General features: G+C 47.6%; 4 protein-coding genes across 5 annotated transcripts; 2 read left to right on the top strand and 2 right to left on the bottom strand.

The window, feature by feature from the left end:
• The first annotated feature begins 2001 nt into the window (after positions 1-2001).
• Positions 2002-11611, top strand: PIGR (polymeric immunoglobulin receptor). The gene is made up of 10 exons (XM_016215978.2): positions 2002-2044; positions 2725-3066; positions 4435-5091; positions 6326-6664; positions 7416-7739; positions 8867-9038; positions 9427-9548; positions 10172-10303; positions 10423-10481; positions 11516-11611. The coding sequence occupies exons 1-10, from the start codon at positions 2002-2004 to the stop codon at positions 11609-11611; spliced, it is 2286 nt and encodes a 761-aa protein (XP_016071464.2).
• A 7561-nt stretch (positions 11612-19172) lies between these two features.
• On the top strand, positions 19173-34160 carry FCMR (Fc mu receptor). The gene is made up of 8 exons (XM_087828195.1): positions 19173-19287; positions 26943-27278; positions 28191-28346; positions 29299-29521; positions 30932-31062; positions 31322-31480; positions 31800-31872; positions 33977-34160. The coding sequence occupies exons 1-8, from the start codon at positions 19251-19253 to the stop codon at positions 34158-34160; spliced, it is 1299 nt and encodes a 432-aa protein (XP_087684321.1). The 5' UTR covers positions 19173-19250.
• Positions 34161-35997: 1837 nt separating this feature from the next.
• On the bottom strand, positions 35998-40774 carry IL24 (interleukin 24). 2 transcript variants are annotated; one of them, XM_016215968.2, is made up of 7 exons: positions 40741-40774; positions 40075-40099; positions 39481-39664; positions 38278-38340; positions 37475-37633; positions 36962-37036; positions 35998-36081 (listed from the first exon to the last, which is right to left on the bottom strand). In XM_016215968.2, the coding sequence occupies exons 1-7, from the start codon at positions 40772-40774 to the stop codon at positions 35998-36000; spliced, it is 624 nt and encodes a 207-aa protein (XP_016071454.2). The 2 variants fall into 2 exon arrangements, with proteins under 2 accessions (XP_016071454.2, XP_016071460.2); XM_016215974.2 differs by lacking the exon at positions 37475-37633.
• A 17129-nt stretch (positions 40775-57903) lies between these two features.
• Positions 57904-61064, bottom strand: IL20 (interleukin 20). The gene is made up of 5 exons (XM_016215525.2): positions 60906-61064; positions 60554-60619; positions 60286-60438; positions 59515-59589; positions 57904-57981 (listed from the first exon to the last, which is right to left on the bottom strand). Exons 1-5 carry the CDS (start codon positions 61062-61064, stop codon positions 57904-57906), a joined length of 531 nt encoding a protein of 176 aa, XP_016071011.2.
• Positions 61065-69681: the final 8617 nt, after the last annotated feature.

Below are 69681 nucleotides of genomic sequence, written 5' to 3' on the forward strand. Positions count from 1 at the left end.
AGAGCCACTGCTGGTTTGGGCTCTTAAAACAACATGTGGCAGATTGTCCTCCCACCTGCCACTCAACCCAAGGCCAGTGCAAATGGCAGATGGTAGACAGATTCCCCCAGACTCTGCAGCCAACCCATCCCATGTGTTCCAGGGTAGGCAGACTTCTCAGCCTTCTGATACCTGCTTCCACCTGGGAGCCTCCCTTCTGGTTCAAGCAGGCTGTCCCCCAGCCAGGATCCCTGAGCACATCCAGGGTGGGACTGACGCTGGCGTTTGGCTGAGGCCCCACTCCAGAAGTTAATGATTGGCCTGGTCTGAAAGGTCTAGGGCAATTAACCAGAATCAAGAGAGCCTCAAGTTGCCACCTGACACCATATCTGTCTCCACCTCCCCTATCCTGCTCCCCTTCCTCTTCCAAAGAACTAGAGAAACAGAATACCTTTATCTACACAAGGAAATAAAAAGGTTCCTTACTGGGAAATTCCCCCGCAGAAAAGAAATAACCAAGATAAACAGTTCTATTGCCTTTGGCTCAAGCTAGGGAAGGGAGTTGCTGGGAGGGCAGCAGGGGCCAAGTATTAAGGGGAGATTGGGAGGGCTGCCCTGACTCCCACCTGCTTCAAGATTCCTTATCTTTATGGGGGCTTTTTACTGCCTAAGCTTATTAACATGGTTCTCTCCTTCAACACTCTTGCTTCCAAGTTCACTGAAAAGTTTAAAGCCTGTCAGAGTCTGTGGGAAAGTGGGGACTCCCCTCTCCACTTGTAGGCTGCCACTTGTGTCCTGAAAACAGCTGTGATTAGGATGGGCCCTGGGACCCTCAATTCTCCCAGCCCTGGGCTGTGCCCACATATGTGACAAGGTTCATATGCCCTGCATCCTCTGAGTGGCCTTGTCTTGGATTCTCCATCTTTGTCTGCCCAGCCTCACCAGGCAGGATAACAAAGGCTGGAACACCTGATTCCAGAACCAAGTCTCCGGGATATTGTGGGCATATTATTCAGCATCTCAAGCTCTTGATTTTTCTATCCATAAAATGGTTATAATTCTATCTGTTCTGTCTTATTTAAAAGGAAGTTATAAAGCTCCAGAGAAATAGTGTGAAGGACAGTACTTTGATAAGCAATGGGAGCTCTACAACAATAGGAACAAGCACAAGGCATAAGCACGCTGCTGTATTTGAGGTGTAATTAGGGTGCCATGGGAGAGGTTAAGAGCTTGAATTTTGGAGTTCAACAAAGTTGGGTTCAAGTCTCACCCACCTCCCCCACCCACACACTTGATCCCTGTGTGACCTCAAGAAAAGCTCTTGACCCTTAAGCTTTCATTTCTTCCTGTGTAAAATGTGGATAAGAATTCCTACCTCATAGGGGCTGATATCAAGTTTAAATGAGACAATACACCTACCTTGTTTCACACAGTGCCTGGAACATATAAAAGAACAATAGATGGTGGTTATGCCCATCATTGTCACATTTGTAACTTTAATCCTTACTAGGCTTCCTGTATGGGTCTTGGTTTATTCATATGAATGCACCACAAAATATGCCACCACCACCCCACCTCCCAGGGATGGCCGCTGAGACAGAGAGATGGGGCCATGTGTTGGTAGTAACCGACCATCCAACGAGCTGTTCCTGAGCTCTTACCGCTCGTGCTCAGAACCCTGCCTCCCAGGCGGGAATATAGAAGAAATGGCACTTGTGTCTCTACCCCGAAGGAGCTTGCAGATGAGCTGAGAAGATAAAAATATATATGATAGCTTTTGAGGAACAAAAAGCACTGTGAGGTGACAAGAATTTGAGCTCTAATGGGAAAGGTGGAGCCATTCATTCTCTCAATAGGATTTATGTCCATTACCTGCACATACAAAACCAAACAGGTGTTACAGAGACTCTAAGGTCATGCAGACTTGGAAGACATAGGCGCTTCATCCCCTCATGCTATTGTTTTTCAGCATCCAAGCAAGAAATTGGCCTGGGCCACACAGCCCGGAGGGAGCCACCAACAATGACACTCTTCTTCCTTGCCTGCCTGCTGGCTGTCCTCCCAGGTGCGTCTGCCAGGCCCCAGCCCACTCCCTGCAAGATCCAGTTCCCTGGGGACACTGAGATCAGGCCCATCCCCAGGGATGCCCCTCTCAGAAGGTACACTCCCTAGAGGAGGCATCACACAGGTGATGCGGAAAACCCTCTTCTGAAAATGGGCTGGGATCAGGAACAGGAAAGGCAGTTCCTCATTCCAAGGCCAGGGTCTGCTCTTCACTGGGAATTATAACAAGACCTTGACCTTGAACCAAACATCTCTATGAGTTGCAATGGGGTTTGGGGAAAATGACTTGTCCTTTCTGGCTCTCAATATTTTTATATGGAAAAAATAATAATCTAGAAAGCATTTTTAGAAAAATCAGGAAATAATAGACAGACAGCACATGCAAAAGTATAGCACCCTACACAAGTGTTTTTTTAATAAACAAGGGATATCATTAAATAAGTTTTCATTTCATTGTCCTTTGAATGGTTGTCATTAATAAATTAGAATTCAAATTTAATAGTGATTAATCAATTCTTTTACCCAACAGCAGCAGTTGTCTAGTTGTAGTACACATAAATAATCCACAGAAGGCCCATGTGTTAGGTGGACATTTCATCTCCTCCAGGGGGGCTATCAGGATTCTTTCAGCAGGCTTTACCTCCCACAGCCTCAGAAAACTTCTGTTCTCTGTCCCCACAGTGGTCTCCATGAAGAGTCCCATTTTTGGTCCCCAGGAGATGAGCAGAATGGAAGGCAGCTCGGCGTCCATCACCTGCTACTACCCAGACGCCTCCGTCAACCGGCACTCTCGGAAGTACTGGTGCAAGCAGGGAGCCAAGGGCCGTTGCACAACCCTCATCTCGGATAGCTACGTCTCCAAGGGCTACGAGGGCAGAGCCAGTATCACCAACTACCCAGAGAATAACACGTTTGTGGTAAACATTGGCCATCTCACCCAGAGTGACTCTGGGAGCTACAAGTGTGGTTTGGGCACTATTAACGAAGGCCTGTCCTTTGATGTGAGCCTGGAGGTCCTCCCAGGTGAGGATCCTTGGGCTTCTGTGGGAAAGTGAGTGGGAATCATCTTGGGTGCAATGGGAGGGCTTGAGGAAGAATGTTCTGAGACGCAAGGGTATCCTAGCATGAGGTGGGGAAGGCTGCGGTTCCTCCTGCCTCTGGAGGCAAGGACCTTTCATAACAGACCATGAGAATGAGACAGATGGCACCTACTTGGGGGTGGTGGATAGACCTTTCTAGGTCTTCATAGCCTAGTACATTTTAGGGTTTTACTGAGGCCCTAGCTTAGAAGAGCATCGGGAGGACAACTTTTGTTGTGTATGGTGCACGTGGTACAGGAGGTCTATGAGCTGAGGGACATAGAAAAGGCAGGGAGAGATTTAGAGGGATCCTTAAATTTCTGCCACAAGTGCACCCTTTAGGTCAAGACCTCAGGTCACCAGAAGGCTTCTTTGAAAATACATTTTTTTTACCCGGGATCCATTAGTTCATCAACACTCTCAGCATAAAATATGTGGCCAGTTCTTGCCCAAAGACCAGGGCTCTGAAGAGATGGGCCTGTGAACAAGCCTGTTCTAATTGAGAAAAAGGGGGGGGGGGATTTTTGTGACAAAGTTTCAGTGACAAGGGCATTTTAGATAATCAAGGGAAATTAAAATAGAAAGGTCTTAAGGAGGAAATTTGGAGAAATTCTCAAAGATATGTTTTGCTCTTTGGGGATGTGCTTAGTATAATCTGTGGACCGAATAGAGTTCATTTAGGTGGTCATGGAGATTCATAAAATCAGAGTCATAAGAGCAAAGGAGAGCTTAGAGTTGACCCTCGATAGGACATCCAGAAGAGCACTGGAGAGAATGGGGGTGCAGCCTCTGGTCCAATACTGTAGATGGCAGAAATTCATTACTTCACAAAGAAGTACATTCCGTGTTTAGACTGTTGTAAGTTTTAGAAACTCTCTCATAAAACACTGAAAGCCACCCCCTTGTATTTACATTCATCTGTTCATTTCGACACATATTAATTTGGACACCTACTGTGTAGAGGCATCGTGTTAGGTCCTACATGGGAGTCAATCACGTGCAAAGCATCTTTGCCCCCGAGGGGCTTCCAGCCTGGGGGGAACACAATTAACTCTATACAACACTGGGTGTATGTGATAAGTAAAAAGAGATGTAAGTAAAAAAACGAACATAGGAGAGGGAGAGATTCAGGCTTCATGAATGGAACAGCAGTAAAGCTGGGCCTTGGGAGACATCCTGACAGTGTCCCTCTGGGGAGGACATTCCAGATGCTAGGCACACCCAGATCCTCACTGGGAACACTGAGTAACTGAGTAGTCCAATGTCCCAAGAAACTGAAATCACAACTTGCCTCCCGCCCCTCCTCCTGCAGGTCCTGGGCTCCTAAATGGCACTCAAGTTTATACAGGAAAACTGGGCAAAACAGTGACCATCAAATGCCCTTTCAAGCGTGAGAATGCAATGGAGGTAAAGTCTGTGTTCAGGGAGTTAGATGGCGCCGAACCTTACCTAGTCGCCGACACCACTGAGTATGTGGACAACGACTACAAGGACAGAGTTGAGATCTCTATTATGGGCACCAGCCAAGTAGAATTCATCTTCGTCATCAAGCAACTCCAGCTCAGTGATGCAGGGAAGTATGTCTGCCAGACTGGGCCTAAAAATAAAAATGACAGAAGCAATGTTTACCTGCACGTGCTGAAGCCGGAGCCTCAGCTGCTTTATGGAGACCTGAGGGGCTCAGTGATCTTCTCCTGTACCCTGGGCCCAGAGGAGGAAACTCTAACCAAATTTCTGTGCCGGATGAGCAAAGGGAAAGCCTGCGAAGTGGTCGTCAATACGCAGGGGAAGATGGCTGAGGCCTTTGAGGGAAGGATCCTGATTGCTCCTGAGGACAAAACCTTCTTCAAGGTGCACATTGCTGACCTGAGGAAAGAAGACGCAGGGAGCTACCTGTGTGGGGCCCACGCCACTGGTGGCCCTCAGGAAGGCTTGTCCATGCAGCCTTGGCAACTCTTCATCAATGAAGGTGAGACCTGAGAAGGGAAGAGAGAAGAGGTGAGGTGATCTGGCAGGTGACAGCCTAGCTCACTCCCTGTGAGTCTATTTAATAGTCATGAGCCGGTCAACAATATCCGCTCCCGGACAAGCCCGGAGCTAGATGCTATGTGGGCAGCGGTCCAGGACAGCTAGGAAACACAGCCCCTGCCTTGTGTTATCGCTTAATTCTTCTCTGTCATCATGGTGATGGCTGTCACTGGTCAATAGAAATGAGGAGAGTGAAGCTCCCGATTGAAGCAAGACTTGTAGATTGTCTGGGTTTCAGAGAGCCACAGTGAGGACGTAACATGGAATCCCAGGGCTTGCAGGGCCCTCTGTCCCTTCTCCCTGACCCTCAGCCGAATGGCACCTCATGCTTTACACTCAGATGGAAAAAGGAGTGCCTTGTCTTGCTCTCAAAGTTTTCCCAGGAAGGCATGGCCCTGCCTCTAAATTTTCCTTTCCAACAGCTCTTAGGGTTAACAGTTATTCAGGAAGATCTGGCTTACTTAGCTCTACTTCAGCGAGCCATCAATGTGGTGAAATACTTAAATCCCTGCTCCTTCCCACCCTGGAGCACTCTGCACAGAGTTACCTTCGTAAGAAGCAAGAAACCAGTACTTACAGTTCACTGTCACTACCCTCATACCTATTAAGGGGCTCGCATCGTTTCTCCATCCAGCTTGTGGTCCTTAACACCTTCCTCAGCAACTTCAGTCACCCAGGTTCTCACTGAACCTCAGTGTGAACTTCTTGGAGAAGGGCTGTACTTCTCTTTGAGAAGGCCCTCAGGGTCCTCGACAATTAAACTTATCTGTGCTACATAGTTTATATTTTAAATCCTGCTGTTCTAAATATAGTTTCTTGATTTGGAGAAAATCCATCAGTCTATTTTTGTGGGACAAGCCATTAAACAGACAAAAACTTATATAGAGGATTTCGTAAGGAGCCAAGAGAGGAGCAGATAGTGTCCCCTTCATTTCCTTCCAGTCCGCTCAGGCTAAGGTAGGCGAAGGGAACACAAAGTCCTGACTGGTGGTGAAGATTACGGGGCTCTGGTTGGGCGGCTCCAGCTACAGGCGCTGTGACATTAGGAGTCTTTCTGATTTTCTGGGAAGGAGGAGGGGATGAGTCTGACCCTTACGCCCACCCTGCCTGAAACCGGGGGGAAGAGCCTGCTCGGACCATGTTGCTGTTCTCCCATCCCATCTCTGCCCTTCTAGACACGAGGATCCCCCGAAGTCCCTCCGTGGTGAAAGGTGTGGTTGGAGGCTCTGTGGCCATGCTCTGCCCATACAACCCTAAGGACAGAAATAGCCAGAAGCACTGGTGTCGCTGGGATAAGGAGAACAGTGACTGCACCCTGCTGGTGAGCAGCGAGGGCCTGGATGAGAAGCAATACGAACCCTACGAGGGCAGGCTCACCCTGCACGAAGAGCCTGGCAACGGCTCCTACACAGTCATTCTCAACCAGCTCACCGCCCAGGACGCCGGCTTCTACTGGTGTCTGACCAGCGGTGACACTCGCTGGTGGTTCCCAGTGGAGCTCAAGATTGTTGAGGGTAAGCCCTGGCTGCGCAGCTGAGTTGAGGGGAGCATCAGCCCGTGCACCAAAAGGTGGCAGGTTCGATTCCTGGTCAGGGCGCATACTCAGGTGGCAGGTTTGACTCCTGGTTGGGGCATGTACAGGAGGCAACCGATCGATGTTTCTCTCTCTCCCCCTTCCTCTCTCTCTAAAAAAATCAATAGAAAAGCATCCTTGGGGGAGGATTGAAAAAAAAAAAAGAGCTGAACTGGGGCAAGAGGGAAGGGAGGCAGCCCAGGACTGCTCCAGTCAGCTGCAGCATCAACCCCCAACCACTCTTCCTTCCACTTCCCCTACCTCCCTCCCCTGGAGGGACAGACCTCGGGAGAGAGCCCACCTGTGGAGGGGTCACGCTTTCATACCCGCAGCAGGCACCCTTCCCGGCACCCGGCCTTCGCTCTTCAGACAGCCACACACAGCACGTCCTACCTGAAGTGGAGCACAGCTCTTTGTATTGAGTTCAGAAAAGAGCAAAGAAAGCAAACTGAAGCGAGCATGCAAGGTTCCATGTTCTGTGATAGACTGATTGGTGGCGGTCACTCATCATAATTATTATATAGACGCACAATTACATTTCTTATGCATCCAGTATAATGTTATTATTTACAATGCTGTCCAAAGAGGAAATGGGCTGTGGACCAAGGTCCCCACAACAGTCATTTCCCTGCAACACTGTAGTCCCCAGTGCCAACTTCTGTGCCTATTTTCTCCCTCCTTCCCTGCTCCAGGAGAGCCAAACCTCGAGGCACCCAAGGAGGCCACTGCTTGGCTGGGAGAGACTCTCAATCTGCCTTGCCGCTCGCCCTGCAAATTCTACTCCTACGAGAAATACTGGTGCAAGTGGAGCAACGAAGGTTGCAAGGCACTGCCCAGCCAACAGGAGGGCTCCAGGCAGGCCTCCGTGAACTGCGACCCGAACAACCAGCTCACCTCCCTGATCCTGAACCCAGTCACCAAGGACGATGAGGGGTGGTACTGGTGCGGGGTGAAGAATGGCCCCCGATTTGGAGACACCACCGCTGTCCACGTGGCGGTCAAGGAGAGGGCAAAGGGTGAGTCTCCAAAGCCAAGGCCTGCTCCCCCCTGGATCCCAGAGAAAGGTTCCTGCCTTTTTGGAGTCAGGTGTGTCTCTAAGAGTCTGGGGCCTGGAGATTTAGCCCCCACATAGTCTCAGCCCTCCAAAAAGGGCATCACAAATAAACACACAAGTTGAGAAAAAAAATAGCTGGCTTGCCATTTAACCTCAGCTTCAAGATAAATCCTGTAGTTGTCCCTTTAGGCCATTTGAGAACCTTTCTATATGTAGAGATCTTCCTTTTTAGAGAAATTTCCAAGTCACTGTCACGTGCAATACACTCTGCCAAAGCTGGCTTTCAAAAGATAGCCGGGTACCTTCTCTTACAAGGTCTGATAAAGAAAGTTAAGCCTGGCCAGGGGTGGCTCAGCAGTTGAGCGTTGGCGATAGGGGTTCAATTCCTGGTCAGGGCACATGCCCGGGTTGGGGGCTCGATCCCCAGTAGGGGGCATGCAAGAGGCAGCCGATCAATGACTCTCTCATCACTGATGTTTCTATCTCTCTCTCTCCCTCTCCTTTCCTCTCTCTGAAATTAATAAAGATATTTTTTTTTAAAAATTTAAGGCAACTTCTTTTAGTAAGTTTGCATTTCCCACCTCTTTTAAAATGTCATCTGAAATATTCTATCCTTAATCAGGATATTTTTAGTCCCTCTAGAAATGCAGCTGTGTCTGGGTCCTGCTGGTCTACCTCACTGAGGGGTCCAGGGCCAAGCTACCACGAGGGGGCAGCACTATCCCACCCAGCCCTGCAGTCAGGAGGCTTTGGTTGGGCAGGATTTTAAAATGTGAAAAATCTCCCTGTTCCTAAATGATGGGTCAGTCAGTCCTTATGCACAGTTGGATCTATGATATGGAGCCTTGTAGATGAAAATAAAGAATAAATTTGGTGTTAATGGGACAGAGATCAGATCATCTGTGACAAATAAGAGAAGACTGTTACTCCTCTATTTCTAGTGTCATCCTGGATCCTACCTTAACAGCTTTGAAACCTCACTCTCACCCTGTGAGTTGTAATAAAGTCCCACTCCTCAGACTCCTTAACCTCAAGGAGTGAAAAAGATAGAGTAAGAGCCATAATTCAGCCCCACTCTGCTCCCTCCAGCGTCCCAAGATGTCAACCAACTGAATGCGGCTCCTGGCAAGCAAAAGATAGAGGCACGTGCCAAGAACACTGAGGACATCATTCAGGGTCCCAGGCTTTTTGCAGAAGATGTAGCAGGGAAGGATGATGGAGACCTGGGAGACAGGAGCAAAGCACTTGTAGATCCTGGCAGGTAAGGAAAGATTTGGGGCTCCCCCTTCAGAGAACATCCCAAAGGACTAGGACCTGAGGCTGGGCTACTGGGTCTGGGCAGGAGAGCCTGTCAGCTTCCGGATGGTGGGGGCAGCCCTCACCGCCTCTGCTAGTGCTCAGGGGAGGCCACCAGTGTTCTCGGGCCTTCTCCCGTGGCCGGGGCAGTGTTTACCGTCCAGGCCTGGGATGCAGAGAAGGCTCAGCACTTGCCTTTGCCCTGTCTGGGAGGGTTTCTTAGAAAAAAATGGAGCTAGAGGGTTCTATCAAGAGGACAGACTGGATTAACCTGGGAGGAAGACCTAGCTAGAGCCAGCACATCGCGGGACACCCAGGTTCCTCTTCAGTGGCTAACCCCCCCTTCCTTCCAGCTCTGCAGGACAAGGAGGGAGCTCCACAGTGCTGGTCTCCACCCTTGTGCCCCTGGCCCTGGTGCTGGCACTGGGGGCCTTGGCGGTGGCAGTTGTTAGAGCCCGACACAGGAGGAACGTTGGTGAGCCCCAGGATGCTCCGTGCTCCCCACCTCCAACCCCTTGGCGGGGGGCTGCCGTGGTTCCTGCTCTTTCTATAAGCTCAAGAAAGGGTCCTGGGAAAGCAGGGTGGGGGAAGATAAACCTGCCGGTACCCAAAACTTATATTAAGTGCTGCTGTTCAAATACTGTCTCTGGAAAGCCATCCTCGATTGCTCAGGTGTAAAGTGAGAGGCGGGGCTGCCAAAAAGAGGAAAGCAGGATGCTGGGGAGCCCGCACCTCCAGCCTGGCTTGAGGACTAATTGGATTGGACTTTGGGTGTCCCCATTTCCTACCTCGTGGCTCAAGACGGGGATCATAATACCACCTCAGAGGCTGATGAGAAGACAAGACAAGGTGCTGGGCATTGAAAGGTCACAGAGTGACAAATAGGTCAAGGATTATTGAGTCTTGATTATTTATGAAAAGAGACTGGGGAGGAGACTCAGAGCACTGCCAGTCTGCTTTGGGTCCTAGTCAGAGATGAGCAACCAGAGACCCTCCCCCCTAGCTGTCCCGCGGGGCTGCCTCTGAGAGAAGCAGCATGTCCTGCTCTCACATGTCCCCAGCCCCGTCCCTACACCAACTCCTCTTTCTCCTGGACAGACCGGGTTTCCATTGGAAGCTACAGGACAGACTTTAGCATGTCGGACTTGGAGAGCTCCAGGGATTTCGGAGCCAATGACAACATGGGAGCCTCTTCGGTTGTTCAGGAGACATCTCTTGGAGGAAAAGATGGTATGTCCCTCACTCGAGAGGATGCCTGAGCCCCTGGAGAGCAAGAATTAGAGCTGACTCTGCGCTAGGTGGGAATAGGAGGCTAGTGAGGGCTAATTCACCTCCTTCTCTTCACACAGAGCTCTCGGCCACCACTGAGGACATCAAGGACACTGATGAGCCCAAGAAGGCCAAGAGGGTAAGGGTGAGGAGGGAGAAGGAGACCTCCCTTGGGTGACAAGGAAATGCGGCATGGGGGCTGTAGTCAGACATGGGGGAAAGCTACCTAGCTTGGGCTGATGTCAGAGCAGGGAAGGGGAGGTGAGCGGTGTTCAGGAGAAATGCTGAAGCTGAGATGTATTTTACTGGTTGTGGCGTTGATGCGGTGGGGCAGAGGCTGGAGGTGGGCTATGATTATAGGCTGCAAACTCGCAGGAGGGAGGGAGGCTGGGGAGGAGGGAGGCAAGCTCGGGAAACATCCTGCCACAGGTGGGAAGGTCAAGTGTCAAAGGCTGGTGATTAGGCGGGTGCTCCTCCTGGGCTGTGGGGCCCATGGACTTCATGTCACCCACCCTCCCTTGAGAGTTTGCTCACGACCAGCCTTTTGCCTGGGTCTGGAAAACATTCACTGGTGGTGGGCAATTTGATAGTCACTAGATGCCCCTCCCCACTTGAAATCCTATCGGAGGCCTCCTGCCTCTGGGTCCTGTTTTACTGTCGTTCCCTTGTGCCTCCCTAATCTCAAGGTGATAGCATCTATCATATCTATGCTCCCTTGCAGAAATAGTCCCCAGCATTTGGAACAATTGGGGGAATGAGTTGGTTCTGGACAGAGTCTTCCCCTCGAGCCTTGTGTTGTGTTTGGGCTGGTGGAGAAAGAGAAACCTGAACCACTGAGCCACTGTGGCTGATGTCAAGCTAGGTCCCTTGCCATCTTGAACTGTGTGGGCAGAGCTTCCGGGGACAGGCCCAGGCAACAGAGGGTTCCACTCCACGTGTCGGAAGGAGGTAGTGAGACAAAGGGAGGTATTTTTAGAAGCTGCAACTTTCCGTTTCTCAAGATTAGCCCGCGTTGGTAGCATGGGGGCTGGAACAAGAACAGCGCGTCCCCACAGGCCTGGGTTGCTGGGGCCACAATTATGAATTCAGGCTGTTCAGAGGGTCCCCTTTTTCTGACCCCCACCCACTGAGTGAATGCCCCAAACACTGACTCCTCTCCCGTTGCCCCCTCAGTCCTCCAAGGAGGAAGCTGACATGGCCCACACCGCCTTCCTGCTCCAGGCCAACCAGATGGTGACCAGCGTCCAGGACGGCCCCAGCGAAGCCTAGGCAGAGCGGCTGCCTCCTCCTTCCACCCTTGACAATCACCTTCCGAATCATGCTGATGCTTAGGGCCCTCAGCCCCGGGGCTCCACCGCCTGCACTCCCCCCCACCTAGGCTTTTCCTACTGTCCCCAGAGAGCGTGCGAGTCCCTCCTCAGTGGCACGCAAGTCTGGCCTCATTCCCTTTGAGGGTGAGGGGGCCCGAAGGGTTCCCACCTGAGGGAACTTATTTCTAATGAGACAACTAAGATGTGGATGGAGAATGGAATTTTAGAGAGGCCTCGTCACAAAAACAGAGAACTCAGGATGGGTGAGAGTTAATTTTAGAAAGGAGGGCCATTCAGGGCGTCTCTGCTCCCGTATTATGGGATGTCCAGGGGACTCTCCTCTTCACTCCATCCCTCCATCTCTCACCCCCTCCCTGCCATCCATCCTTTCTTCTTCTCTCCTTCATTGAAAATATGTATATGAGCCCTGGCCGGGGAGCGCAGTTGGTTAGAGCGTCATCCTGATTTCACCAAGGTTGTGAGTTCGTTCCCCGGTCAGGGCACATACAGGAAGCAACCGATGATGCATAAATAAGTGGAACAACAAGTCGATGTTTTTCTCTCTCTCAAGTCAATAAAGTAATAAAAACTAAAAAAAGAAAATACATATCTGAATCCTCATCAGAACCCAGGCGCTCTGCTAGGCGCATGAATAGAGAGGCCGCACACCCAGCCTGCAGCCTTTCTGTAGACATCACTGAGACCTTGGTAGCCACAGGTCCTCTCAGTGTATTGTACTCGCTGTGACTTGAAATCCTCATCAGGTGTACTCACCTCTCTGCCCATATTGGGAGAAATCATAAAATGTCTGGAGTCCTAAGGCCTTAGGGGTCATGAAACATGGGCATACATACAACAAATCTTAAATACATATTCTTAATATTTTACAGGTGAGAAAAATTGGGTCCTGAGAGGTGAAGAGGTTTGCTCATGGGCACCAAGTGAGATACACTAGTGTCAAAATTCGATTTGGCATCTAATTTTCTTGGCCAGGGATTTCTCTACAGGAGACCCTGTTCTCCTGGTGAAAGAGTTTTAGAACAAGGAGGAAGATTGAAAGGAGGGGAGGGGAAGGTGGAGGGAGACAAAACTGTGAATGGAGGCTGGTCTTTCACAGGCCTCACCTCAGGGAAGACACCGTTTCCCTTTCTGTCGCTCACATGGACCTAAGAGGATAAGAGAATGGCCAAACTCTCATAACCCCTATATTTGAAGAGTTCTGAATGGAAGGGAAGAAAAGAGGGTATTTGATGGTGCAAAGGAAGGGCTGATCTCCAAAGAGCTAAGGTTGAGGGTCTTTTTCCTTTGAGCTCTGTACCTCAATCAGCAGGCACTTGCTAACAAATCAAAAATGTGACTTAATTAATAATTAAAGACCATGATTGCCACCAAAGAGACTCAGACTGCATTTGTGCCCCATACTCTGTTTCCCAGAAAACCCTTTCAGAGACGTTTGCTTGGGTCCCACTTTCAAGCACTCCATGACAAGTATCTAAACCACAGTTTCCTCCATCTCCAATACTGGGCTGAAGTAGGACACAGAACTCCCTCCAAGTGGGACCAAGGTTATCTTCAAAGAATAATCTTCAAGGCCCCAAAGCTCTGTTATAGAACATAATTAAGACTATTTATAATGGAATAAACTGGAAGCAGGTATAACCAGTGCTCCTCTTAGGCATTAAAAAGAAAATCTTGGCAAAATGTCCATATAATACTTGACCTTGAATCTATGGGGTATCCTACAAGATCAAGAGGCTATTCATCAAAACTCAAGTTACCAAATGAATAAACTCCCTCCATAGGAATATCACCTAGAAGCTAGTTAAAGGGTAGCTTGGGTTTTAGAACAGTTGATCGAAAGTCTCTTGGGGGACAGTGATTGGATAAAAGACCTCATTGTCTACTCAGGCCATTCCTAAGTTCTGGCACTGAAACTTGTCATATCCTATGAGCCCCCACCCCACTCCAGTCTCTTCCTCAGGGCCTCTGTGTGTGGAGAGTTCTGTCTGGAAGAGAGTTCTTCCTAGCCTTCTATACTGCCTGAGGTGGGGCAAAACCTTTGTTTCTGCCCTGGCCTTGAACATAATGCTTCTGATGCCCCGTGCTTCCTAAGCTTGCCCTTGACAGGACTCAGACATCAGGCCTCCTCAGTCTTCCCTCCAGCCCCATCAACAGCAGTGCCCAGTCTGAAGCCTTGGGTGCCCCCTTGGTAAGGAGAGGTGGCTGTCAGGAATATTTCTCTGTTCTCTACAATGGGGACACATATCTATCTTCTCCTGAAGGAGAGCACATCATTCCAGGAGCACCAAAACTACGAGGTGTGTCAAAACCTATCACCGTTTTCCCCCTGGAAAGCTGCTCTGACTCATCAAAGGGTCATGCCTGGGGCAGAGGATTGAGGTGCAGCATCTGTACTAATGCCAATAACCTGCAAGCCAATCATGAACCAGTGCAGCCCATCTCAGTCCCTAGAACCAAAAGCCAAGGTATGTCACTAAAGCTGCAGACAATTTATGCTATTCTTGACTGACACTGTCAATAGGTGATAGTAAGTATAACAACGTACTCCCCAATCTTCTTATGCAGTATGTTGGACAGAGAAACCCTTCTAGGAAAAAGGAAGCTGCTCTATAGCCAACATGGAATACTAATAAATTAAAAAATCACCAACTGGGGGAGTATATTAGGCTCCTAGGGCTGCTGTAACAAAGTCCCACAAACTGGGTGTCTTAAAACAACAGTCATTTATTCTCTCACTGTTCTGGAGGCTAGAAGTCTGAAACCAGGTTGTCGATAGGGCTGGCTCTTTCTGGAAGTTCTAAGGGAGCATCTGTTCATGTTTTTCTCCTAGTTTTTGGTGGTTGCCAACAATCCTTGGCATTCCTTGGCTTGTAGATGCATCACTCCAATCTCTGCCTCCATCACCACATGGCATTCTCCCTGTGTGTCTCTCTGTGTCTTCACATGACCTTCTTATAAGGACCCCAGTCATAGCATTTAAGGCCCACCCTCATCTAGTTTGCAAGGTTTCTGTTTCTAAATAAGGTGATATTCTGCCCAGCCAGTGTGGCTCAGTAGCTGAGCGTCAACCTATGAACCAAAAGGTCACAGGTTCAATTCCTGGTCAGGGCACTTGCCCAGGTTTCAGACCCGATCCCCAGTAGGGGCTGTGCAGGAAGCAGCAGATTGATGTCTCTCTCTCATCGATATTTCTATCTCTTTATCCCTCTCCCTTCTTCTCTAAAAATCAATTTTAAAAAACATATTTAAATAAGGGGCTGTGCAGGAAGCAGCAGATTGATGTCTCTCTCTCATCGATGTTTCTATCTCTCTATCCCTCTCCCTTCTTCTCTAAAAATCAATTTTAAAAAACATATTTAAATAGATGGACATGAATATTGGAGGGACACTTTTCAGCCTAGTACAAGGGAGTAACAAATCAACTGTAGGGTTGATGATGAACCAACTAGCAATGGTCAGTGTCCAGCAACCATCTAGAGATCTACTTAAATATTCTGATGACAAGGCAATCTTCCTCAAGTTCTTGAATTATCTCAATTTTTTTTTTCATTTAAAATATTCATTATGTAATAATGACTATGCATTACTAAGGTCCAATAGTGGCTGGGAACCTGTTTATAGTAATAGTTGATTTTGGTTTGTAAAGGAAATACATATATATTTGTCCAAGACTTTCCCAAAACCCAGGACAGAACATCTCTTAAGAATAATGGACAGTAGAGGGATGTTGATTGTTGTGACATGGTCTGTGAAGCTGGTCTCCAAGGCAAAGAAACAAAGTAGAGTCCCCCCACCCTCCCATCCCCAAATTCTTTTGAAATAATGAGCTCTACTAGGGAGTCTGTACAATGAAAATAATGAAAGATCATCTCAGAAAAACTACATATCTAAGTAGACAGAGGGCACACCCAAAGAAGATGTAAGACTGAGAGCAATGGTCCCCAGCTTGCCAGAGAGGTGAAGCAGGAAGGGAAGGAAGATGGTCGAGCTGTAAGATATTAGAACTAGAGGCCTACCCTAAGGTTGATGAAGAAACGGGTGACCAATCCAACCTCACTAGAGCCAAAAGTCTATTTAAATGTTTGAAGGTGAATATTCTAAAATCCAAGTTTTTGCTGATAAATCACATTAAAATTCATCCACAATTCCCACATATTTGGGTTCTAATCTTAAAGTGCCAGCAGGAATATGAGAAATCTTACTTACTGAAATTCTACCATTTCTTGTAGCAGAGAGTCCCAAGGAAACCTGCTGTAAAGATCAACAATTCCAAAGCTCTGTTCCTCTGGAGCAGCTCCCTCTGGGAATGCCAGGTTTACAATCCAAGTTCTTGGAAAGAGGGGACTGTAGGATGCTGAGCCAGGCACCCCTACCTGGGTGGGCTCCCTCGAGAGTCCAGTGGGCAACAGTATTCTCATGGACCCTCTATGGGGAGGGCAGTGTTGGGTCATGGAAAGGGCCACTTGAGGATCTCAGCCTTCAGTCTGGAAAGGCCAGGAGATGGCCCTTGGAAGCCTGGCCACATGGGAGATCAAAGTAGGGTGATGCAGTAAGCAAGCAGAACCAATAAGGACAATCTCCACCTAAGGACCATGGCTAATCTCCAATGCTCTCAGACATTATTCCAGGCACCGTGCTAAGGCCTTTGCAATGCTGGCCTCATGTAATCCTCACAGCAACCTTATGAGGAATACTCTTCTTCTTTTCTTTTTTTTTAAATTTTTACCCAAGGATATTTTTTCCATTGCTTTTCAGAGAGAGTGGAAGAGAGAGAGAGAAAGAGAGAGAACCATTGATATGAGAGAGACACATCTATTGGTTGCCTCCCACACGCTCCCTAACGGGGCTGTGGGGAATCAAACCTGCAACCGAGGTATGTGCCCTTGGCCAGTATCAAACCTGGCACCCTTCAGTCCGCAGGCCAACACTCTAACCACTGAGAAAACCGGCTAGGGCAGGAATATTCTTCTTAGCCCATCTGTGATACAGGGAGGATAATGAAGCCTAAGTTACTATAGAGATTAAATTTACCTTGAGGACTTAGAACACTTCCCAGCGTATTTGGTATGGTTTATTGCCTCCCCCTATCTGCCATCGGGCTCTGAATTTTTCCATTGGGTTCATCCCTTCTGATTAAACATTGTTCTTAGAGGATGTCTGGCCATCAGGCCCCCTTCCATCAGTGTCCTTCAGCTTATCAGACCTCCTGCAGGGGGTAGGGGCACCAGAGCCGTACATCAACCCTTGAGTCAGGAAGGAGAAGTGAAGTTTAGATGGGGGTCAGATAAGAGAGGGACAAGGGAAGGAGGATGGTAAACTTTCCCACTTTGCCGTTTACTCTGTGTCAGCCTTGCCTGGGGCCCAACCCCAAGGCCCAGGGTAGCATGTGGAGGCAGAGAATGGACAAGCCAAGGTCTGGACGTTTTCATCCCTCAGACTCTAAACATTCACTTCTGCAAGTACTCAGACCCTTAATTCTTGCTCTTAACTACCCAGTGCGATGTTTCTGAGGGTTTTATTTGGGCCACGCATGATGTGAAGATCTTTCCTACCCATTCATCCCGCACATCCCCAGCACCTCCTGGCAGGCCCCAGCTGCCGAAGCCAACCCCTCATCTTCACACACCACACGTTCAGGCATCACACACTCACAGCCACACAACACACATTCACAAATTACACAACACACATTCATGTATCATACAACACATTACACACACGGAGCCGCACGTCACATATTCACGCATCACACACCACACACACACCATACATTCACACACTAACATCACACATAACACATTCCCAATCCACTCCTCACACTGTCACCCAGGACTCACACATATCACGGCTACATACAACTCATCTCTCACACATCACACCTGCACATACACACTCACACGCTCTCACGCCACAGTCACACCCACCACACTTTCCTTCACTTGTTCTTTCTCTCTCCAAGGTAATCCCAGGCCTGGGACCGAGCACATGCCAGAGCCCAGCTGGGTGACAGCTGCAGGGCATTGGGCAGAGCCCTAGAAGCCGGGCAGGGTGGAGGCTGAGGGGACCCGAGACCTTTGGCAGTCACGCACTCTTCCCAGAGGCCTGAGGCTGCCCACTGACGCCCTGGCCCGGTGTGGCTGGAGGGAGTCACGAGTACAGCACCCCTGGGCCGGTGGAGACACAGATAGGGGTGGGCAGGGCAGGCTGGCCGCCCACACACGCTTCCTCTGCACCTGCTCTGAGCCTCACACTCGGCTTTCACTGCGGATGTCGTTTTGTTTTGGAGAACATGTGATAAATTTGGTGTGCGACGGCCAGTGTGCAGAGGAGCTGTGTGCAGAGGACCGCTGAAGGGCCTGGAGGCTCTGTTAGCCACATCTGCCCAGAAGCAGTGAGAGCCTGAGTCCTCTGTGGACACGAGGCAGCAGTGCCCAGAGGGATGGCCCTGGGAACCCTCTTAGGATGTAACACCCAGGAATGAAGCCTTAGGAGTTCTCTGATAAGTGATAACCCCGCACATCTCCATATTAAAAGGCTCTTAAAACACTTCCATGAGCACGGTTTCTGCTGGGCCTCGTGAAAGCATGCAAGTTAAGCAGGCAGGGACCATCCTTATTTTATCAATGACAAACTGAGGCTCAAAGTTAGAAAGTGCCAAGGCAGGACCAGAACCCAGGACTTCTGACTGGAACCCAAAGCTCTTTCTGTGATACCTCATGGCTGATTGCCTCAGTGTCTCTCTCTTCTCCATTGTTACTGGGCTGTGCCCTTGGACCCTTGAGGTCCTGAAGGGATGGCTGTACCAAGCTGCTGTGACTTTAGGCAGAGCCGTGTGTGACCTGTCACATTCTTTCCTGGCATTGCCCATATGGTCACTGGACAGAACCATCACTTTAGGGAGATAGTTAGGGGAGGTGAAGGGTGGCTGATATGAAGTTAAGACCCCAGGAACCATGTTTTGTAGGAGGGAATGCAAGGGATCCTCTAGTCCCCCCTTCATTTCTAGATAAAGAAATCGAGGCTCAAAATCCATAGTTAGTATTTCTACATAGTAGGTGCTCAAATATTTGTCAAATGAGTTCAAGGGCTACAACCAGGCCCAAGCTTCTGTCCACACAGCCTTCCTCAGATGGTGAAAGTGGCAATGAGTCTCTTTTATCCTGAAGACAAGAAAAATAGTTGAAGGACTCTGACTGAGACATCAATGAATACACACGAAGCATGAGAGGCCTCTCTAAGAAAAAGTGGCCAAGACAAAGAAATATCATGCCTGGTTGTTTCTAATAGTCTTTAGGATCTGCCTAGAAGCCCTCTGAACCCTGGTGACCCATTCACAATCAACACAATATGTTTTCTCAACTCCTGGTTTCCGTTGTGGTTTGCTGATGTTTTCTTTTTTGGTCTAAGACTAGCAAGCAAACAAGTGGGGCTGTCATTTCCTCATTTTCAAGCTTTGATCCTCACATGGGCCAGAAATCTCTTTCAAACTCCAGATTGTGACAGGTTCCTGGGTGAGCAGTAGGTCTCTGTCCCCCTTTCCTGGGGCTCTTGGATGGGACCTTGCTCTGGAAGGAGACATGGACCTCTGGCTTTGGTTAATTTACTTCCTGCCAGGTAAGTGCTGTGGGGAAAGGCCTCACATGTCTTATGAGGTTTGCATTGGCCACGGGTAGAGGAGTGGCTGGTATCTCCAGCTCTGATGTTTCTGGACAGGTTTAGTTGCAAACTGGTACCTAGAGCAGGACATGGATGGAGGCCACATGAAGCACTGGAGATCCTCCTGCTAGTGCCCTTCTCTCTATTCCAGGCACATCTCCCGTTGGGCTCACGTATTGACCCATAAGGGCTGAAGGTGTCACCTCTCCCAGACATATAGCCTATTAATATGGGACCTTAAAGCAAATGCCACCAAAGTTCTTTCTTCTTACCTCTACATTCTCTTTCTTTTTTTGTGTTGTTTTTTTTTTGTTTTTTAAATATATCTTTATTGATTTCAGAGAGAGGAAAGGAAAGGGAGAGAGAGAGACAGAAACATCAATGATGAAAGAGTCATTGATCGGCTGCAGCCCGCAACCCGGGCATGTGCCCTGACCAGGAATCGAACCCCTATCGCCTGGATCCTAGGTCGATGTTCAACCGCTGAGCCACGCCCGGCTGGGCTACATTCTCTTTCTTTGGATCTCTCACTCCTGATTTTCAACTTTCAACTCTAAATGAAGACTCCCTAATCCATTCAGTAGCCTGAATCCATTTCCCGAGCTCCCTAATTCCAATTTACATCTGTCTCCTGGGTACCCCCACCTCCACATCACACCCAGATCTGGAATACAACATGCTTAACACCTTACTTCACATTTCTCATGGGTCACTACCCAAGCCAGCTAGTCTCTCTAAACTACCTCTGATATTAGCCGCAAAACCTTAGAATGGCTCTTTGCTACCTCTTTCCATTTGTCCCCAACCACATTTTGATTCAATCAATGGCCAATTCATGTACTTTCCAGACTCCCACTTACCAGGATGAGAAGCAATGGCAGCCTCTGTTAGAGAGGTAACAGGGGGAATGGGAAAGAAAAGAACACGTCGTCATCTCTTACCTACCTTTCCTGCCTCTTGCAATTTGACCTACCTATAGTTCTAGATTAATTTTCCTAAAAGCTTGACTCTAATCACAGGATTGTCTTTCCCACTGCCTACTGAACAGAATGCCAACCTCTCCCTTGTGATTCTCTTCACTTCTGAGCTTATCCCAGGTCCTTGCACTTCCCTGACCTCCAGCTAAACAGGGCTTCTCCTCGAAGTGCTAGACTTCCTGCCACCAGCCCTTGCTCATTCCATTCCTTCTGCCAGGAACATTCTTCTGCTCACCTCCACCTTCTATGGGTCCTTCCAAGCTAATCTCAACCATCACCTCCTTCCTAGACATTTTCCGGAAACCCCTCTTCCGAATCCTAATAGCTGATCCCATTCTGCCTTGGATTGTGGTTCGGGGTGTTGTCCACCTCATTTTGTTGATTAAAGGGCAATCTCCTTGACAGTCAAAATGGATTTTTTTATTCATACTTGCTTTCTCTATAATGGCTTGAGTATGGAAGAAAGTCAAATGTTTGCCAAATTGAAGATCAAAAAAACCCCAAAGCCCAAGGGAATGGAGTTTTAATGAAGCGTCAAACTCAGTGAGAAGTAGTAGGACATATATGAGCACAATATGAATACAATTAAACTCAGACTTTGGAGGTGAGAGGGGTTGGGTAGGAGCAGAAGGTCTCTAGGAATGAAGGATACCTAAATGGTACCATGGCCATCTGTTCTAAGCAATACCATCATTCTATGTGGCTGTTTGGGAAAGAGATAGATGGAGACCTGCAAGCTAGGAATCCATCATGTATATACCAGGACCCTTGTGGTGTCAGCAGGAGCCAGGGTTGAAAAAAGAAGGGAGATAAGCCAGAAGCTGGGACAGAAAGCTGGGGGCCTTTCTGCCTCTTACAGTCAAGTTTTAGAGTGAACATCCAAGGAGTGTGTAAATTTGTCAAGAAAGGGGATAGAATATACTTTATTTAACAGTTTATTAGCTTGATTTATAACTTTAAAATATTTAGACATCATATTTGGGCCTTTATTTGTATTCATGCCCCATGGCCTGCAAATGTTGGGGTGGTCCTGGTCCCCAGAGCCCAACGCATGAGGCCCAAGCTATAGGCCATACTGCCTGGAGCCTTAGGTGGCACTGCATAATAAAGCAAGGTGGTATCATGTGGTGTAAACTTTCAGACCTTTTTTACCTAGAGCCATAATAATTACAGTAATAATATCCATGGACACAAACAATAGTGTGGTGAAGGCCTGGGAGGAGGGTGGAAGGGGGCAGTTGGGGAAAAAAGGGGACATCTGCAATACTTTCAACAATACAGATAAATTTTAAAAAATAATAGTAATAATAATACATACATACATACATACACTAGATGTTGTAACCCAGTACACATACAAACACACCCTTACAATTTGTTCTTGACTCTTTTATATGGAGATGAGTTTGGGGCCTCAGCAGTTGGATGGATGTTGGTGCTATTTTCTGAAATGGGAAGAGCTTGTGAAGAAATGGGTTTGGTTTTGTTCTTTGTTGTTGTTTTGTTTTTAATTAAATTTATTAGGATGACATTGGTTAATAAGATCATATAGGTTTCAAGTGTGCATTGCTATGATACATGATCTGTGTATTGCACTGTGTGCCCACCATCCAAAGGCAGATCATCTCCTGCCACCATATATTTGGCCTCCTTAGCCTTTCACTGCTCCCCCACCCCCTTCCCTCTGGGAACCACCATACTGTTGTCTGTGAGTTTCAGTCTTATATCCCACATATGAGTGAAATCATATTGTCCTCAGCTTTCTAACTGACTTATTTCACTTAGCATGATATTTTCAAGGTGCATCCATGTTGTCGCAAATGGCAGTACTTCATCTTTTCTTATGGCTGAGTAGAATCCCATTGTACACATGTCCCGCATCTTCTTCATCCAGTCCTCTATCGAAGGACACTTTGGTGCAATGAACATAGGGATGCATATATCTTTGCAAATAAGTGTTTTTGAGTTTTTTGGGCAGATACCCAAAAGAGGGGTTGCTGGGTCACATGGTAGCTCTATTCTTAATTTTCTGAGGAACTGCCATTCCGCTTCCCATGGCGGCTGCACCAGCCTACATTCCCACCAGCAGTGAATGAGGGCTCCCTTTTCCCCACAACCTCTGCAGCACTTGTTGGGCAGGCAATAGCCTGTCTTGTTGAGAAGAGCCATTCTACCAGGTGTGAGGTGGTATCTCGGTGTAGTTTTGATTTGCATTTTCCTAATAGCCAGTGAAGTTGAACATCTTTTCATATATTTGTTGGCCGTTTGTATGTCTTCTTGGGAGAGGTGTCTGTTCAGGTCTTCTGTCCATTGTTTAAATGAATTGTTTTTGTTCGGTGTTGAGTTACGAGTTCTTTATATATTTTTAATATTAACCACTTGTCCGAGCTGTTGTTTGCAAATGTCACCTCCCATTTGGTTGGCTGCCTTCTTGTTCTGTTGTGGGTTTCTTTTGCTGTGCAGAAGCTTTTTCGTTTGATATAGTTCCACTCATTGCTTTTTGTCTTTACATCTCACATGTGAAAGAATGAAACTAGATTACAGTTTAGCCCCATGTACAAAAATTAATTTAAAAAAATAATTTAAAAAGGCCTAAATATAAGATCTGAAACAACAAATTACACAGAAAACATAGGTACTAAACTTATGGACTTTGGCCGTAGAGAACATTCTATGAATTTGGCTCTAAAGGCAAGGGGAGGAATGGGTTTTGGAAGAGAAATCAAGAAATCAAGAGCCCTTTGTGGTTTGTTTGTTGTTGTTGTTTTTGCCATTGTAAGTTTGAAACATATATTAGATATTCAAATGGAATCCAAGTGGAGACATTGGGAAGGCAAGTCTGGAGCTCAGAGATAAAGACAAGACTGGAGATACATGTCTGGGTGAAGTCTGTATAAAGTTGGCCTTGAAAACCATGGCAGTAAACAAGCTAGTGTGGGGAGAGAGCGAGGGAAGACAGAGAAAGGAACAGGCCCAAGCACGAGGTGCTGGGGTGGCCCAACACTGGGAGGTGGTTAGAGAAGTAAGTACGGAGATTGACAAGGATCCGCCATTGAGAGTATGGTGTCAGGGAAGACATGAGAAGAAAGTGTTTCAAGGGCTCAATTGCATCAAATGCTTCCAAGAGGGCAAGTAAAATGAAGACAAAGAAATGGCCATTAAACGTGGCAATAAGGACAACATGGGTGGCCTCGATTATTAGACCAGTTTCAGCGGAATGTTGGAAACAAAATTCTGACAAGCATAGTAGAAGAGGAAATGGGAGGCGTGGAAGTAGATTCAGTGATTTTGATGACTCGTTTGAGAAAGGGAACAGAGAGGGCTGGCAGCTGAAGGGGAGGCAAAGGTCAACGGCGGGGTCTTCAATATGGGCGCCGTGGAGCAGAGGGGGGAGCGATGAGACAGGGAGAGGAAAGGACAACTGCAGAAGAGAAGTTCTGGAGAAGGTGAGCAGGATGCACTCAGGATACACGTGAAGGTCCTGGCTTCTGAAAGGAGGGGGGACACTCCATTCATTGCGGAGGAACGAATGGCAGGCTGCAGGTCTGGGCACACATAGGTTAGTGTATGTGGAAGTGAAAAGTTGAGTTGGATGCTCCATCTGATAAACATAAAAGCCTGATAAACATAAAAGCCTCAGGCCAGCTTCCTTCTATCAGAGATTTTGCTATGACTAGAGTTATAAGCTCTTCATCATCACCCCCGCCAAGAAAATCGTTACTATATGGAATCCAGAATCTATCTCCATAGCACTGTTGCCAGCCAAGGCCATGCAACTCCTTGCTTTATTTTGCATTAGGAAAATTATATTTTTTTTCATGTTCCAAACATCTGTTTATATCTAATTATATAATTAGTAACTTTTAAAATTGTATATATCCCTACCACCCTTACAGCACCACTGTAAATCAAATCACCAAATTACAGATTAATGTCACTTAGTAGCTTCTCTAAAATACCATTAAACAGCATGGTTCTTTTTCATAGCTTCTTTCACCCCTCCCTTTCTTCCCAGAATCATTTGGAAGTGTAGTTATAGCCCAGAATTAACAAAACTTTAAGGGCACTGAGGATGCTTATTTATAATGCAGGTGCCTCGGCCCACCGAGACTCGTGTAATCACCATGCCTAAGGGTGTGTCAAGGTCACCCTAGCAAGTTCCCCCCACGTGAATCTTACCACACTGTACGTAAATTCTAAACCAGGAGGTTATATCTGTCTTTCTTCTGTTCGAGAAAGCTGCTTTTCTAAGCCTTGGATGTCAGTTAGAAGCTACCAGGACCTCTAAGGAGAGCTGAGTTCTGGTCATTTTCATCTTGCCAACTGGTGCTTCCTTGGGACCAGAGCTCAGTGTACCCAGCAACTTTTCTTGTGCTTCCCCCGTCCAGCATTTGCACAATGAGGCTATCTTAGTCAGCTCAGGCTGCTGTAACAAAATACCACAGGCTGCATGGTTTAAACAACAGATGTTTTTTTCTCACAGTTCAGGAAACTAGATGTCCAAGATCAAGGTGCCAGCAGATGCCCTTCTCCTTCCAGATGGGCACCATCTGCCTGTGCACTTATGTGACCTCTTCTTGTACGCATGGAGAGATTATAGACACTAATCTTATCAGGGCTCCACCCTCATGACCTTACCTAATCCTAATCACCTCCCAAAGGCCCCATCTCCTAATACCATCTCGTTGGGGGTTAGGACTTCAACACATAGATTTTGTAGGGACACAAACATGTAGCCCAAAACAGAGGATCTGGGCAAGCCAGGGGTGAGCGGAATGAGGTCCCTGGAGGTGTCTATCTAGGTGATGACCCCTCTGCTCTGTCGAGCACCTGACCATCTTTTAGCATCTTGCTCTTGGGAAAGTAGCACTCATGCCCATTTCTAGCTGAGTTGACGAGTTCACTCTCAGGTGCTGGGATTTACATGCAGATGTGGGCCAGACGTCTGCGCACACAGGGTGGTTCCCCCACTCCCTTGGTTGGGTCTTTGGCCTTTGCACAGGTCACATTGCCACATTCTAGTCACGAGGCTACCCCACACATCTCAATTCCCAGCAACTTAAAGCAATGTTGGGTTATTCGTGTAAGGGTTTCCGTGTCAGATCTTACGTATCTGGCTGGCCCTCTGCTCCTCCCTACCACATTACAACAGCTACACTTCTAGACAGCAACATGCTCCTGCAAATGCTCCTTCCAGCCCTCTCTAGCCTCCTCTCTTACATCCCATCATGTTCCCGCTTTACATGTTTCCATGCTCTTCCCTCTCTTTGTCTTCCTCAAGTCTCTGCTCATCTAGAAACCCCAACCCCCACTTCTTACCTTGACTCTCCCAATTTTGCCAAACTCCCAGGAGCTATTCTTAATGTGTGGTCTGTGGATAAATTTCAGGAAATCCATAAACTTCTCTCCACCCCATGAACATGCCATGTTCTCTCATATCCCAGCCTTTATGAGGGCTGTTCTCATTGCTGGAAGCATCTCTCCTCCTCCATTCAAGTCCCCCAGCCCCACCCCAATACACACGTCACCCTAGGAACCCTTTTGTCAGAAATATGCAGACACTTATTGGACCCTCTTAGTTGACAACTCACCATACCTTCCTCTCCAACTGCCTTAGACCTGCCTTCTTCAGCCAAAGCATAGTTTTTGATGTCAAGGATTAAAGAACCATATATTTTATCCCTCCCTGCTCCACACCCTCCCCAACGCACACACAATATACACACCCATGCACACAGTCACATCACCCTTGCTTTCCCTCTATGTTCCCCACTGCACTGAAGTCCATCATCACCCTTCAGTTGCCGTCTACTCCCACCCAGTCCTTTAGGTCACAACTGAGATATCACTTCTTCCAGAAAGCCTTCCTCAAATTACACCATCCCTGTGCAACAGCCTGAATCAGGTGCCCCTGCTTGATGTTTCAAGGAACCCTGTGTGTCTGTGTCTCTTCGTGGGATCTGTGACACTGTGCTGTAATGGCTGTCCATTTGTATCACCCACTAAATGAATCCTTCTGTGAGGGAAGGAATGCCAACTATCTTACTGTCCCATGAAAGGCATTCAGTAAATGCTTATTGAATGTTTTAACAAATAGAACTAGGTATGAATGGTTGTTTTTGGCTGAATGGATCTGAGCAGAACAAAACTAGACAGAAAACCTATTGCAGCAAAACTGTACCATGCCTCCCAATGCCACACTGGAGGCTATGTGCTGTTTGGGGTTAACATGGGATATTCTCTCTCCTTGGAGTGGAATAGTAGTTTTGACTATATTCTCAGGAAGTTGTTGCCTGGGTCCTTATGGGCACGGGTTTGGTGATGAGCTGAGGGTTATGTTCAGGCTTGGGCTGGGGAGAAGCATGGCTGAGGCACAAGTGGGCACAGAGATGAACCTAGAGTTGGACTGAAGATGCAAATAAGAGTGGGCATGGGAAGAGGCTGGGGACGAGGCCAGGGTTAGAGATCAGGATAGGACAGGGGCTGAGGGCTTGCTGAGGCTTGGGCTGATAATGGCGATGGGGCTGTTCTAAAGATGAGTGTGAGGCTGGACTGGGGCCTGGGCTGGAAGGAGGGCTGGAGTTGGGGGCATGGCTGGGATGAGGCTCCCTATACATTAACTCCCTCTTCCTGCAGTATCTGGAGCTCTGAGGATGCTCCCAGAAGTCAAGCTGGAGGGGATGCTGGGTGGATCTATTGTCATTGAGTGTCCACTTCCTGAAATGTCTGTGCGGGCGTATCTGTGCCGAGAGATAGCTGAATCTGAAGCATGCATCACCGTGGTGTCCAGCAAGAACTACATCAGGAAGGAATACAAGCACCGAGCCACCTTGACGCTGTATCCAGAGCACAATCTGTTCCTAGTGGAGGTGACAGAGCTGACCAAGAGTGACAGCGGAGCCTATGCCTGTGGGTCAGGCCTGAACACAGACCGGGGCAAGACCCAGAAAGTCACCCTGGATGTCCGCAGTGGTAGGTGCCCGACCTGATGGTGGTTCAGCCCACCCAGAAAACATTTCCACTCGGGAAGTCTGGGACAGCAGTCTCCCAGACGCTTATGCTATTGCCATATTAGTCAGTCCAATAATAACTGGGATTTATATAGTTGAAACCTCATAGAGTCAATTAAATTCATGGTCCACAGAATTGTCTCTCCAAACAAGATTGGTGCTCTCCTTGTGTTGTGTTGTATCCACCCTACCCAGGGCATGAGGAGGGTGGGGGTGAGATGGAGGAGAGGCTCTGAGATTGGAGGAAATTGGAAGCAAAAAGACATAATTGCCCAGCCAGCATGGCTCAGTGCCTGAGCACTGACCTAGGATCCAGAAGATCGGAGTTTGATCCCTGGTCAGGGCACATGCCCGGGTTGAGGGCTCCATCCCCAGTCGAGGGCATGCAGGAGGCAGCCGATCAATGACTCTCTCATCATTGATGTTTCTCTCTCTCTCCCCCCCCCCTTCCTCTCTCTGAAATCAATAAAAACATATATATTTTTAAAAAGACATAATTGTCCCATGAGAAATACTGGGAATAAATGATAAATATAAAAGAAAGAGTCATTTCTCAGAGCACAGTTGTAGGCCAAGCTTGTTGCTTTGTGATCTGAGCCTTTCCAAGTCCTGCTGAGCCCTGCCTTCTCCTTTTCTCCACCGACTCCCTCACACAGTCACAGCACTAACTCAACAGCCTAGAATCCCAGCGGCCTCCGGTGGCCTTACAGGGACTGTTGACTGGGTTGGGGTGAAAGGGTTTTCTTTCAGGGAAGCTCCCGGCCCTGTCCTTTTTCTGCTCCTCTTGGCGGGCCCTGCCCTTGCCCCTCACCTCCATCCACCCTGGCTGAGTCATACCCCTGTCCCTTCCCCGGGCTTCCATCTCCTCCCAGAGCTCACAGTGTATTCCTCTTGCCTCCGGTAGACTATGATCCTTTCTGGGAAGAAGTGCCATTTCCCAAGCATCCAGCATGGTTTGAGAGATTGCTACACATGTCCCCTTGGTTCCAGAACCCTGCACTTGTCAATTCCTTCGAATTCATACCCAAAGGTCAGTTCCCCAAAGCTAGGGGAGGAGAGGGGGAGGAGGTGATAATGCATTGTGAAAATGGAGGGGGGGTGTGGTCAGTTCATAGAGTTATTGGCAGAGCAGCGCTGATTCTCAGGTGTGTGTGTCCCTGCCTTAGGAGAGGGTACCTCCCTGAAATCTGTTTCTGGGTCCTTCTAGTCCAGCCTACAGCCTGGACATGCAGCTCTAGTTGCAGAACTTACATCGCCACTAGGTGGCACCACGAGTAAGGAAGTTGGTGCTCCATTCACAAAACCTAGCTCTTCATGAATGACCGCGGGAACCAAAATCGGACAGACGTGTCCCAGCTGGAGTTCGTTATGATTCCTGCTGCCCCGTAGGGCTGTCTTCCACTTGCTGGCAGACAGTGATTTTAACAACTCTGTTTGCAATGAAAAAAATAATGATTATACTAATAGTACCTTTACATTTCTGTATCATTTTCCTGTTTTAAATGCATTTTGACGGGCAATATTTCCATCATATCCTCACATCTACCTTGTGAGATAGATACATTAATTGAACATTATGTCACTAGAGGACCCCACTGGGTGCCAAGGGAGATAATGTAACTGAGCACATCATGTATCCCTGGTTGTGACTGACAGGTGTGTGTGTGGTGGTGGGGGGGGGGGGTAGATAAGTGGGAATTGAAGTACAAACAAGGTTTTCTCCTTGCTCAGAGGAGGGCAAGCTGCTCTGCCTGGGAAATCAAGGGAGGCTTTCTGCAGAAAATGGTGTTTGAAGCAAATATGAGTAGAATTTACTAGGTGTAGATGGCTTGCTAAGAAGGGTGTTTCGGGCCATGAGGGCTGCAAGAACAAAGGTAGTTTAGGCAAAAGGGAAGAGTGTGTTCAGGAAAGAGATGGTGGCCCAATCCTGCTAGAGACTAGAGTGTGTGTGGAAGGTCACTTTTTCCTTCTATCTCCTGCAGTAACCACACAAGCTCCAAGGACAGAGGCCCCTCCAGAGCACCACTCCTCCCCCACCACCCCAATCACCCACCACCCTCCAGTTTCCAGATCATCTCCAGTGGTAGCTGCCAAGTCCACAACTTTCCTGCCATCCACCACGGGCCCAAAGTCCTCGACACCGGAGGGGCTGCTCAGGCCCCAGACAGCCAGCTACAATCACCACACCAGGCTTCACAGGCAGAGGTAAGAGGCCTCCACCATCCAGGATAGACTATAAACCAGGCAAAACAGTCTAGAGTGAGGAGATCTACTGAAATCTTCCTGAAATGTTCACCAACCAAACCCTTCTTGGCTTTGTCTCTAGAAGGCCACTATGAAATAGACTACCTATGAGTTTAACACATTAACACATTGGTGCCCTTAACATGAATACACTTGTCAATGCTCCCACAGGAGATCCTGTAGAAGCCAGACCCCAAATTTTCAATCACTCAGCATTCATTCAGATCTGTTTTAATGGGGAAAAACCAAATGAGAATAAAATTACCTGCTAAACTATTAAGTATTATAATTACTTTCACTTTTACAATATAGCTATTAGGAAACTTAAAATTACATATATGACTCAGGTTATATTTCTATTGGACAGCACTGGTCTAAAGGCTGGATGCTCCAGGAAAGTGCTGCAATAGACCACTAGGGGGCAGCATTACAGCAGCAGCCAAAGAAAAGCTAAAATAATTGGAATTATTTTTACCTAAGCAAAGATAAACATGTTAGTGAGGAGAGGGAGGGACCTTCATTTGGGTTTTATAGATGAGAAAACTGAGACCATGAGAGCTAAGTGGTCTCAAATGGAACTAGGATTCCTGATTACTAGTTCAGAAAATTACAACAGCCCACTAGTGAAGAGTCCAAGGGCATTCAATCAACATGTCCTTACTATGTGTCAAGCATTGTGCTATGTCCTAAAGATGTAGGGAAATGAAGACCTGCGATGTACAGGTCTTATCTTGCTCATGAAAGTCTGACTGTGATGAGGGTTGTAAATGCTATGAACCCAAGAATTGGGGGCAGGGAAGAAAGAATTGGTTCTAGTTTACCATGATTAGGGGAGAGGTCTTATGCACTGGCCCGGTGCAGAAAGTAAGGTTTCACCAAGTGGAGAAAATGCAGGGAAGGCCTTCTAGGCGGAAGGAGCATCATGAGAAAAGCATCTTTTCCACCGATAAAAGAAACTAACTCACGTAATAGTTGCAATAGTCTTGTGAGGAAAGCGAGGTGCAGAAAGCTAGGAGGGGCTCTGACACTTGTCCACTGCTGCTTAGACCAGGTGCATTAACTTTCCACCCGCTCTTCGGCTCAGCCTTAAACAGTTCCGTGAAATAGGTTTTACTAGACCCATCTACAGGGAAATGAGGCTCAGAAAAGTTAGGAGACTGATTCAAGATCGCACAGCCCGTAAAAAGCTGAATCTAAACTTGAACCCAGGAGTCTTGACTCCAGAAACAGGGCTCTTTGCTGGGAGGGGCGAAAATTCGGTTCGCAAAGGGACACACGGAGCTGTCTCCAAAAAGTCTCCGTTCAAGAGTCGATGAAACCTCCCTCCCCAGCTGGGCTCTTCCTCCCCTCCCTCCTCTCCTTCCCCCTCAGGGCCTTCAACCACGGCCCAGCGTCCCCAGTGGAAGTCCAAGGGTTTCACATCCTGATGCCCACCGTCCTGGGCCTCATCCTGCTGATGTTTCTGGGGCTGCTGGCGAAAAGGGTCATTCAAAGGAGGAAAGGTGAGCGGTCCCGGCTCGGTCAGGGGGAACTGAGCGGCCCAACGAGCCCGGAGCATCCAGACCCCGCGGATGCCGGGGGCGGGCACGGACGCGGGACTCTGGAGCTTTAGTCGAGCGGCCTGGGCTCTGGGGAGCGAGGGGTGGGGGTGGATGGCCTGGAAACGGGACGAGGGGAGAGCTGCCCGGCCCCGGGCGGCGGGGAGGGCGCGGCTGCGGCGCGCGCTGAGCGGGTCTCCTCTCCCCCCTTCCCGCCGAGAAGCGCTGTCCAGGCGCGTCCGCCGACTGGCCGTGAGGATGAGCGCGCTGGAGGCCTCGCAGCGGCCCCAGGCGCAGGGGCCCCGGGTGTTGCGGCGGCCACGCTCCCAGAACAACGTCTACAGTGCCTGTCCTCGGCGCGATCGGGGGGCGCACGCCGCGGGTGAGCAGGGGCGACGGGGCCGGGAGAGGAACGGGGGAAGGGGGGCGCGGGGGAGAGGGGACGCGGGGGAGCAGGGTGGGGTCGGGGTGCAGGTGGTGGGGCGTGGGGGGGGGGGGCGGGCGAGTGAGGGGTGCCGGGGCCAGGGTGCCTGGCGGGCCCGCTGGAGCCGCAGAAGCATCGAGGGCTCGCGGCGTGGGCCCGAATCCCTGCGCCCGGCGCCGGGAGGGAAGCCAGGGGCCAGCGGGCCGACTCCACCGCAGGCCTGGGGGGAGGGGGGACCCTCGGCCACGCCTTCATCCCCGCCTCCCTGTTCCCCTAGGTGACCTGGAGGCGCCGGGCGCGGGTCCCGAAGCTCCCGCGCCGTCCGCCCCGCCGCAGGTAAGCTCCGCGCCCCGACGGGGCGACCCAGGGCTGCGCGCGCCCGGGCGCAGTTGCCGCCGCCGCCGGTAGCTCCCGGTGCCGGCTTTCCCCGCAGCTCTGCGCGGAGTCCGGGAACGGCTGTGTCACAGTTTCCTCCTTCAGTGGTGTCAGTTGAAGGGCTACCCAAGACTGTGCTAAACCTGGCTACCTGGCTTTTAGCCCAGCATTTTCGTGGGCGTTTAGTGGGGGCCGGTAGACAGACGGTAGTTCTACAACACGTGAAGGGCTTTCAGGCGGGACAGATTGGATTTCTAGGCGCCTTTAAGCGGGTGGAAGCTACACTGTCCCCTTAACAGGAGGGCGAACTTTCCCAGTAAACCCTCTAAGGTGAGAGGAGGTGCTTTACCCATCACCTGAGGCAGCTGAGCCTGGCTAGAGGATGACCCAGCCCATGCCAAGATGCAGGGAGAATTCAGCACCTGGGGTGAGGAGGGTCCTCTTGAAATCTAAGGACAGCCGCAGGTACTTGTATTTCTATCGATGGCCATTGGCAGATGAGCTCAAAGCCTTTAAACTATCCCACTCATCTTTGTTTTCCCAAATTAAGAAAAAAAGATTTTATTCTCTAAAGTAGCCCACAGCAGTTGAAACACTATTTCCTTAGGGACCAAGAAAAACTAAGTGTGGCCAATGTCCCATTTTTAATTAAGGTGTAGACTCAGATAACGCAACAGACTCTAAGCCAGAGGGCTCACAGGATGGAAACCTATTTCCTCCCAAGTAAGGGCAGGAGGGCAGAAGTGGCCTGAGCTCGGCGGTCATCCAGGGACTTAAGTATCTTCTGCCCTGTTGCTCCACCATCCTCTGGAGCCTTGCCTGGTCCATGGTCAGTGCTCAACAGCCACATTCCAGCCCACAGAGGGAGAAAAAGAAAGCTGCTTCTTTAAGGGTAACCCTGAAGTTTTACACAGCACGTCCTCTGCATCCCTTTGGCTGAGAAATATAGTTCCTGGCTGGGCAAAGAGGGAAGTGATGCCCAGCCCAAGTGACAGCTCTGCCATAGCCACCTCCAGCTTCTTGAGTTTGCTGTCACTCACCCCTGCTGGAGAGGGTTCACGGTAGCTTAGGCAGGTTCCAGCAGTGCCCACACTCTGCCCACTCTACCCTACGCACACCCTTTTCTCTTGAACTGCCCGTGACCACACACACCCTCACCTGGGCCTGTAGCTTGCTCGACTATTACCCTTCCTCCCTGCTTGAAACTCTCATCCCTACAATTAGGGACAAAAGTCTTGATGGAACAAGTTCACAATAAGGTGCATATGATTAATGAGTGAATATTTTAGCCTTCACGGAAAATATTTTAATTTTTTAAGCCAAATACATTAATCTCAAATGGCAAACAGGCAATGGGAGATAAGTACAAAAAGTAACGGGCCCTTTCAATGAGCACTTACTGTGTTCAGAGGGCTGGGCTTCTAGTTCTCAGCAATTGTGTTTAAACATGTGGCCCATCACCACCACAACCTTCTTGGGTGGATGTTACAATAATGTGCCATGTTGGGGTCATGGCTCAGCCCCGTCCCCTGAGAACTGGCCCATCCTGAAGACAGATGATTCTGAAGTTTCTGTCTAGGGAAAGGGAGCACCACTGGGCCTACAGGTCCTGCTGCCTCTCTCCCCTTCAACACCCAGCCCCTTCCTGGAATGCACTCTCGCCACGTCACTGCCTCTCCGAGCCCTTACAGAGGTGTAGGGGGTGACTCACCCCGCTTCTGAATAACTCCCTTAGAAGACGTATGTTTATTCCACAAGTCACATCATCTAATCCCAAGGGGAAACTCCTCTGGCAGCTGTGTCTCCCTCAGACTGGTGCTTAGCCGCATAACTTTAGTCTGAGTCCCATTTAAGGCATTTCCTGCCCACATCAGATCTAAGTGTTTTCAAGTCACCTCAGGTGAGATGCCACCCTGAAAATCCCCGGGGCTGAGACACTTTGATGGAGCTCAGCCACCTCTGTGTCTTTGCCTTCTGAAAGTCAGCAACGGTACACATGCCCGCCATTGTCTGCTATGGAAATGCGCCTGGAGAAATCCTAAAATCACCCTACCCAGATCCAGTGATACTTCTTTGGTTTTCCCAGGTGTCTGAAGCTCCCTGGCCCCACATGCTGTCTCTGAGGACGAGCTGTGAATATATGAGCATTTCCCACCAGCCTGCTGCCAAAATGGAGGCCGCTGATTCAGATGACTATGTCAATATCTCCTGCCTAGCCCACCCCTCCAGCTATCCCCCTGGGCCCAGAACTCAGTGCCAATGAGTTGTGTTTGTCTCCTGGTTTCCAAAACCTGCTCCGTCTGCTTTTGGAGCCCTCTTTACCTCCGGCATCCCACTGTGAGTCTCGTCCCTATCTGATTGCCCTGAGCAAAGCTTAGCCCCCACAGCTCTTCTTGCACACCTTTGCAAACCCCTGTGGCTTTCAGGTGATTTGGGGACATGCAGAGCATTTGTTCCTATGCCACCTGCTTCCTCTTCAAGCCATGTAACAGGCTGTGGGATTTGCAAACTATCTTTGATCACAGGGTTTTTGCTGCCTTGGCTCTAGAGCATGTGGCACTGGGCTGGAGCCTAGGCATAGCTGTTGCTTCTGGAACCCTTCCCAGGCCTGGGCCTCATACCTATAGAAGGCCCCGACGGCACTGTGAGGGCATGCCTCAGCCCTGGGAGCTAGGAAGGGGCCTGGTATGAAACGGCCCTGGCAACGTCTTTGCCCTGACCTTAATTAAGGGTGGCACTTACTAGTAAGCTTTACTCATCTTGTGTCCTATGATAAGGGCAATTCATTGATGTGATGAAGGATTCTAAATTTTCAGAACCATACATATCTCCCTATATCCCTGAATCCTCCTTAAGTTCCCCTTCCTTGATGCTCATAAGGACCTTAACCCCAGCATTTCCCCTCTTTTACAGATAGCTTTATCATCTCTTTACCCTGCTTTCATTCCCCGGCACTGATTTTTGTGCACTTATCTTAATGTCGCTTAGCCACCCAAGCTGCACATCTCTCTGCTTTCAGAAATGCACCTTATCTCTTTGCCAGTTCCAAGCGGTCATAGCCAGGTGGGGAGGAAAAGTGGCCTGGGGTTGCTGGAGGGCCAGGTGCTCTGCAATAGCACTTATGTCGTGGGAGATGAGACGTCCCCTTCCCTCCCTATACTGTTACAATTAAGGTTTCTGAGCAAGGGCATGTGCAGACGTATCTTTAGACTGCAGTCAACTCCAAAGGAAAGCCAGAGCCTGAGACCAGAGAGTGGCCAGTCTCGCTGTTAGGAAGGTCTCTCTTTCCCAGACACACAGCTCGGCCTCACCGAGCACTTGTCCGCAGAGGGAAAGGCAAGGCTGCCAGGCTTGAGTTCCCTGCCTCGTATTAGCAGGGAATGTCATTGCCGATTGGAGAGCCCATCCAGGCACAATGACACCATCAGCAATGTCAGCTTGACCCCAGCACCCTCTCAGATGGCAGATGGGGAAAGGATGAGTAAGATAAGAAAGGGGGTCCCCCAGTGGGGTGGGGAGTGTGGGCAAGAAATGAAATGTTGAGTGAGCTTGCTTTGTGTTGGGCACTCAACACATTTACGTTTCAAACCGGTGCCCCTCGCTCCCACCCCACTGCTCCGTTCCTGGAGATGTCACAACAAGGTGATTTTCATGCCCAAAAGTTCAACTTTATATCCCAGCATCCCTCATTGTTCCTCGACAAAGACAGGCAAAAAAAACTCAGTTTATTAGGCCTTTACGGAGCACCGTCGCTGCCCCACGTGGCTCCAAGGATCATGGAAGATAAAAGAGAAGCACAAGGCATTGTCTCTGGCGTCTTCACAGAGCTTAGTCTCACAAAATAAATATAACATCAGTTAAAACACTGACAGGAATTAAATAGAGTTGTAATAAATATAAGAGTCTGTAGATTATTCACAGCATCAAAAGGAACCTTCCATGGCTCATGTTGGGGCCACTGAAAGAATGAAGTCTTTGGGCGATAAACTTGGACCAAGAATGGGACCCATGGTCGGGGTGTGAAGTGCCATGAGAACATCACAGGAAGGGACGCTTTTGAAATGACACGGAGGATGAGGAGAGTGTTCTGGTCGAGGCGTTTAGAGCTGGTAGAATTTCTTCATCCAGGTCAGGAGAATGTCCACCTCTCCGAAGGCTTTGGTCTGAGCTGCTTCTATGTCCAACTAGAGGGAAAGAAGAGTTGCAGCTGTGCCATGTCAGCCACAAGCATAGGTGTCCTTCTCCCCCCCCCACCACACCCAGAACTGGCTGACTCCGCGTCACCGGCGGTATCTCCTTTGGGATGGCCTTTGATGAACTCGGCCACCCATCACTTGTCTCACTTGTCCCTGTCTATGTGTGTTGCCTGCTTCAGGGTTGAGGACAATGGTCAGTGGGTAGCAGCAGGTCAGGAGCAAGGGAGGAGCATCTGGAAGCCCTGACAACAAGAACCATAGAATCCCAGTGGGGATGGATCTGGTCCACCCCTTAGTCCACTTTGCAGACAAGGATACTGAGGCCCAGGTAGCCCCTTGCCTTTGAGTGTTACTGCTCTTCATTTATTTTTAGGCTGATGTATCTGTTCTTTAAAAAAGTGAACAAAATCATATATGTTTGGGGGTGGTTCTGGGGATGAAATTTGGATTTTCTTTGTTGTATTAATTTGGGAGGAGGTAATATATTTTTCCCATGATTTTTTTCTCACAAACTAGACCACTTGAGCATTATGGAAAAAACCGTGTATGGGGGGGTTACAGGGGTAGTCTCCCTTCTTTCTCCCTCACTTCTCACTCCAATCACCCAGGAAAAGTCCTCAGTAGTGAAATCATCTTGTAGGAAACTATAATAGCATTTTAATTTGAAAACTGGCAGGAAAATATCGTATGTAATTTGTGGTGTTTATGCAAAGTAAATACTAATTCAAGTAAATATATCTGTGCTCCTGCTAAGGCAGTGGCTTTGGGGCAAGCCTGGTGGAGTCACCTGCACTGCATTTTGCATTAGGTCTCTGGGGCATCTGACTGTGACAGTTCAAGCAAACCCTGAGCTCCTGGCCTCAATTACCTGTTTGAATGCTCTGTGGAACAGCAGGAACCGCCTGTGAGCGCTCTCACTGATGGAAAACGTCTTGTTTTCCTGCTGGGTAACAGAAGAAAAGTTGTGCTAAGTGTTGAGGAGGAGCAGCAGCAAGCCCCTCACACTCCTTCACAGTGAAGCCAGAGGGGTCCCAAGGCCCAAGAGGACGCGCTCAGTCCGCGTCCTCACGGAGCCAGTCCTGACTCCCACCACGTGGCAGGGCACCTCTAATTCCCGCAGCGGTCTTGCCAGGTGGGGGCGATCGTCCCATTTTATAGGTAAGAAACCTGAAGGCCAGAGAGATTAAGCACCTTGCGAAGGGTCAACCAGCCGGTTAGAAGCGGAGCGAGACTTGGACCCAGAACTGCTGGTGTCCAAAGCCTGTGCTCTTTTCCCATGATTCCCTGTTGTGGATTAAAAGCCAGGACCAGATAAGAGGAGGGGAGTCCTCTCAAAACACACCGTTTCCGTGGGCCCTGGTCCCAGCTTCGTTCTACTCACGCTGGGTCGCAGTTTTGACAGGATGACAATAAAATTGTTGGCCAGAGTTGACAGTGACTTCAGGATCCTGAGTTCAGCTGCCTTCCTGGGGTAGTTTTTGAACACGGTGTTCAAGTAGAAGTTCAGCAGGGCCCGGATGAGGTAACAGCTTTCAGCGCCCTGAGGAGGGTCTGGGTCACGGTGGAGCCGAGGCCTCTGCCCACCCTGGCGCTCGATAAACAACCCACATGTCGCAGAGCACAAGAAGAGCACAGAAGAAGCAGGGCTCTTCCAGGAGATGTTGCTAAACATTAGATCTGAAGGAGCCTTCGGGAGCCTGGACAGTGGACCTTTGGTTTCTGGGAGGAACCACAGACCCAGACAGAAGGACTTGCCCAGGGTCACACAGCTAGTCAGGGGCAGACATAGGCCTAGTCCCCAGGGCTCGGGGCAGTATCTGTGTGCTCGCTGACTGACGAGATGGGTGGCGAGAAGACAGAAATGGGTGAGAAAAAGGGATGGGAATGAGAAGAGAACCAAGCACATGCAAAAGAGAAAGACTGATGCCAACTCTCTGACTCATGGAGGCAGACGCTTGCGAGCCTTAATGTCCACCTTCGCCCAGGCCACCACACACAAGCCCGCATGACACAGGTCCTGGGTGATTACCCCATGCATTAACTCCTCTGGCTCACTGCCCAGCCCTGCCCTGTGTAGGCCCAGCCCAGGGACAGAGGTGATGCCTTCTGTCAGCCTCCCCAGACAAGCCCTCACCCCCACCCACAGGAGACCAGCCATCATCCTTCCCAAGGAGGTCTGATTACCGAGACGTTCTGCAGAACCTCCCTCCGCAGCAGCCGGACACTCATGATGTTATCCTGAGCTTGCTTTGGGAACAGAAAGAAAAGATGCCTTCAGGCTGGGAGGCAGTACAAATACATGCTGCTTCCCCAGACCTCTGAATCCCTCCAGTCTGTGAGTTCTCAGAGGCCAGCGGGGGACTGAGGAAGGGCTGGGCTGAGCTGCCCCCTGGGGTGAAGGTGCAGGTTTCAGCCACAGAAAATCACTAAACTTGGCCCCCAGGGGCAGATGCAATCCCAGGAGTTCTTAGAGCCTTGATCAGGGACCTGTTTGATTTCTTTGGTCGTTTGAGACAGGAGGAAATAACCCTATTTGGTTTAAGGACCACTAAGGGCAGCATTGTACCTCCTTTTTCCATGAGGGTGGGGGGGGTGCTCTTTTTCTCACCCTTGGAGCTTCCCCTAAAGCCCAGACACTCATTCATTTCAGTTCTTGGATTTAGAGTCAAAGAATCATCGAGAGGAAGGAGCTTTCGAGCTCTTTCGTCCCGTATCCTCATTGTGCAAACGAGGAGGGGGTGGGGGTGCTTTATGGGTTGGTTTCGAGGTCAAGATCACACATAGGTGTCCTGTCTCCAGTGCAGCACTCTCCCCTCCCCAGGCTGCCCCATTGAGCCCACTTTCTGCCTTGCCTCTGGATTGTCCTTCAAGGAGTTGAGCGCATCTGTGAAGGCACATATCAGAGCACTCACAGGCCCGGGAGAAATCCACAGTCACATTACACAAGCTGCCCCATCCCACTCAGCATTAACCATTCTTTCCACCTTTAGTCAAAGTGTAAGCAGGTGGTAACAGACTAGCAGGATCCTGGCTAAACAGTAGGTGAAAACTCCAGAAGGTGGGACTCAAAGGACTTACCATGACTTGCCATTGCTGAAAGCTCATGTGCCCCTGGGATGCAGATGAAGCCCGGATGGACAGGCTCCGTTCTTTATTGCTCTTGGACTGTGTTTATTTTCCTACAGACTGACCATGTCTTTCTGAGCCTCAGTTTCCTCATGTGCAGGAGGAAATGGGGGCTTGCAATACTCTAACTTCATAATGCTGCTTTTAGGGAAATGATTAGCAAGGGGCAAAGGGTTCCATAATCATGAAATGTCATCCGCCCCCCCCCACACACACACACAGTAACCCCCACAGCTAGGTCCAGAATGACACCTCACTCACCACAATGTCCTTCACGGCCTGGAAGGCCTCCCACAGTTCCTGGAAAACTACCCCCTCCACTCGGCAGGGCCCAAACTGGAATTCTTGGCCTTGGACCCCTGGACCCTGGCTCCAGATAAACAGGATGAGGCTCAGGCAGGGGAGGGCAGCCTTCTGCACTGGAGAGCCCATCTGCAGCACAGGAAGGAGCCTGAGGATCCTGCTGGAAGAAAGGAGACGGTCCGCTGAGGCGGGCCCTCTGGCCCAGGACTGGTATATCCAGAAACGATGCCCCGTGGCTCTGCCTCAGCCAGCCCTGGAACAGACAGGCATCCTGAGGCTATAGGGTGGATTCTCCGAGCTGGATTATTGCAGACATGTGGTGCACCAGGGTGGGGCGAGGCGAGGGTCTTTCTGCCCCTCCTCTCATGCCCACTCGTCTCACTGCCTCACTGTCTGCCTGCCCCACCATGCCCATCCACATGGCCCCCACTGGGCACCCTCCCCTTACCCCATATAGTCCTCTCTAGCCAACAACCTGCTAGTCAGAATTTTACCAAGAAGCATGAAGAAATAGGGAGCAGGGGGTTACAGTGTACCAGAGAACATGTATAGGGAGCCCAGACTCGGGAGGGTAGAGCTTAACTAGGGTTTGCTTGTCTGAGTTCTGCCCTTAAGGCACTGGGCGCACCCGGGCAGGCCTTCTCATCCCAGGCCACCTCTGACGCCACATCACGAGGGATCTGAGGAATTACTCCTGGCACCCACTCGATCTGCCACCTCAACTGACTGCTCATTTTTCACCCTAAGAATTGGCTTTTCAAGTACCTGAACAAGAGGGAGGGATCCCATTTCTGGATGAATCACCTTGAAAGCTTCCACTAGAGTGCCAGTTGGGGATGACTGTGTGACAAGGCCCTGAGCTAGACAAAGGTGACCCATCATCTATTTATCATAACTGTATGCAGAGCCTTCCTCTCCCTGCTCCCTTTGCCCTTCGCTTTCCTTCTGCCTCCCCTCCCTCCCTTTCTCCCTCTCTCCCTTTTTCCCTCCCTCCCACAGCCACTGAAGAACCTCCATATCCCAGACACTGGTCTCACACTTGAGGACACTCAGCCTTCACCCCAAGACCGGGCAGGAAGACGGGAGAAGACCTGTCTCTGGAATGACTGCCAACACTCGGCAGAGAAGTGGGGCCCAAGACCAGTGCCCGGTGACCTCTGTCATGCAAGTCTGAGCGTCAGCACCTCCCTCAGGTCTTTCCATTCTGTTCTCTCAAACTGCACAGGCTTCGAAGCCTCTCTCGAAAGCTCATCTCTGGGCCTCCTAATCCTCCTGCTCTTCCTCCCATCCAGCCTCAGTTCTTCTTGGTGTTAAGTCAAGAGGCGGCCCCTCGTCCACAGTTGCAGCTCACCCTTCCACGCACCGCAGAGGTTGGCTTCTGCCGTCCCCGGCCCCCACTCCCAATGGGCAGCAGCCAGATGCTTCAAAGCAGGGCACCCAGGGACGCCCGCATCCCTCACCTCGCTGCTGCCTGGGGTTTGCTGCCTGGAGGTGGCTGGCTCCTGTCGCAGAGGGCAAGTTGGGAGGCACCCTCGCCACTCACCAGTCAGGATGTAAGTGTGGGTGGAAGGTTCCTGTCCCAGCTGTGGAAGCCGTTTCAATAGGAAAGGTGTGCAGATGCATATATATGGGGGCTGGAGGAGGGGCAGAGGAAGAAGGGGGGGTGGAGAAGGGATTGGTCATGCTTTCCTAGGGAATTACTTCACTGCCTAGTCACCCTGCACTCGAAGACAATGGGGCGATGGAGAAAGCCACCCCTGGGGTGAGATGAGACCTAGGTCTGAGTTCTGGCATTGCCACTGTCTGTGAGACCAGGGGCAAGTCTCCTAGGTACCCTGAGCCTCAGTTTCTGTAGTTGTAAACTTAAAACCAACAAAGAAAAAAAGAAACTGTCCTACTTCCCCCAGAGGCAGGTGTAAGGAACAAACACCAGAGGTGCTTTGTAAATTCTATACACATGTAGATACATTAGTCTCCTTAGAGTACACCTGTCTCCTTATTGCCCAAATCATTCAATAATTATGCCTTTTAATGATGGAACAGTAACCCAGAGGCTAAGGATAGCCTGTAAGTACTTCTTTAACGGGTCAGGGACAGGAATTTTAGGAGAGCTTCCTGACATACAGCCACCCAGGGTTACAAACACTCAACCAATATATGCCCCTCCTTAGGTTCATGTGTGTGCATGGCCGGGGCCGAACCTGGGGGACCTGGTGTGCTATGGGCTAACATCAGACTGTGCTGCCTTGCTGGGGCTCACCCAGGGGATGCAGCAGTGGCTTGTCAGGAGCATCACTACAGCCATGGGACCTGACTGTACCAGGGACTGCAGCAGTGGCTTGTCAGGAGCATCAGTGCAGCCACGGGACCTGACTGTGCATCCAGCGAGCCAGGCACTCAGGCTTCAGCTTCCCCATGTGTAAAACGAGGGGTAGACTGCAGCGGGGTTCCCAAAGCATATTCCACAGAACCAGGCCCTGAGGAATGCTTGTCTACAAGACACTCCATGAAACAGGTTTGTTGTCAGTAAATTAGAGAGGCCTGGCCTGTGCCAGCCCCTCTGGGAAACATATACTGCTCCTGAGAATGCTACGGCTCTGAGAAGTCCCAGGAGGGCAAGGGCTGGCCGTGTGTTTAGCTTTACCTCATCTAGCATTCCCCATGAGCGCTTGGCCTCATGCCTCGGAAACAATTGAGAAATCAGAGATTGGCATATTGCAGGCCAAGAATAAGCTAAGAATGGCTTAGCCCTGTGATATAAGAATGGCTTATACATCTTTGTTCATTTGTTTATTAATCTTATCTGAAAATATTTTTGCATTGTTTTAGAAAGAGTGGAAGGGAAAGAGGGGGGGCGGAGGGAGGGGGAACATAAGTGTGAGAGAGACACATCGATTGGTTGCCTCCCGCACAAGTCCCAACTGGGCAGGGATCAAACCTGCAACCCAGGTATGTGCTCTTAACCTGGAATCAAACTGGAGATCCTTCTGTGTGTGGGCCCAATGCTCTAACCACTGAACCACATGGGCCAGGGCTGGGTTTTACTTTTTTTTAATAATTTTTTTTTTAATCAAAACAAGAACGGTATTCTGTGACACGTGAAAAGTTTGTGAAATTCAAATGTCAGTGTCCATAAATAAAGTTTATTGGGACACAGTCACACCCATTTTCTGCTGCTTTTGTGCTTCAGTGACAAAGATGAGTAGTTGTGGCTGAGACTGTGTGACCCACAAAGCCTAAAATGTTTACTCTCTGGCATTCTGCAGGAAGAGGGTGCTGATCCCTGCTGTAAATTACCTTCCTGCACAAATATTCTAAGAGTCTTCTTAAACCTGGGTCCAGGAGTGGGATGTGCTGTGAGGGGCAGGATAGCTTCCTGCAGCTCAGTGCAGAAGGCAGACACTGGGAGGAACAGCCCTTCCCAATCTCTTCCAATTGGCAGACCCTTCCCAGCCTCTGTGGCACTAACACCCCTTCCCTCCATCACTCACACCATGCTCTCTGTTTCCTTAAACAGGCCATCTGCAGCCCAGCCTGCGGCCACTGCCTCTACAAGGACCAAGCTTGAGTCCTTTGCTTTCCTCTGGGAGGCCCTGAGTCTTGCCCTGTAGTTGTATCTGTGGCCCCACATCCACCTTTTTTTCCCCCTTCAGGGTTGAGGGCATTACTAAAAATCTCTAACTACTGTGGGAGGAAGATGCCAAGAGGCATTGATAAGACAGAAAAGTAGACAAAGTCAGAGTGTTGGAGCAACAAATGAGGAGGAGGCAGGAGAGGGCTGGAAAGACTAGACAGTGCAATCAGGAAGCTGAGAGGGAAATCGAGCCTCCGGGGCAGTTGCAATCCCAGATGACTGTCTACTGATAGGCAGGAGGGATGAGCTGTTGGCAGGGCAGGCTAGAACAGAGGCATGAGGTCATGGATATGCTCACTAGGCTCCAGGGTATCCATGTGGGGTCATGAGTAGCTCATTCTGCCTAAGGAAGGATTAATATAATATGGACATTCCAGGCAAATGCATGCTTGAGTCTCAGGCTCTGCTGAGCTTATTATAACACAATTACCTGGGAAAGAAGGCTAAGGAGAGAACTCATGGACCTTGGCGTGACATCAACTGTGATTGCTGGTTATGAGGATGAGCTTCGCATGCTGGCAGACCTGGGTTCAAAATGTGATTGAGCCACCAACGAGCTCTCTGAGCCTCAGCTTCCTCATCTGTAAAATCGTGCCCTTATTTGGCCACAAGGGGACAATGGCATAGAGCGTTGCCACTCAAAGTGTGGTCCGTGGACCAGCAGCAACAGCACCTACATAAAACAAGTGAAATATTTAACCCAGTGCCTTTCATGTGGTGAAAGCTTAACAAATGAGGGCTTCAAGTGAAAGGGGAAAGGACTGGAAAAGTGGTTCTCAATGGGGAATTCCCAGCGGATTTTTGACAATGTCTGGAGATATTTTTGGTTGTCATAACTGGGGAGTAGGGTGGGGGTCAGGTGAAGGTGCTACTGACATGTAGTAGAAGGAGCCAAGAATGCTGCTAAACATCCCACATTGCACAGGATGACCCCTCACCACCAAGAATTATGTGATCCCAAATGTCAATAGCGCTGAGACTAAGAAATCCTGACTTGAGGAAAGTAGTGGCTATGGGGAAAAGAGCTGAAATAAGAACAGAGGAGGATAGGAAGGGAACCGTATGAAGAAAAGGAGCAGTGGACTGATGAGATAGATGGTCAGGGGAGTGGAAAAACCAGATGGCAACTTGGAAGACAGTGCCCAACTGCTCCTGGGTGGGAGTGGATGGGTGAGGCCTGGCTCCTGGGTCACCCCTAGGGAAGCTCCGGGTCCAGACTTTGAGCGGTTGTAGAAAGTGGGGTCAGTCTTTTTGTCCAGATCCATATATTTTTATCCAAACTTCATCCTAGACCAGACTAAAACCTGAGGCTCTTCTAATCTCTCTAATCTCTGTGCTTTCTGGACCTTAGGGAATTTCCTTTACAGAAATATTGGCTGAGAGAAAGGTACTCTGAGGATAAATTTTGATTTACAAGGCCACTTTCTTTTCAAAACTGCCCCTTATTAGATTTAGGGCTTTTATTCTGATCATCTCATGCTACCTCTGTCATGTACATCTCTCTGCAGAGACGGAATTTGAGAAGTCAGTTTGCTCCCACCCACACCCTTACAAATTCCCCTAAACTTACAGAAAGAAAGGGACTGACACAGATGGAAAAGGGTCCCTCTTCACTTCTGGTGGAAACAGTCAAGAGCTCACTCTTACATCCGAATACCCCCTCTATCTGGCTGATGGAAATACCACACAGGAGAGAAGTGATGAGCATATTAATTAGGATTTCCTGAGAGCCAAGAGATAAAAGAAAGCTACATCATCAATTTCTTCCAGAAAATTGACTTTGATCTTAACTCTAAAAGAGATTTTTATCTTCCTGTCTGGCTGAGAAATTCATGCAGTAATAGATGTGATATACCTGGGCATTTTATCAACCCTTTTCCCTGTAGTAGTGATACCATCGTAATGAGCTAGTTATTAATAACAGGAAAGGAGCAAAAGGGAGGCCAGACATTATAAACATGGCCATTTGGGCAACTTCACCAGGAAGCTGCAATTTCATACTCCCCAGCGAACCATTGGTCCATTCCCTGCAAAACACTGGGGGAAGGGTGTCCAACAAAGGGGAGATAGACGCACGCACAGTGAAGTTTAGGTGACTAGGGATGGTGTCTGTCAATCTAGCCTGGGTAATCATGGATTGACTAGAGTGGGCAGGATCACTGTAAGTCTGCCAAAATTGGGGGATACAGAATCCTCCAAACATAGGAATTCTCTCTCTCTCTCATTGCTCTTGGCTCATGGCTCTTGTTGCTTTCTGGCTCCTTTGGCTTTGCTCCTGCCCCTGTTTCCTCCATAGCCACATGGCCCTACAAACCCCACATGCAATGGACTCATGGACTGTAGTTAGAAACACAAACTAAGCAGCCTGATGCTGGATTGGACTACTTCAGCATGGAACAGAAACTCTGAGCACTGGTTCTAATTCTAGCCTTATTAAAGCCACAGCTACACTTCTTCCTTGGAGGGACAAAGGGAATGGGACTTTGGAAACTCAGGGATTTAATTCCACACAAATAAAAATCACTTGTTTCCTGTGTGAGTCTCATAAAATTTCTTTTCTTGGTATATCACAAGAATTCCACTCCCACAAACAACAGGTGGGCATGAGGACCTCTCCCCACTGGTTAGAGTAGCCACCACTATTCTAGGAGCAGAGATGAAAGGTGGATGTCCACTGGTTGACCCCTTAGACTTGCACACTGCCATTCCTCTTTCTCCTCTGTCATTGGTCTATTAAACTATTTATTACAGGTATTTCAAAGGACTAAAGTCAAACCAAACACAAATTATTCTTACACCTGTACGGCATGCTCAGATATATGAAATATTTCCAAGTGAATTTTCTCACTTGATATTCACCATAATCCTTTGAGATAGTATTTCTTTGTATATCAGGAAGATGTATATGAGAGTCAGAAAAGTCTAGTAATTTTTCCTAGGTCACAGCTGAGGGTGAGGGCAAGGGCGAAGCTGAGGGCTTTAAATCCAGTACATGCACATTGAAGTAAGTTAAAGGATTTAACATGAAGCACAGAAATAGATAGTGCCAAATAGAAAACAGTAGTTGGTACACATTTAGTAAGTGGGGAAGCATTTCCTTTTCCCACTGCTGCTGAGATGGTGGAAATTAGTTGAATTCAGTATGAAATGGGATACACCGAAGGTATGACATCTAATAATTCTGCAACCTATTTTCCATTATTTGTGGGCTGCCCTGAAAAAATTAAGAAGTCTCGCTGCTTCAACAATGTTCTAAAGTAGTGAGCTACACCAAGGGCATAGCTACTATCAGTGTAAATATTGGCTATTTGATCTTTGGCCAATCGATTAGAACAATTAATTCAGCTTTCTGGGCAGATCATTTTTCAGCAATATTGCTGTGGTGAACATAATTGAAAGTTCTTATTGCATATCCAGCTCAGTAATGTCCCTATTTATCTTTCAAAGATCCATTCGTAAACCAAATTAAGTCAGCATGATCAGTAGGAGTTCTTTGTAAACTATTCCTAGAACCGGCTGCCACTACAGTAGAGGAGCTGCTGAGCAGGAGTCAACCCTATGCAGCAGGACTTTCTTCAGTGGGACTTTGGTGCTCATGGAGTTTACCCATTGAGTGTGTCACTTGTGGAGGTGGTAAGGTTGTGTTGTCTGAAGCTGTCCACCAGATGCATTGGCTCTGGAGCCTCCCAGGAGATAATAAAGTCAGCCACTGCCTGCGCCCTGCCTGGGGTCACCAGGCAGGAACTACGGAGCGATTTGTAGTTGGCTGCTACTTGTGTTGGCCTTGGAGGTGCCCAGGAGAGGCCAAGCTGTGAACCGAAGCAGGCTGCCGCTAGTGCCAGGCCTGGGGCCACTTAGCAAGAGGTATGCGGCATGCTGAAGTCAGATGCTGCAAGTTTGGGAGATTTTAGCAAAGTCCGAAGCATGAGGCAAGAAAGGCCAATTGTATGGAAAAGCCACTGGAAAGGGCTTGAATGCTCCCACAAGTTGGTTGGGGCAGGGCCTCGGGGAATCACCAGGGTGGGGCAAACAGCTCGAGCCAGGCTGATGGAGACTCAGATACAGTGCCTTCCTGTCAGCCCTGTGAGGGGGTCTCAGAAAAGGAACAACAGCCTCTGCCAGCACTTCTGTCTGGGAGAAAGCTGTCCCTCCAGCTCTCTCTCTGATGCCAGAGAATTCAGTTCCTCCTTGTATGTCCCTGGTGCCTTTTAGCTGCTTCCCCAGCGCTGGAGCCCAGAGGGAGGGAGTCCGAGTAAGTCCATGTATGGGCCCTAAAAGAGGAACTGCCTGGGACCCCAGCAGTTTCCATCTCATTCAGCCACAATCCCTGCAGATTTTACAGCCAGAAGTTATGGGAACTTGTCTTTCTGGCACTGGAAACCTGGGCTGGGGGGGCTGGTGTGGGGCTGGGACCCCTTGTTCCTCAGGGGGGACCCCGGGAGTCAAGAAATCCCTCTCAGTTCTTATCAGCTACATATGGATGTGAGACCAACCTGTTCCACACCTCCACCCCTCCCACCAGGATCCTTGTGGCCTCTCTTTAAATCCCTAGTTGTAGGGCTTCCATTCAATGAGATTTCAGGCGGTTCTGAATTAGGGTTGCTCTATAGTTTAGTGGTATTTTTGATGTGGTTGTGGGAGCACTTGAGTACAGCATTTATCTACACCACCATCTTGACTGGAAGCCTGAATCAATATTTAATTTCAAAACCAGGTAAATGGAATGCATTTAAGGAGAAGGGTAAATTAAATTGATTTTTTACCTCTGTGTGGTTCTCAATTGATTATTTATGTGGGTAAAATTTTATATAATGGAGTGTTATTCAGCCACTAAAAGTAATTTATATTTACATTCTTTAAAAAACAACTTTTATAACATTTTAGGTTTAAAACCAGATTACAGAATGACATATGAAATATGATCCCATTTTTGTAAAAAATAAAATGGGCATATGTGTTGAAAGTGATCTAAAACTATAAATACCAAGATGTTAACAGGATTACCTTTGGGTGGTCTATATAACTGATCTGTATTTTCCAAGTTTAAATAAGTTTAGTACGAGTACCAGGGTTTAAATAGTTATTTTTAATTTAAATAAATCTTTCTTTTCACCATTGCCTACTGAAAATTTTTGCAGTTCTCTGACCTGGAAGTGTACATTTCCTGAGACCTTTCCAGTTCTATCTCTTCCCACACCTCCGCACGTCACGCTCCCAGCCAAAAAGAGCTGCTCATCTCCACCTTGTGCCTCTGCTCCTCTGTTCACAGAATTTGACTGTCTTCACCACCATTTATTGCCTTGACATAGAAAAATAATCACGATGTAACTGTTGACTGTCAAAAGCAGATTGCATATATATATATATACATATATATGCCCATGTATAAAATTGCGTATGTACACACACATAGATCCTGTTAAGGATGCTTATTTTGAAAGGGTAAGATTACAGACTGGGTAGACTTTTATTTTAATCTTTAAATTGCTTTGTATAATTGGCATAAAAAGAACTCAATAAATAGCTACCAAGAGAGAGAAATTTTCCTGATGCCCTAGCCAGTTTTGCTCAGTGGTTAGAGTGTCTGCCCGTGGACTGAAGGGCCTTGGGTTCGATTCTGATAGAGGGCACAGACATTTGTTGCAGGCTCAATCCCTGGTCGGGTGCGTGCGGGAGGCAACCAGTCGATGTGTGTGTGTGTCTCTCCCTCCCTTCCGCTCTCTCTGAAAAACAATGGAAAAAATATCTTTGGGTGAAGGTTAAAAAAAAAATAAAAAATTACTGTTCTTCAATATCCTTTCCTTGAAGCCATTTTCAAAAGCTAAAATGAATTTATATCGCCTCGAACACTGCAGCAATTTGAACTTCTTTTCTGGCACTAAATCATTTTTTAAAATATGTTTTTCTGATTTTTAGAGAAAGAGGAAGAGAGAGGGATAGAGAGGTGGAAGATCTTAAATACTTCTCTATCCTAGCACTGCTCAGCCTAGCAGAGTAGGCTGATGAATAAATGAACAGTAAGATACTCCATATAAAAAGTATTCAGAATGATTTGAAATCTGCATTTTCAATTTTCAGAATTTTCAATTTCTGAAAGCATTCTAGGTTGGATTTCCCCCTTGAAACTATGGTAGACATCCCAGCTGCTCCTCACATTCCCTCTTCATGGAACACAGCAAAACTGCACCTCCTTGCCCCATCAAAGTTAGGCATGGCCAGGTGACCATTTTGACTAGTTAAATATAAGTGGAAGAAACATGTGTCATTGTAGGTGGGAGCATTTAAAGCCATGTTCTCATATCCTGTTGGTACTGAGATGGCAGCATTATAGGTTGGAAGCATTTCCGTCAGTCTGGGCTTCTGAGTGTCCGAGATGAGCAGAGTCCCCATGCTAATATGTACTGGCCTTGTGAAATAAATGAGAAATAACTTCTGTTGTAGTAAGCCACTGAGAGAGGTCAAGATACTGTTTGTTACTGCAGCATAACTTAGCCTAACCTGACTAATACGTAAGGAATGTTGTGGGGAGAGGAATTTAACCCCTTTAAAGTCCCTTTCAAACCTCAGACAATGAATTTAGACTCTGCTATAGGCAAAACTATGATTCTGTATGCTATTTAGACAACTCATAATCACGGAGATCCTCAGAATCCTTCTTGGAAGGAAAGCACTACTTTCTCCTCGAGCACAGTGTAAACAATGCATTCTGCAGGATGAGATCAGGTTATGGCGTGAGGCTGATCACTTCGGGATCCAGCAACTGGAGCATACTTGCTCGGGAGTCATATAATGGGGACGACAGCTCCTGCCTGGAGGATGGATGGGAGTGTGACATCCTATCTGTGAGGCTGATCACTTCGGGATCCAGCAACTGGAGCATACTTGCTCGGGAGTCATATAATGGGGACGACAGCTCCTGCCTGGAGGATGGATGGGAGTGTGACATCCTATCTGCCAGAGAGAGTCTTGTCCTCTTGGCAGGAGGGATGGAAAGGACCCTTCTACTACCAGCAGGTGCCAGGAAAATGTTTCGATCGATTCAACACACACACACACACATACACACACACACACTCACACACTCACACACTCCACCACACATACTCATTTAGTATGGATTTTAAAACTGGCAAAGAAAGGCAGGCTAAGGCCTGATATGTCTGAGCCTGCCTCAGAAGATGAGAAACTGGAGATTTTGTTCCTGACAAGGCTCAAGTATAATGCTTGAAATACGTAACGCCCTGGGTTCTTAAACCAACTCCCCCCCCCCCCTTTTTTTTGGCTCTTCATCTCCAGGCTTAGCCCACAGGTAAGTGATCCAGTCCAGGGGATCTTCAAAAGTCAAAGGACTGATGAAGAACAGACGCTGCTTCCAGGAATAGTGGGTGGGGCTCTCAACGTGTAGACTCTGCCTTCAACTTTCGGAAACTGTCCTCCTAGATATTGCTCATGGAAATGGAGAGAGGGTGATTCCTGCTGTGGAGTATTTCCTGCCTGGAAAAGTCATCACCCCTCTTCCCAGGCCAAAGAGATGGCCCCATAAGAAAGTGGATCTAATTGCTTAATTCTGGTTAATTCTGTTTTCCCACAATAAAATCACTGTCATCATCGTCGTCATCATCATCTGAAATAGAATAACCTGAATTTCCAGGTGGCATTAGCCTGTGATTACAAATTAAACATTAAAAATCTCAAAATTCTGAGGCCCCATCTGCTCGTGCAAACAGAGCAGGCTCTGGAAGAGTTCACTCCTTCGAATGTTTTGAGAATCCCCAAAGGAGTGTTTCCATAGATATGTCCGTGAACTGGCCTTTGCCATCAGGGCTGGCGAGCCAGCTGCTGCAAGCCCTAACTGCCGCCCCGGCTCCCCAATAGCTGCAGAAAAGCCACCGGCCTCTGCCACTGGTAGGAGAGACACACCTACTGCGCAGGATCCGTGAGGACTGAGAGATCACCTTCGCAAAGTGCTCAGTGGGTTCTGTAGTTTCCCGCTTTGTTTCAGACTCTGAAAAGCTCAGAGCCAAATTTTGATCCTTCTAACAACTTATGATTCAGAACCTTATGATCTGTCTTTTGTGGGACAATTTTAGTTCAACTTCACGGTGTTGTCTGTGCTCCAAGGATTTCATCTGTTTTCCTTGAGTCTTGTTGTATGGCACATATCTCTATAAGGCACCCTACATCGCTTTGATGGGAGGTGAACATAAAAAAGTAAATAAGCTAATTAAATAAAGGCATTTTGAACCCCTCCACGCTATACATGAGACAGGAAATACTAACGTTCGCACAATATTGAACCACTTCCCTGGGGCAGTAGGACTTCAATGTCCTTTGTCATCTCATGCCGCCTGCTGACATCCTTACTCACCCTCGAAGGTCTCACCCAAGGATCCCTCCTTCAGAAAGCTTCCCCTGGCCTCCCCACATCCATGTTTTTCCTTAACCACCTTGGGTCTTATATTGCTGGATAGTGACTTGCCCTACCCATCTCATCCCTCCATACAGGCCTGGAGCCTCCACAGTGCCTAGAAAGAGAAATGGCCTGGACTTGAATTCTTTTTTAACAGCTTTACTGATATATAATTGTCATGCAGTAAACTGCACATATATAAAATGTACAATTTGGTAAGTTTTGGCACATGTACACATCTGTAAAACCATCACCACCATCAAGATAATGAACACATTCATCCACCACAGTTTTTTAATCACTTGCTGGTGGACATGTAAGTTGTTTCAAATTTGGGCTGTTAAAAAATGAAGCTGCCGCGAACATTCATGGACAAGTCTTTGTATGGACACATGCTTTTTTTTATTCTCTTGGATAAACACCTAGGAGTGGAATGGTTCAGTCATACGGCAGATGTTTGCGTAATTTTTAAGAAATTGCCAGCCCTGGGCAGTATTCTCAGTGGTTAGAGCATCAGCCCCCGCACAGAAGGATCACCAGTTCGATTCTCAGTCAAGGGCACATATCTGGGTTGCAGGCTCGATCCCCAGTCCCAGGGGCAACCAATGGATGTGCCTCTCTCACATCGATGTATCTCTCTCTCTCTCTCTCTCTCTCTCCCTCCCTCCCCCCCTTCTTCCCTCCCTTCCACTCTCTCTAAAAATCAATGGAAAAAAATATTCTCAAGTGTGAATTAACACCAAAAAAATCAGATAGTATTAATCTTCCAGTTTGGTTCCTTTTTAAAAGTAATTTTGGCTATTTTAGGTCTGATGCATTTTAATATGAATTTTAAAGTGACTTTGTCAATTTCTACCTTTAATAAGCTTGCTAAAATTTTTATTGTGATTGCATTGAATTTATAGATCAATTTAGAGAGAACTGACATCGTAATAATACTGAGACTCCCATCCCATAAATATGGTCGTATAGCTCTTCATTATTCCATCATCTTTCATTTCTCCCAACAATGGTTTGTTGTTCCTAATGTGGAGAGATCTTTTACAGCTTTTGTTCCTAATTTATGCCCAAGTATGTAAAATTTTTTGATGGTATTATAAATAGCATTTTTTTAAAATTTCCAATTGTGTGTTGTTGGTGCGTGGGAATACACTTGCTCTTATATTCTGCCACCAAGCGGAGCTCTCTCATTAGTACTAGTAGCTTTTTGTAAATTGCATCAGATATTGCTACCTAGACAAGTGTGTCATCTATGAAAAAAGGCAGTTTTACTTTCCATTTCCAACCAAAATGCTTTTTGTTTCCTTCTTGAATTGAATTGAGGTTTAATGGCCCTGAAAGTATAGGAACCTGAGTTTTAATGCCAACTCTCTGACATCACTCACTATGTAACCTTTGGCAAGTCACTCTCCCTCTCGGAACCCCAATTACCCTGTGAAATGATCGGAATGCTCTTTCTCCCAGCTTCTAACATTTAGTAAGACAAAGAATGCGCTCTGAAAGGTGTTAGCACTCTCCTAGTAATCCACAGCTTCCTGCCCCTAGGCCTCCGAGTCCTACCCTCTTCCAGTTAAGGACTGACTCACTGGGCTCCTGACAACTGCGTTGAATAGGAGCCTGTCACCTTTTCTCCTCCCAGCCTTTCAGTGAAACAGGGGAGCGGCTGCACTCAGCCACTCTCTCACCATTTGTTCTGCTGCCCCCTGTTGGCAAGGCCCAGTCTGTTTTCTTAGAAAAAGCAAAAGCCTTTCAACGCATGAAAAAAATTAGCTCTGGGCCACACACATAGAAAAAACAATTTCATTTAGTTTTAATTTTTTTTTTCTTCTAAAGACATCCTATCCTCTTGCTTTTCTATTCAGGCCTTATCAATAATGTGAGGTTATATTTTGCTGAGATAGGGTAGGCTTAAAAGCTGAAAAGACAGAGTCCTGTCCTGCAGGAACTTAAGAGTCCAACAGGGGGATGGTTCATTTGTTCTTTATCTGTATGGGAAAGAGACGGGCAAACAAAGTTACACTGAACTATGTTAGAGAAGATGCTATGGCCTGAATCTTTGAAAATAGGGAATCTGGGCATCCTGAGGCCATGGTGAAAATGAAAGATATAACAGACTTTTTTATTCTTTCGAGTTGCCACACATCCGGATCTCATTTCCAGGTTTGGGAGATGCCCTTTCTTCTGAGAAGGCGCCCCCTCCCATCAGATGGAAGGCTAGTCCTGCCCAATCAGATGTGCTCATCTCAGAGTCTGAATCCAAAGCTGGTGACGTAAGAACCATGCAAACCCCATCAGGCAATGGGAGGCAGCAGCAGCTTCATCAGATCCCCTGAAACCATGGTACCACATCCAGTTTCCACAACCCAGAGCCACCTGTTCCAGCTCTTTCGCTTTACAAGTGCTGTGTGGGACAAATGAAGACCATCCAAATGAGAACAGGCGCAGGCTGCTTATTGGGAGCTTGCTACAGCCTGCAGGAGTGAGAAGCTTCACAGCAGGAAGAAAGGCAGCCTCAGGGGCGCCTTGCTCGGAGGCTGTTGGCCTGGGGGAGCTGCCGGTGGGCTAGCGAGAAGCGGGGCATCCTGTGCGATTGGTTAGGGGCTCATATTTGCCTTTCTCCTGTTCATGACAAGTTGGAAGTGGGGACAAAAATTAGGGATGCTGTCAGCTAGTAACCAAGTTCTGGCCATTTGGGGCCTGATTGCTACTGAAGTTACGGTTTGCCTTCCAGGGCTGGTTGCCGCAGACTGTGGATCAGAGTTCTATTTTTATACATAGACTAGCCAGTGTCCACTTGTGCCGTCAATCTTCCCGCAGAAACTGAGGCCTGAGAAGTAGAGTGGCTCGCCCAAGGTCTAACAGGTAAGAGTGACCAAAGGTGATAGGTCAACCTGAGTTTTAGTATATTCATTTACCCTATCATCGCCAAAGGAATTTACATTCTGCTTGTCGAAGAGGACACGGGAAAATGAAGTTCAACACAGATGTCGTCGAGATTAGTTGCACCAGGAGGTTAATAGTGCCACAGCTTGGCAGCAGGCCGTGGCTTTCTCCCCCAGGCAGGACCACTGCCCCAGGCAGAGCCTCTCCTGATCAAGTGCTTTCTGTGTCCTGGGCCCGCCAGCCGGCCACCAGAGCGAAGCGGTGAAATGCGTACTCTCAGCCTGCCTCTGTGTTCATAGTTTACCTCCACTGCCGTCGAGCAAGATACGTTACTTTTCTGGTCTTTGGCTTCCTCATCTGTGAAATGGGAGTGACCATGGCACCTGTGTCATCAGGTTCTTGTGAGATTAAATGAGTGGATGCTTGCAACACACGTAGAACAGTCCCTGATACATAACAAGTTAGGCACGACAATGCCACTTAGCCCTCGCTTCAGCCCAGTGTGGGAAGGAGCATAACTCCCCACGTCGCAGATAAAGGAGCTAAGGATGGTGAGGTCCCTTATCCAAGGTAGTGCGTGTCAGTCAGGATTTTCACTCAAGTTTCTGTGAAGCCAAAGCTTGCTAGTCCTTCTATTGTGCTTGTGGGAAAGAGGGAAGTAGAGTAGAAAAGCACACAGGGTGTGGTGGCCCCGGGGCCCACGCTCAACTCTTGTTCTGCCCTTGCACTGCTTCCATCGCCGAGCGCATTGTCACTTGCAAACTGGTGATAATGCCACTGCTTCAGAGGGTTGTTTTAAGGATTAAGTAACAGGATGTATGTGAAGTTCCCAGCCCAGTTCCCGACACACGTAAGTACTTAATAAATGACAACAATCATTTTGATTATTAGACTTGGAAGTGACAGTCATGAGCCCTTTTTTAGGATCTGTCCCTTGATGTCTCCATCCCCGTGAAGTTTTCCTTAACCCCTAACCTTGACTTCTCCACCCCTGAATGCTCCATAATTGGGACTACAGTAGGTAAAGGATTCGGTCCTTCCAGGGAGAGGAATGGAGGTAACAAAGTCACAGAGGTGACCAAGAGGTAACTCTTGACAAGTCAGTGGCAGAAGGGAGCCCTAGAGACCACGCCCTCCCGTGGCCCAGACTTTCAGAAGAGGAGAAATGCCTCCCAGGAAAACAAACACGGGAGCTTTGTTCTCCCCTCTGTGAGCCAGCCTCAGACACACCCACCTGGAAGCCTCACACCACGGGCAGGCAAAACCAGCCTCCTCGCTGCCATCCAATGTCTCTTGGAGGTGATGTTTCTCATTTCAACACGGAGTTCAGTGAAGTCGACTTCTCCACTCTTTCTTGAGAGTTGAAGCTAAGTTTTTGTCAGATGAGTCATAGAAAACCAGGGAACATGTGACTAGAAAATCTGATAGAAGAGGGGTGATAAAAGGGTGAAAACCTCATAGAAAATGGGTGATAATAATGGGAACATGAAAGCAGAAAATGCCTTGTTTTCAGAGGCACGTAAAAGACCATCTCTTTCATCACCCTGAAAGGTAGATAATATGATCCTCTTGTCCAGAGGAAGGAACTAAATTCTAAGAACATTAAGTTTTACAGCCCAAATCACTCAGGTAATAAAGGTAGAGTCACAATTTGAATCCACAAAAAGATATATGAAAAAAAAGACACCTAAATGTTTGAGTAGTTACCTATGGGTGGGGGGCTAATTGGGAGATTTTCATTTTCTTCTTTATATTTCTCTGTATTTTTAAAATGTTCTTCACTGGGTAATTGTTAATTGTATAATGAGAAAAAATTAGTAAAGTAATTTAAATAAAGCAGGGTGCAGGCTGAGAGCTGGGAACAGAAACCAGAGGCAGTAAGAAGAGCTCTCTGTAGGAGCTGGGGCATTGGCATCAGTCTGCTGTTTCTGAAACTGGAAAAACTGAACTACTAAGTGGAGAGTGCACTTCAGGGTGAGGTGAGGAGAGAGGAGGCAAGCAGCCCAGGCCAGGATTCCATCTCCTTTCAGCCCAAGGAAGCTCAGCGTGAAAGGGGCCTGGAAAGAGAACACGGACTTAATAAGTTGGTCGTGAAGACAAAGGCTTGATCCAGCAATAACCTAGATCCTGGAGTAGACAGAATCCAACATGGGAGGGCCTCAAAAGAGGGCACATGCACTTTCCTGGGCAAGGCTCAGTAAGTACACTTTGCACTTGTGTGGTTTTTTTGTGCATTTTTAAATATATATTTTTATTGATTTCAGAGAGAGGAAGGGAGAGGGAGGGAGAGAGAGAAACATCAATGATGAGAGAGTCATTGATCGGCTCCCTCCTGCACACACTCCCCACTGGGGATCGAGCCCACAAGCCGGGCATGTTCCCTTGACCTGTAATCGAACCTTGATCTCCTGGATCCTAGGTCAATGCTCAACCACTGAGCCACACCAGCTGGGCACACATGTGTGTTCTTAACCTATAATAGAAACTTCTGCCCATTATAGTTTGTGGTGCAATTGAGATCTCTGACTTAAGAGTATGGGAATCTGAAATGAGAAAGAAAACTAAGGTACAGAGAAGACAGTGCTCAAGCCAATAAAGTGAAAGCAGGGATGGCTAAAGCCCCTCACTCAGTCAGTCATGAGATCAGGGATGTGAGTGAGCTAAGAGACAGAGCTGGGATGGTATTCAGTAAGAGAAAGAAGGCCCAGGTCCCCATTTGTATTCTTCCTCCCCAAAGGAGCAAGCTGTCCCTAGGTAACATGGGATTCAAGCTCATCCCCATCACTGTTTCTGTTCCTGAAGCATTTTTCAACTCCAACCAGATATTATGCAAAGAAAACTTTATTCATAGAAATACAATTTTACCATACAGCTGGAAGATACACAAGGATGGGGTTGGGGAGCTGGGTGGGCGTGGTAAGTAATTATAAGGCACATCTGTAATTTCACATTGGGACTTCTTCCACAGCTCCCACCTAGTAACCACTGTTTCAGTTTATAAAATCACTGCGGCAATCAGTAAATATAACATTAATTTAATAAAAATGAATATCCCCTCCAGCTACTCATCTAGAATTTAGAGTTTGTTTACTGTTTGAAAACATATGACACGCCCTAGTCAGGTTATAAATATAATCCATGATTTTTTTAAAAAGACGTGTTCAAGTACAAAAATAAATAGATTAAATAGCAAAAATAAATAAATAGATTAACTAATAAATATATCCAACAGTACAAAAGATATTACCAAAATCTTATAAATCCACGGTCTAGATTAAGAGTGGGAACACATGAAAACAACCACAATAAGGAAATAAATATTAAATAAATAATGCACACAGTGACCAGCACTAAATGGTAAAGCAAAGAGATGGTGGTTTGGGGTCATGTCTCCACAGCACTCAGGCCTGGGGCTTGTAGCCGGGACACTGTCAGCGGTGTCATAGCCGCCCTCCTAGCGTGTCTCCTCCATCCATTGCAGGAGAATGTCCAGCTCTCCCAAAGCTTTCACCACGGCTTCCCGAGGCTTCAGCTGAAAGACACACACGCATGTGGTGAGTAAATCACAAACAGACAGCCTGTGCCCCACGGTTAATCCTCTCTTTTCATTGGCAGTTCTGTTGGGGGTCGTAAACAGAGCCTTCTTTCAGCGATGGGAGAGCTCGAAAGAAGTTATGGAAACCCCAGATCTCACAAAAGGAGGGAAAATCATTGTGTCCACCACGCTTGGTTAAATAGGGAAGCCGAGGCCCAGAGGGGTAGCAGAATTGGGACTACAACCCAAGCCTCTTGCATTATAGGGATCAAAGTAATGAAGCTGTTTTTAAAAGGGTGTGTGTGTGTGTCTGTGAGTGTGTGTGTGTTCGCACATGCGCACAGGGATTGATAGTCTGCATACTTCAGTGGAACATATATTTATTGTGCTAAACACCGGGCTGTCTCGGGATCCCCAGATGAATTGTACATCCCCTACCCTCAGGGAATTTACAATCTAGTGAAGGAGACAGGCAGAAGCAGGCAGTTAAAATGTAGTGTGGTGACATGTTAGGACACAAAACAAGTCTCTACAAGTTCAAGAAGATTGAAATCATATCAAGCATCTTCTCTGACATTTACACAATAGGATACTACGCAGCTGTAAAAACAAAGGCTCCCTTACCCTTTGAGACAGCATGGTGGGGCCTGGAGACTATCATGCTAAGAAAAATGAGCCAGGCAGAGAAAGACAAGTGTCACATGACCTTATCATATGTGCAATCTAATGAACAAAATAAACCCATGAACAAAATAGATCCAGAGACACAGAAGTATGGAACAGACTGACGAATCTCAGAGGGAAAGAGGGGTGGGTGGGGAGAGATTAACCTAAGAATTGATATGCATATGTGCATAACCCATGGACACAGACAATAGTGTGGGGAAGGCCTGAGGGGAGAGGTACAAGGGGGAGGGGACTATTGGGGGGGAAAGGGGGACATTTGTAATACTTTCAATAATAAAGATAAATTTTAAAAAATAAAAAAAAAATTAAATTTTTAAAAAATGTAGTGTGGTGAATAAATGATGGAGTTCACCAGGAAGGCAGTGGAGGCACTGAACTCAGAGAAGAACAGTACCTTCTAGGCTGAGTCTGAAGGATGCGGAGAATTAGTGAGGAGTGGGCTCTAGGCCTTCCTGGCAGATATACAAAGGCATTGAGGTGAGAAACAGCATGATGTGGGCATGTGTGAAATTGTGAGTGACTGTTTTTGAGGGTATGTATGAGTGTGTGAATGTTGGAAAGCTGTGGCCCCTTGTTCATGCGGCTGGAAGATCTCATGTCTCTGGAATGACTTGATGGAATCATAGCCATTCCCTTTCGATTCTTAAAGCATCTTCCAGAGAAAGTACCTCCTAGAGCCTGGATGGGTGTCCCTAGAGTAAAGCAGAGGGACTTCCCACATGACCTCAGAGAGCTGTTAACCTGAGGGTTACAGGATTTCTGTGTACCAATACCCATCCCAGTCATCTATGATCTCAGTTCTAAAAACACACTCATCCCAACCAAAGCCAAAATTGCATATACCTCTTCAAAGTGACTCAGAATCTGGCTGTATTTCTCCGTTGCTTCCTCCCCACAAGGGCATGTCATGTGGGCATGCTGCAAAGAATGCCAAAGAATGATAGGTTTTATTAAACATTCTGGTTTTCTGCCATTAACACGAAGTAGGTGGGAATTCTCCTTTCTGTAGGTACTCCTTTCTTACAGAAAAGTCTTATCAGATCTCATCATTTGGGATCAGTAAGCTAATCATCAGTAGAACAAGAAGCCAGCTTTTCAGGCTCAAATACAGAGCTCATTGCTGTTTCTTTTTAAAAATAGGTGGCACTGAAGGAGTTTGTAATCACAGTGTCCCATCTGGCCTGTACCCCCAACTCAGCTCTGGCCTACCCCCCTCCCAGACAGTCACCATGGAAGGAGAGAATTGGATTCCTAGGTCCTATCCAGGCCCTATTTTGAGATTGAGTCCAATGGCCTGATGACTGGCTACTTGGACCTGGGATGCACTAGTACACACACCATTAGATACCTCACCTTAATTTCATGGATAAAAGATAATTGTTATTAACATCAAATAGCTAGCATTTCATAGTTCTTTAGACTTTTTACACAGGGCATATACCCAAAAGTCAATAAAACTGAGTTCTTATTACCTAGTCACAAGGCTCAACACAGATCATTAGAACTTTTGGACTCAGTATTTGCATCCATTAAATGGGGGTAAGAAAGAGCTTGACTGCTAAGTCATTGGAGCTGTGTGCGGAAATGAATCCTTTATCCAAGACCCTTACTCACACAGAGCCGGAGGTCCTTCTTGATCGTAAGAAAAGAGTTGGCGAGACTGCTGATCTTCCGGAGGATATGGAGGTCAGAGGTCCGATAGTTTTTGAATACCGTGTCCAAGTAGAGTCTCAGCAGATGTCGGAGGAGGCAGCACTGATCTGCAGGCTACAAAGAAGACGGTTATGTTGGTGGGGAGAGGGTGTCCAGGGACAAGACTCAGAGTGATAGAGATGCCCTGGCTCATACTTCCTCCCAGAACTTCTATGGGCCAAGCACATACCTTTGTGTTTGGCAAGGACTCCGTCTTCCTCAAGATTCTGTGGTCAATGATTTCATCTTTGGCTTGCTAAGCAGAAGAAGACAAGGCAAGAAATGACAGGTCAGTGATGGCTGCCAGGGTCTTAGACATGGAGACCTCCCATTCCCTTCTTGCCATGGCCCTTGGGCAGTGGCCCTTTCCAAAACACTTTTAAATAATGAACTAGAGATGTTTCCTGGGGATGCATCCTCCTGGTTAGGAGTCCCCAGCCTGCCTCTTTTTGTGTTCATACTTCTGGGAGACAGCAAAAGACAAGACAAGAGGGGGAGAAGCAGCCACAAATTGGAGGGAGGGGGGTTCTTCCTTCACATACCACACTGTCCCGTATCTCAGAAAATCCATTTTTCATTTCCCGAAGGTTTGTGGTGATCACACAGCTTCCCAAATGGAGTGTCTTCAGCCCAGCAGAAGGTGTCCAGAAGAGAGAAAACACAGCCAAGAAAAAGCAGAGGGGGAGACCAGGGCCTTTCATCTTGTGCCAGAATCTGGAGACCACAGGAGCTAGGAATTCAAAGGGAAGAGTGTGACTTACTGTTTCCCTACCTCGTGCCTCAAGAAGCCAATCCAGTCACCAAGGACATGCCTCCCCCAGATGTCTCACGGGCTGAAACTTCATAGCTTTATCTGGCTCCGAGGGTCTGGTGCGTTACTCTAACTTACTAAGAAAACCTGCTGAGCCTCCTCGGAGTAGCCTTCGGTGCTTGTTCAGGGTCTGAGTGTGAGCCCGTGCTCCAGGTCCCAGCTCTTTATTCTGTCCCATCCCAGCCCCATCGTCATTGCCCAGCAGGTAAGGCCTGGAGCAGCGGGCACTTGCAGTGAGTAGACAGAGGATGACAATTCAGGGAAAATGTCAAAACTTGTTTCGGGGAATTGACATGTATGGCCTTCCCTTCCCGAATGCCAGCGAAGCTCACCCTAGACCCGCAGGGAAGCTGGGGAACACAGAACTCGCAGGAGCTGTTGCTGAGCCACCAAAAACACAGAGAAAATTGTCTGGATTTTTATGGCCACCTCAGGGCAGAGGAGCTTAGCTCTGTTTGGCATTTGTCTGAGATCAGATCAGTTATTTGGGGAGAGCAGATTTATTTCAGCCCCGAAGGCAAAGAGAAAGTCAGTGATTACATAATAATCCTCCTGCCAGGGAAGGCAACACGGGATGGGCAGCGAGCCCAATTCCACCAGCACTCCTCCGCCCTCCTGGGCGTCGACTCCGCGGCGCCCTCTGCAGGGAGACTGGGGAAGCCAAGAGCACCCTCCTCTTCTCCCCTTACCTGGGGCCCAAGGTCAAGGAAGTGACCCCAAACAGAGAAGACAAGCAGAGGAAAACTGACCTCTTCTGGGGGTGAGCCGTTCCCCGTAATGACACTTTATAGTGTTTGATGAGTTTTACGGCAAAATAAGAATGGGCTGGGGTTAGTGAGGACACTGAAGGAGAGCCTGCTTCAGGCACATTTTAAGGGGCCCCAAAAGTCCTGGTAATCAAGCTAAATAATACTGAAGTGCAATTTCAAAATTAATTTAAAAAGCCCGTGATAAGCAAAATATCACTATTTTAAATAAAGACAGAATCTGACAGCGCCATGCGGAGCCGTATTGGAGCCTAAGACAAAAGGGGAAATGTGTACCCCTACCTACTTATCTACGCCATATGTTTCTATGTACCTTTAATGGTTAATTCTTCCCCCCCAGAAATATATGATGAAAATACAGGTGATGAGCCTTCACCAAGAATGTAGAATTATAATAAATTCTCTATGGGGCATAAGTAAGATATTTAAACTTACAATAATGTTGTGAGTTGTAATATAGCTACTTTTAAATTCTTCAGTATTTTTCAAGTGCTTTAATGTTTTGGAACTATAACATACAGAAAATACATAAAAACACATGTATAGGAAAGATAAAAACACATCTTTCCTTTGGCCTTAGGCCCCAATATGGCTGGGCACAGGGCTGATAATCGTTGCCATTTACTGAGTTTTTTCTATGTGCCAGGCAATATGCCAGATATGTTTTATATCCATGTCCACCTGAGATACTGCCAAATGTAGGAAAAAGGAATAAATGGGCCAAACTAGAAAGTATCAGAAAGAACTCTGCGTTTGGAGACGAGAGAACCGGGCTACTATTCCTGCTCTACAAGTTCCCATCAGTGTGGGTTGTCCCAGTTTGCCCAGGACCAAGAGGGTTCCTGAGACACAGTTACTTTCAGTTTTAAAACTGGAAAAGTCACAGATAAACCCGGATGAGTTAGTCACCCTACTTCTATGCCACCTTAGACAAGTCAACTCATCTCTCTGAGTTTTGTTTTCTTGGCCCCAAAAGGGTGATAATTAAACTCACCTCAGAAACTTATTTTAACATTTAAACAAAATAAAGCATAATTTATACACCTAGCACATAATTCATTTTAAATAGAGAATGATGTTAGTTTGCCTTAAATGTAGTAGGTGTATAGTAAATATATGATAAATTCAACAATTCATTCAGCATTTATTGAGCACCTACTATCTTGAATATTGGGCCAGGCACTGAAGTACAAAGATAAACATGGCAACTCCCCACCCCCTAGGAGATTTTGTCCTAATGGAAAAGGCTCCTTTAGATGTGACCCTGAACACATCAAGGTCCAGTAGATGATTGGGAGAACTGGGCTAATGCCCAGATGGTATAGATAGAGGGAAGGCTCTCTTACCTGAGCTCAGAAAGGGCTGTTGCTTCTGATCTCCTAGGAGTCTGTTTCAAAGCTAAGAGGCTTCCAATTATTTATACATGTCACCAGAAGGAAGTGAGCTCCCATAGGTGAGAACTGAAACTCCCCTGGAATTTCTCTGGTGCTTGGCACTTCCTCCCATTCAAAGACAGTTTAATTGTTGGCTGGGTTACCTCAACACCTCCAAAAAGCACTTGACAGGAGGTTACTGGTTATAGTTGTTGGATAAAAAATGTGCTCTTTCTTTCTGGCTGCCTTCCAAAGGTAATTAGGACAAAAAGATCACTAAATTACCGAACTGTAAGAGAATTCCAGATGTTTTATTCCTGCCCTTTAATGCCAGTCCTCCTTTACTGGGCTTCTCCCAGCCTCAGACACAGTGGGCTCACTTCTGCTGTTCCTCCTTTACTTTTGCTGTTCCCACCACTTCCCTCAGACAATAGCCACCCTTTTCCCGTCAGTTCATTATTAAAGAGTGGACCCCAATTCTTTATTCCCGAACTACTCTAGACCACACCAACCCCTTCCTTCTCTGACTTCCAATAGCAGATTTTTTGGGGGCACGTGAGAGTCTAATGTTGCCCTCTGTTTCAGGGGCCTTGGCCTTTTCTCCCTGAGGTCGCTGAAAGAGTTTCTTACACAGGGACTAATCTATCAGCTAGGACCACACTTCTAGGCAAGGTTAAGTCAAAGCACTGAGATGAACTGCATGCCAAGTTTCATGCTTTAAAAATTTTCAAGATAGTAAGGATTAAAATATATTCCTTTTCAACTTATTTCTGACTCAATACCTACAGCTCTAAAGTCCTGAATTTGAGTCCCAGGATTCCACAGTTTACAGGATGACTTTGACATATTATTTCATGTTTTTAGATCGCAGTTTACACATCTGTACAATGAGAGCAATATTTTATTTATAATATTTTATAAAATATTACACATGAGATAATATCTAAATTCCTTTCCTGCTCTGACATTCAATGTCACTGTGATTCTTTGCTCTCCTACCTGTTGGATCAGAACATTCTTTTTCATGACTTGTGATGTCTTCTATTAAGTTCCTCGAAATGAAGACCATAACTTTTGATCGTAATGCTTGATACATGTTGAAAATATGTGTGAACATCTAATCTTAATATCTCTTGAGCTCATGCCTGTTTTTATTTTCTTTTTTTACTTTATTTTTATTGTTGACACTATTACAGACGTCCCCAGTTTTTCTTCCTTTGCCCGCCTCCATCCAGCTCCTGCCACCCCAGCCCCTTCCCTCTGGCCATCACCACGTTGTCTGTGTCGGTGGGTTATGCATGTGTGCCATTTGGCTAATTCCTTCTCTCCTTCGTCCAGCCGCCTCCACCCCCTTCCCCTCTGACAGCTGTTTTTTGCATCACTGGTGTTAAGTAAACAATTTCTCATGATCAGCCATAAATGATGAAAGTAAAATTGAGAGACATGATCTGACAAGAATACTTAAAATCAGGACTTTCAGCAAATATAAGCAGTACCCATGCCAGTCAGTTCCTTTTCATTGGCCAAGAAGAACGCAATTGCTTTGTTTTAAGTTATTACCTGTGATGATTAATTAACCTAATTCATGTGCAATCACAATATAACTTGGACAACCAAGTGTCCCCTTTTCCTATATCAAAATGCTGTATTCTTTCAAAATCCACCGAAGAGATCCCATTCCGTTCTCTGTACAGACACCGACTTAGCTCAGTTCCTCTGCAAAACTTTTCCTGCCTCACCCTAACCACTCTATCTGCACCCCCAATTCCCAAGGCAAAGACGGCCCCTCCTAGAAAGAGATTGAACTATAGCCTGAACTAGTAGCAGTAGAAAGTGACATAGGTGAATTTAAGAGAATTTAAGTACATTTTAAAAAATAGAGGCCAATTAAATATGTAGGTTAGAGCAAGGAGGAATCAAGGATAGTAAAACTTGCCAGGCCTGCGTGGTTCAGCTGTTGAGCGTCGACCTAGGATCCAGGAGATCAAGGTTGGATTCCCAGTCAGGCCACATGCCCGGGCTGCGGGCTCGATCCCCAGCAGGGGGCGTGCAGGAGGCAGCCGATCAATGACTCTCATCATTGATATTTCTCTCTCTCCCTCTCCCTTCCTCTCTCTGAAATCAATAAAGACATATGTAAAAAAAAGAATAGTAAAAATATAGCTAGGCTGAACCACATGCAATTTCTCTCTGCATAGATTAAAATTGTCTGATATTGGCACTGTCATATGGTTCAACCTAAAAATTATTATAATGTATAGAGTTTCCTAAGCCTGGTACCCGGGATACACTGTAATCATTTATATATAAAATAAGCCTGGTACCTGGGGTACACTGTACCCCAGGTACCAGGTTTATTTTATATATATATTAGGTATATAACATAATGCACAGTATATATACTAATACAATATTTAATGTAGATAGTCTCATTTAATTCTCACAAAATTCCACTAGAATATAAGCTTCTTGAAGGCTGTAATTGTGTCTGTCTTATCCACCCCTATGTTACAAACACCTGGAATGGATCCTAGTTCATGGTAAGCTTTTGATAAATATGTGTTGAATATATTGTTTTATCTATGAGACAGATCTTGTGCCCCAATTTTCTGACAAAGAAACTTAAGCTTAAAGGTTGAGTGTTTGCCCAAGTTCACCCAGCCAGTAATGTACTAAAAATATAGCATCTCTTCCTACTGTTGATGTGACAATAGTAAGGCCCGGGGGGCGACAGGAAGATTAAGTTGAGTTAGTGGCAGGATGGAAACGTCAACTAGGTCTCCTAACTTTTAATTCATTACTCTTTGCATTAAACTGTGTGCCCTTAAGGACAAGAGGGCCTAAAAGTGGTGAGAATGGGGGTGCCAGGAAACAGGGTCGCTTGTGCTATATTGGGGCCAACATACAAGGAAGAGTTCCAACAGTGTGTTCAGTTAAGGGAACAGGCCACCCGTCTCGCTTGTCTGAGAACCTCTGGAATTAACACTCGATCTACAATAACAAGAAGAACCTCTCTCGCTCCAGCACTTTCCATCATCCTTCCCAGGAGTCCAGAATCACTGGGATGATTCTGTCCTATCACAGGCAATCCCCAGATGCTTAAGGACCCGTCTCATAGGCGATAAACAGGATGGGTGTAGTTGTGGAGTTCCTGAAGCAAACAATGAATTGTTGCAACCCATCCTCAAGTCCCGAAATCAGAAGGCTTTCAAACTTCCAGATATAATGAAATTCACTACCTTCTTCTTGGAAAGTTCATTTTAATCATATCATGCCTAAGAACGAGTTTATTTGGAACTGAAAATGATTGCCAGAAATAACCGCAAATTATTGCCACACCTTCCCAAATGTGACCTTCCCCCTCAAGTTGTCACAGAAGGACAAAAGTGAAATGGGATTTTACTGTGAGTCTCTGCCCTTGGCAAGCTGGCCCCTGCCTGCTGGTACAACCCCAAGTTTTCTAGAGAAGACGATGGCTGCAGTGCCAGTACCCCACGATTTAATTGGGGGGGCTGGGGCAAGGACTCTCTTACACAATATCTTCTCCAGTAAGTCCTAGAGGGTTCATAGATCTTCTGGGTTAAGGAATGGCAAGAACTTCCTTACTTAGTGACAGACTATCACCCCTGGACTGTTAGAGCTAGAAGTGACCTCAAGGACATCATTTTAAAAACAAGAAAACTATGGTTTGCCAAAGGTCACTCTGGCTAAAAAACCCGGGAGTTAAAATCAACTAAGTGTTCTTTCCAATAAAGGATACTCTTAGCCCATTATGAACTAGTTCTCTGTAGAAAACAGTGTCCCTTAAAGATGAGGCCAAGAGAGAAGCTTTTCCCACCATAATTCTGGCAGAAAAACAATCTTCAATGGAAAGCACGTAGAGGGTATTGACACTAAGGAGGGCATGGGACTGAGAGTCAGGAGGCTCAATTCTAATACTTTCTTACCACCCACTTTCAGGGTGACCTTGGGTGACCCAAGACTAGTCCTTACACCTTTCAGGAGCCCATTGATTCATCCATAAAATGCAGGATAAAACCTGCCTTTCCCCTCTGGCTCCCTGAGTTGGCAGGAGGATTTTATGCATATGTACAGTTTTGTAAACCTTTAAGCGCAGCAGGTGATTTTTATTTACTCCTGTGTCTGATCGAATAAATTTTAAAAGCCATTCTTTCAATAAACATTTACTAAATGCCTATTATATGCAAGACGCCGTGTTGGATGCTGTGAGGATCAGCGACGCCTCAGTCGGGCCTCTGGCCCCTCGCTGCTGAAAGCCCCATGGTGCTTGCAGAGCACAGAGAGAGTCAGTGCTGCGGAGAGACAGAAGGTTGTGCTGAGCGGTACCGGGGAGGGGGGGCCCACACCGAGGGGAGTCTGAGCTGACCCTTGAAGGACGGAAGAGCTTAAATGGACAAAGATGCTGCAGAGGGGCAGGGAGGTGAAGGGGTCCGACAGAAGGCAATCAAGACAGACATGAGCAGGGCAGCAAAACTTAGTGTGTTGGAGGACTAGCTTTGCTGGAGGTGGATTTTGGGCAGAGGAACCGTGGGCCATCAAGTTGAAAATATGGCTTAATCATCAAGGACCAAGAATATCATGCCAAGGAACACGAATTCAGCTGGGAGTCTAGAAGCCTATATTCTAGCTCTAGATTTACCCTCAGCCCACTGTGTGGTCTTTAAAAAAATCACTTCCCAGAACCCTGTCTCAGAGCCACCACGTGGAAAGTCTGACTACTCCTAGCGCAGCGTGCTTGTGAAGCCACTCAGAGCAGTGGTCCTAGCTGAATCCAGCCTCCCAACCATCAAGGCCCCAGAAGTAGGAGCAAAACCACCTTAGATCCCGCCCCAGCCAGTTTGGTTCAGTGGTTAGAGTGTCAGCCCAAGGGTCCCGGGTTCAATTCCAGCCAAGGGCACATACCTCAGTTGTAGGCTCGATCCCCTGCCACATGGGGGAAGCAACCCATCGATGAAGATTACAACAGCAACAACAACAAAAAAAACACCTTAGACCCTGCAAACCAGACCATCTGCTAACTGAAACCTATTGAATGACCTCCATGGATACCATGTGGAAGAGATAAATTACCCAGCGGGCCCCTTCTCTAATACCAACCCACAAAATTGAGGGATAAAGTAAAATGGTTGTTTTTAAAAAATAAAAATAAATAAAAAAATCACTTCCCTTCTCTGGGCCTATTTTTGCATCTGTGAATTGTGGGGAAATAAATTAAATGAAAATTATTTAAGTCCCATTCAGCTTGGCCTTTTAATTCCGTAATTGTTTTCCTCCTGAGGCAATAGGGAGCCATGAAGGGTGTTACAGTGGGGGAGAGACGTGGTAGCTGTGCAGTAACCATGCTTGCCCCTTGTTGGTGCTCAAATGGAATGGGTAGAGTGTGATGCGGCTGTGGCGGAGAAATACGGGGGCATTGCATGAGCACACGAAGCTAGCTTTAAGAAGCAGGATTTCAAAACTGGGGGTCAGCATATAACCACTGCCAGATCATTATTAAGATAAGCTGGGCAGAGGAGAGAGGCGGATCTCTTCTTATGAAATAAACTTCCTAACTAAGCCATTTTGGGGCAGGAAATCGTTTTCTAGAAACCAAGAAGAAAGCCCAGCCACTCCTTTTTTCCCACGGCAAGTCCTGAGTTTGCAGCTCAGGGTTTTTCCTGCCTGCAACCAGGACGTCACAGTTGCTGGCTGCTGGGCTTCCTGCCCAGTTGCATCACTTTGCAGGGAAACACTGGCCTCGGGGTTCTGAGGAGGAAGAACCTCAGCTCGCGGTGGCCAGGTGGAGGCCTCCGCACCCCAGGCCTGCGGTGCTAGGCGCTGGCCCGGCAGCCTGCGGGGCGGGCATGGGCGGAGCAGCTGGCTCTATCAGAAGCTTACATTTTCGGTTCCCTGTCCCCAAAGCCAACAGAATGAGTGACGTCATTTCCCTTTCCTGCATTTTTCCATCACGCTCTGTTTAACCAGCTCAACTTGCTGTCCCTATTTCTCTTGAGAATTCCTGTGACATAGCTGGGTCCCCCAAATTGGCTAATTCCTCTGGCTCCCAGCCTGCAGAGTAGGAGCCCCTGGGAAAGCCTCTCCTGGACATGAAGTCTGGGAACAAAAATCCAGCCTAGCCTTGAATGAACAGTTCCCACACCTGGGACAATAGCCATATACGCAATTCCTTTCCTTTTAATTCCACAAACAAGCATGGAGGCTCTCCATGTGCCAACCCTGAGCTAAATGACCCAAAGGTGCCACAGTGGGAAGACACGGGCTCTTGGGGCCCCAGAGCATCGCAGGGGAACAGACCCTCTTAACCTGGGGAAAGGTGGAAGGGGAAAAGCCACAGCCTTTATTTCTT

The sequence above is a fragment of the Miniopterus natalensis genome, chromosome 19, assembly GCF_054644295.1.
Source record: "Miniopterus natalensis isolate mMinNat1 chromosome 19, mMinNat1.hap1, whole genome shotgun sequence".
NCBI classification, from domain to species: domain Eukaryota; kingdom Metazoa; phylum Chordata; class Mammalia; order Chiroptera; family Miniopteridae; genus Miniopterus; species Miniopterus natalensis.

What these genes read in the sequence shown, in the direction of transcription:
- PIGR (XM_016215978.2), top strand. Translation starts at nt 2,002, where the DNA reads ATGACACTCTTCTTCCTTGCCTGCCTGCTGGCTGTCCTCCCAG. An exon ending in GCAACTCTTCATCAATGAAG is followed by an intron (nt 5,092 to 6,325) that starts GTGAGACCTGAG and finishes CTGCCCTTCTAG; the next exon opens with ACACGAGGATCCCCCGAAGT. An exon ending in GGAGCTCAAGATTGTTGAGG is followed by an intron (nt 6,665 to 7,415) that starts GTAAGCCCTGGC and finishes TCCCTGCTCCAG; the next exon opens with GAGAGCCAAACCTCGAGGCA.
- FCMR (XM_087828195.1), top strand. Translation starts at nt 19,251, where the DNA reads ATGGACCTCTGGCTTTGGTTAATTTACTTCCTGCCAG. An exon ending in GTTAATTTACTTCCTGCCAG is followed by an intron (nt 19,288 to 26,942) that starts GTAAGTGCTGTG and finishes CTCTTCCTGCAG; the next exon opens with TATCTGGAGCTCTGAGGATG. An exon ending in CACCCTGGATGTCCGCAGTG is followed by an intron (nt 27,279 to 28,190) that starts GTAGGTGCCCGA and finishes CTCCTCCCAGAG; the next exon opens with CTCACAGTGTATTCCTCTTG.
- IL24 (XM_016215968.2), bottom strand. Translation starts at nt 40,774, where the DNA reads ATGAGCTTTCGAGAGAGGCTTCGAAGCCTGTGCA. An exon ending in GAGGCTTCGAAGCCTGTGCA is followed by an intron (nt 40,100 to 40,740) that starts GTTTGAGAGAAC and finishes ACCCTAGTTAAG; the next exon opens with CTCTACCCTCCCGAGTCTGG. An exon ending in AGGCCGTGAAGGACATTGTG is followed by an intron (nt 38,341 to 39,480) that starts GTGAGTGAGGTG and finishes CTGTTCCCAAAG; the next exon opens with CAAGCTCAGGATAACATCAT.
- IL20 (XM_016215525.2), bottom strand. Translation starts at nt 61,064, where the DNA reads ATGAAAGGCCCTGGTCTCCCCCTCTGCTTTTTCTTGGCTGTGTTTTCT. An exon ending in AGTCCTTGCCAAACACAAAG is followed by an intron (nt 60,439 to 60,553) that starts GTATGTGCTTGG and finishes TCTTCTTTGTAG; the next exon opens with CCTGCAGATCAGTGCTGCCT. An exon ending in AGAAGGACCTCCGGCTCTGT is followed by an intron (nt 59,590 to 60,285) that starts GTGAGTAAGGGT and finishes CATTCTTTGCAG; the next exon opens with CATGCCCACATGACATGCCC.